Source organism: Diadema antillarum, unplaced genomic scaffold (assembly GCF_040938485.1).
Source record: "Diadema antillarum isolate AM-2024a unplaced genomic scaffold, OU_Dant_1.0 scf00000010, whole genome shotgun sequence".
NCBI lineage: Eukaryota > Metazoa > Echinodermata > Echinoidea > Diadematoida > Diadematidae > Diadema > Diadema antillarum.
Genome location: NW_027270899.1, coordinates 2,258,997 through 2,319,750, shown reverse-complemented (window position 1 = coordinate 2,319,750; position 60,754 = coordinate 2,258,997). Strand labels below are relative to the sequence as shown.

General features: G+C 38.9%; 3 protein-coding genes across 4 annotated transcripts; 2 read left to right on the top strand and 1 right to left on the bottom strand.

Annotated features, from left to right (window-relative positions):
* The first annotated feature begins 9,558 nt into the window (after positions 1-9,558).
* Positions 9,559-10,949, top strand: LOC139720205 (uncharacterized). The gene has a single exon (XM_071631570.1). It carries the CDS (start codon positions 9,573-9,575, stop codon positions 10,947-10,949), a length of 1,377 nt encoding a protein of 458 aa, XP_071487671.1. The 5' UTR covers positions 9,559-9,572.
* Positions 10,950-18,153: 7,204 nt separating this feature from the next.
* LOC139720046 (nucleoporin NDC1-like) lies at positions 18,154-32,539 on the bottom strand. The gene is made up of 14 exons (XM_071631423.1): positions 32,415-32,539; positions 30,812-30,932; positions 30,098-30,199; positions 28,271-28,500; positions 27,688-27,753; positions 27,369-27,477; positions 26,576-26,754; positions 25,901-26,075; positions 24,746-24,940; positions 24,061-24,336; positions 23,496-23,666; positions 22,163-22,263; positions 19,042-19,214; positions 18,154-18,217 (listed from the first exon to the last, which is right to left on the bottom strand). Exons 1-14 carry the CDS (start codon positions 32,445-32,447, stop codon positions 18,154-18,156), a joined length of 1,995 nt encoding a protein of 664 aa, XP_071487524.1. The 5' UTR covers positions 32,448-32,539.
* Positions 32,540-32,981: 442 nt separating this feature from the next.
* On the top strand, positions 32,982-43,893 carry LOC139720028 (tax1-binding protein 3-like). Of its 2 annotated transcripts, XM_071631406.1 has the most exons (5): positions 32,982-33,044; positions 34,175-34,276; positions 36,292-36,369; positions 38,505-38,591; positions 41,933-43,893. In XM_071631406.1, exons 1-5 carry the CDS (start codon positions 33,006-33,008, stop codon positions 42,047-42,049), a joined length of 423 nt encoding a protein of 140 aa, XP_071487507.1. In that variant the 5' UTR covers positions 32,982-33,005; the 3' UTR covers positions 42,050-43,893. The 2 variants fall into 2 exon arrangements, with proteins under 2 accessions (XP_071487507.1, XP_071487514.1); XM_071631413.1 differs by lacking the exon at positions 41,933-43,893 and having other exon boundaries at positions 38,505-40,562.
* Positions 43,894-60,754: the final 16,861 nt, after the last annotated feature.

Below are 60,754 nucleotides of genomic sequence, written 5' to 3'. Positions count from 1 at the left end.
TTGGACTCTGGAGCTGGACTCTGGAGTAATTGTTTGAGCTTGTATTCAGCCCGACCAGACTCCGTGCGAAGCACACACTTGTGTATAGTGACAGGGATGAGAACGTGTTACCACCTGGTCTGTAGTCAGTGTTTCAACACATGACAGTGAACATATGTAGAAGAAATATGTGTGATATCTATTGCTAGTTATCGTTTAGACAGACGGTGGTACTGAGGTATACTGTACTACCCAGAGTGCCACTGAATACAAACATGGGAGCAAAGGAGAGCATTCAACAAGGTACACGATGCAGGGTTCATAATTTGGAGAAGGAGCTGTTCTGTGAAGAGTGCAGAGTCTACATCTGTTCGGACTGTGTTCCATCAACTCATTCTGATCACGAGAAGATACAACGCAGGCAGTTTGAAGATGATCTGGAGCAGAAAGTGCGTATCCTTGATTTTCGAAGCAAGGACATGAAGGCATATCTCAACAGAAATGTAGAAGTCGCAGAAGAAAAGCGCCAAGAGATAAACTCTGCCATGGAGCATCTAAAAACAGAGGTCAGAGAAGCCTGCAGTGTACGAGAGCTGAAAGACTTAGAATGTTCCCTGATATATGAGATCGAGAGTCTCCACAGACATTACAATGAGGAGCTTGATACACTAAAACATCAAAACCAGCAAAAAATGAGCAAACTGAACAGCATGATGAAACAAGTGGCTACTGACAAGTTGAAATATTTAGAGACAGAGAGCTTGACAGCTCATGAGTCATTGTGCAGTGAACTCGGTAATATTGTGAAGGAAGAAGTCGATGATGCGGCGCTGGTGGCAGTCAAAGAGAGAGCCTTTCGCAAACAAATCACTCCGGCAGGCCAAGATGTCTTTTCTGTTGTGGATGTTCCCATCTTACCGTACCACATCACCAAGAGTGTTTCATTGCGGTCCACGTCTAGTGGCATGGCTAGTCTCCCGGGGGGCAGTGTTGCGCTGGGATACAGAAGACGCAGCAGAGAAGGAATCGACTTGATAGACTCTACAGGTTGCACACAACCTCTGCAATACATTCCTTCAAAGTGTTACCCTGATGTTGCCTTCCTCTCCAATGAGACATTAGTTGCGCCAAGCCTCAATGCCACGGACATCTGTGCCTTCAGCCCCAATGGTTTTGAGCTATTCAAGAGCACTCTCCCCACCAAATATTCTTGCCCAAATGTCAGCGTAACTTCTTCAGATGAAATTCTTGTTGCCAATACCACCCAGCATATCTACATCTTTGAATCTACGAGTGGAACACTGGAGCTATCGATCTCGACGGAAGATTTCAGGGCTGAAGCGGCACGCTCAACAAGGGCTGGGCCGATTGTGTCAACTGCGTCATACCCAGGCATCGTAACGGCCTTTGACAGAGATGGTCAAAGAGGGAACAGCGTTCTGGGGAGCCTTGGGGAACACTTCTTTGTTGATGTGGATGAGGAGGACAGGATTTACATTCTCACTGTTAGGTGGATTCCCCGTAAAGCTGAGTGCAGTTACAAGCTCTCTTGCTACCGGCTTGACGGGCTAAATCTGAAAGAAACTGCACAATTTGCAGGAGAAAAGCTGACCTTAAAGAGCAGCTTCTGTTATCTAGTTTGTCTCCAAGACAATATGTTAGCTTTAGTGAGTGCTTGCACTCTCTACTTTATCCAAGTTCCACCAGTTTGAATGCATAGCAACAGTGAACAGACACCTATTTTAAAATAGGGGATTGCAATGTATGCTTATTATGTACAGGGTGCTCTGAGCACAGCTATAGTAAAATTTTGTTCCAACAAAGTAAAAATTCAGGTCCCAATCTCTTTTCTTTCTTATCTCTTTCCACTCAGCTATGTAGTGAAATTTTTGATACAATGAAAGAAAAATGTAAATCATGAAGACTTTGTTATAATGGAAGACACCTGTATGATTAGTGTTTAAGTGTAGACTTTTTCTTCCAAATGCTGAGTGACTGGTTTGACTACAGCTCATCAAGCCATGCAGGAGACAGGGTTCTTGTACAGTGGACTCCCGTTATAACGAAGTCCATGGGACCGGCAGTTTTCTTTCGTAATAACGAAATTTCGTTATAAGCGAATGAATAAACAATAAAAATACATAGAGTTGATAATGTTGCGGCCCTAAATTTTATTTCGTTGTAACCGGAATTTCGTTATAACCGTGTTCGTTATAACGGGAGTGCACTGTATATGAACAATGTCCTTCAACAGCAGTCTACAATTATGGCCTACTCTAGGCAGGCAAGTACACACTGCTGATGGGGAAAAACAACAATGCAGAAATATTTTTACTAGCATTCAGTTATTAGGATTTAATGTTTATTATAATTGCTTCAATGTGATAATGCTTACTTGAGGGAGAGTATACAGTAATATTTATGATTACATGCACTTTACTAATTTATCATTGTTGAAGAGACTGAATACAGTTCTGGACATGAATACAAAGTGTTCATCCTATTGACAGCCACTTTGCAGGTTCTTTTGGAATGTCCTCATTCTGAGCAAATCAATTTCTGTCTAGAATGTATACGAACAGTTGTATGCTGTTTACATTCGTGGTTTATCAGATAAGTGTCTTTAATGTGTATCTTTGCCCAAAAAATTCTTTTTGATATATGAAAGAGATGCATTTCAGTAGTCCATTGCACCAACTTTCAGAGAAAAGGGGTCATTAATTAGTGAAATAATGCATCTGAAAGTTTCTAAACTCAATGGGTCTGGGAGGCAAGACTAGAGCAAACCCTATTGTTTGCAGTGGGTTACGGAACCACAGCGGTTCCTGAATCTCCCAGACACAGTGTGATGGGAAACTTTGAGATGCATTATTTCACTAATTAACGACCCATTTTCTCTGAAATATGGTGCAATGGATTACTGAAATGTGTCTCCTTCACATATCCAAAATAATTTTTTTTGGGCCAAAGATACACTTTAAAGGTAGGGGATATCTTTTACAGAACTCCCAAAATGCAGCAAAACATTAAATATGAACATCAGGGGACTTGTTTAGGCCACTGCTTAGAAATTTGGAAGTCAACAGTTATCTACAATTTGAATAATGCACAAAACTCAACTACTCAGTAGTTCTGTGTGTCAGCCACACTTAAGCCTTTTTGTTGCAGTCTTCTGTATTTTTCATCTATAAACACAAATCTAAAAGTATAAGAGCTGGTGTAATAACATATGGAGTGTGTGGCAAGAATGTGTATAGAAATGTTTGTAAGTTTTGAGGAACTTTATTCACAAAATATACATGATGGACACACATGCAGTGCATGGGTCTGCAAAGGTAGCCTAGTAATGTACTGGAATTTACGGTGAGCCCTGAAAAGAATTCAATTCAAAATCTAACGGTCGATAAAAATGTACTAAATGTTACCTTCCACTTTCAATACTTTATGCAGGGCTCGACACTAACGGTGGCCCGGTGGCCCGGGGCCACCAAAAATGAAAGTCGGGCCACCAAATTTCCAAAAAGGGCGAATTTGGTGGCCCGCCTCGGGCCACCAAAATTTTTTGAAAAGTATGTCAATAAATTCGTAACTTTTTGCGCTGGAAATTAGCAGTTAAATTAGTTTAAAGGATGGATGAAAAGGACTGAATGAGTGCCTGAGAGTGAGTGTTGCAAGTTTGTTGAGTAGATATGTCCAACTTCTAATTCTTACTATCATAAAACTTAAATATTTGACTCATTAAAAAAAAAAGGACTTTTAATGTTTTTTATTGTGTTTTTTTCAGGCCACCAAATTTTTCTCTCGGGCCACCAAAAATTTGAAATTTAGGATTTTGGTGGCCCCATCGGGCCACCAAACAAAAAAGTTAGTGTCGAGCCATGCTTTATGGGAGTTTCTAAAATGATACTCTCTTCAGCATACCACTGTGTTTATACAACTCTTCATTTAAGGCATGCAAATGGGATTCCCTACCTTTAAGTGCAATGGAAACATGGAACCAGCTATTATTTTCCAGTAAGTATGAAGTAATGTCAGTACAGAAGAGGAATTAACAATGTTGAAGTCAGTGATTCGGTTATTGAGGCATTTTGATTGCAATTATGTTAATGTATGTATACTCGATTATACCAACTTTTCTTCTTGAAGCCCCCCCCCCCCCCTCCCCCTTTCTAGTAACAGGGCTCTAATCCAAACATGTACTGCATATATGCCATATATATATTGTGAGTTTATGCAAATGGAGAATTCTCAACAATTTCGCAAGTGGTTAAATTTGCAATCATGGTGTACAGTATTGAACAGAGAAATGCATGCGTGTGCATCACAATTGATGTCGAGATCAGAGTTGATGAATTTATGTGTTAATTAGATTCATGAATAGCACCGGCTCACAAAATTTGCAAAAATAAAAACATCACCAAATATTTAGTGTATGCAGCATACCTCACCAATGAGATGGGCAAACCAGAGGGGTTTTCATGAATAGTATCCGTCTTTATTTCCTCATATTTCATAATGCATAAACATATATGGCATCCATGTTTGAACTAAATAGTTCTGCTCTGTTTTAGGAATTATCAGTGATTGCACAATTGTATACTTGTGGGCATCAAAATGTGATAGATAGCAGTGCAAAGGTATGATGAAAAAATTGTCCCCATACTAGCTAAATGCGCAGTTGTACTGTCATTTTGAATGTGAAATGAAATGGGATTGTAGGATATTTCCCCAGACCAGTTATGAGCAAAATATCCAATTATTTTGATATTTTGTCCATTCAAAACTTGTTAAAGTAGAAAGCTTGATTTCCAAACTAGCAATGCATCTTTACAAACTCAATTAAAGTGGAAGAGTAGTCTCAAACACAAATTCTGAATGGCTCAATATGATTATAGTTCCAGTTATGGATCATTTATTACAGAACGCCAATTGGAAATGTAGGTTTAAAACTATCTAGAGTCTTAAGATGATCCTGGAAAAATTGTCCACAAGCAATGAAAGGGCAAATAAAATCTACCACAAAGGAGTAGCATACAAATGATCTACCTCAAGATTTTGTTTGGATATTTTGGTATCATTGTGTACTGTAATGAAATGTTGGTAGGGTTTAAAGGGAAATGGGATAAGGATAAAAGAGAAATAATATACAGAATACTTGCTGAAGGCCGCCCAAAATATTGGTGATTTGGTAAGCCAACTCTGCAAATGATAAATCTGCACAACAGGCCTCACTTACTATACCGGGTGTCCCAAAAAAAGCGGAACGGTGGATTTTCAGTACCTTGTGTTCTAAAAGTGATATATTTTTTGACATCATTAGAAAGAGCATCTTCCGCAGAAGACTATGATAACAAAATCATTAAATTTGGTTCAGTACTTTTTATTCTACGCCAATTTCTGTAAATGCAGTCATTTTCAATTTTTTGCGACTTATGAGATAATAATTTGGGTGCGACACGCGTTCCATACGATGAATTGTGTAAGCTCGTTGATCCATGTCAACAAAAGATAACGCTTTCATATTTGGCGCACACACACACACACACACACACAGACACACACTGTTTTTCCTGGCCCGTGCCCAATGTGAAAGCTGTATCTTTTGTTGACATGGATCACCGAGCTTACACAATATTCACCGTATGGATCGCGTGTCGCACTCAAATTATTATCTCATAAGTCGCAAAAATCCGGCGAAATTTGACAATGACTGCATTTTCAGAAATTGGCGTAGAATAAAAAGTACTGAACCAAATTTAATGATTTTGGTATCATAGTCTTCTGTGGAAGATGCTTTTTCTATCGATGTCAAAAGATTAGACCGCAAGGTACTTAAAATCCACCGTTCCGCTTTTTTTGGGACACCCGGTATAACTGTACTTGTACATTTCTCATTTCACCTATTTAACCCATTGAGGTTGCATCTTGAGTATACTTGGGCAAGTGTCTATGGGAAATGTGTGTTGTGCATAGATCAGCCCATCCTCAACAGGTCGATATCGATGCTATGTACAGTCTATATTAGTAGGCGAAAGCTCCTACAAGGTAAAAGATTTTTATATTGAACTAATGAAATTTGCCTTTATTAGAGATTCACCAATCAGATGAACCTCTTCAAAGATCTATGATAAGTCAATATTATTGTTTTGCCTTTCTTTGCCACTTTGTGAATTATCTGAAATACAAGACATAAAGAGCACTATGAATGTGGAATCTGCACAGACATAAGTACTTGTATGTATCCTTTTTATCTGTTTGATATAACCTAGCTATACAATTATTATTATTATTATTATTATACTGCTATTTATTTGGCTTTCAGTCACAAATATCAATATTACAATACCTTGGTATTCAATATCAAAAGACACAATGGAGAGTTATGTTTGCACCAGGTTGGGCAGCCCTGGTCTGAAATCAAGATTGTGTTTTGCTTTTCTTTGTCATTTTGCCATTTTTGTGTCATACAAACTATTTTGAAGCTGTTTGCATATATCCTATTGTGTAAATGAATATAATAATGTAATATGTAACTTCTTATAGTACCCTAGGTTTCAAACAAATCTTCAGCTTTCTTTAGACGTAGCCCATGTTTATATTGTCTTATTATACTTTTTTTTTACTGGTGCTGTAGTAAAATTGGATTGACATACGATGTGTACCTCCATACTGTTTGTGTATATTCATATGTAGATGGAGTGTCGTGTTTGTACTTATATGCAATTAAGTTATATTCTTTGAAAACATGAAATGGGAATCATTTTGTCTTATTTTGGAGGTGGTTGAATTAGTGTTCATATTTACATGTGTATTTGTGTGTGTGATTGTGAATGTATACATGTGTTTGTATACATGTTGTGTGATGTGTTTAGTGTATGTGTGCAGCATATGTGACCCCTCCCCCCCCCTTCTGTGTGTGAAAGTGTTAGAGCTTATAACACTTTTTTAAGTGTATTATTCTCAATGTGGTATTCTAATTTTTTTCTCTGTGAAAAAAAAAGAACTAATCTCTGATTCTATAATCTTTGACAAAGAAACACCCAAATCCATGAAGAGAAATTGGTACAACTTGTCCGTTAACCCTGGCAAACCTAATATATATTTAAGTTCTATTGACATTGTACCAGTAAATAAATATTTCAGTAATAGGACAAAAAGTGTTCACCACATACACATGTAGGGTTCTATTTGCAATGAGCACAGTGCTGCATGTTACACATTTGTTTGCTTTAGGTTTTATAACATGTGTGTTTATACTTACTGCAGGAGTGTTATGGCAAACTTGGCAAACATGTTATTGACTGATTGTAGTACAACATTTACTTATTCAACATGCCATTATTCCTAAGTAAACTTACCTACTCACATTTACAATACTTTAAATTTACAAATCAATATGCAGTCCCCTGATGTATCATAAACTTGGAAGGTGTTTTCTTATTCTTTCTTTGCTGTTTGGTGTTTTTTTTTTAGCATGTACATAAACATATAGATGTTTCAACAAATTATTTTATGACCGAGATACTGTGCACCCCCCCACACACACACAAAAAAAAAAACATTTACATATGTGCACACACACACACACACGTTATGGGTGATAGGCATGGGTTGGATGAATAAGTTGAAAAGATTATGAACACTGAATAGTTTGAAAAAGAATAATTATTGACCATACCAGCTGTCCTGTTTAGGACCTATAATATGGTTTGTAGCATGGATGTTGATTTCCTCACAAGTTACAGGAAATAAAACCACAAAAGAACGGGTCCACTCTCTTACTAACGGCAATTACACTAGCTGCAGTATCATACTGGTACGGTACATAGACTTAGGATGGGTAGGCCAGCCCTATCTATATCTCTCTATATACTGAACATGTTGAGATATCACGTATTGACTCCATGAAGAAGAAATGAAGGAACAAACTGGTAATGCATTTTTGACCAATAAAGCATGAATTTATTCGACTCAAATTTTCAGCGTCCTACGCAGATTCAGGAGCCTGACAAGACTCCTGACGAAAGCATAGGACGCCAAATATTTTCGAATAAACTCATGCTTTATTGACCAAAAATGCATTACCAGTACCAGTTTGTTACTCTATATACTGTATATTTTTATACATACCGGTATATATATATATATTTTTTTTTTTTCACCTACCAGTACTCATCAATATTGCTGTATTGTAGGCCTATACTGTGTTCATTCCATATTAATCATGCAAGTTTTCCTATGCCATATAATAAATATCAAATAATATTTACATAGGCCTACAATGCAGATCCCATCATCAAAAAAGAAAAAGCAAAACAAAACTGTGTGCCTCCGTTGTTGTTGTTGTTGTTTTAATTTCTAATAGAGGCGTGTGTCTCCAGCTCCCTCTTCGTAACTTTTAGTCTAGATTCCTGACTATTAATTTTTTTTTTTCTGTCGGTATGGTGCAACAAGCAAAACGCAACATGATGTACTAGTAGTCTTCAAGTATTGTGACCTTGCATAAATGGGGTGTGTGAGTGTGCCCACGTACATATCCGCCTGTTAGTGCTTGTCATGACGGAAAGTGAAAACAAGTCCAGAATCTAGACTACTCTCTTCTGTGAGCGTGTGAGCACAGAACTCTTACAAGAGTTCTGTGCGTGTGAGGGGAAACCCGGAACCGTATGCATTACGTGACCGAGATCGTAGTGTAAACATCAACAGCCCAGCCTGCATAGTAGATCTGCAGCCCAACTAACCCCGTCGCGGGGCGCTGTAACACAGTAGTTGTCCGTATGGGGTCGCTGCTGCGGTTACAGCCCAACCAACCCAACCGTACATGGTATCTGGTCATTCTTGCCAACCCGCTTTCTTCACATCATCTGAAACCAACTTCCACTTTCCCTTATGTGCAAGACACTTGACATGTAACTTTTGCGGGGAAAAAGACTTAAAGTGAAATGACGTATGACAGCTCCAAACGAAACAAAATAGGCTGTGACATCACTCCCATAAACGAAGTCGAAGAGCTACTGAGCTGAGTGAATGTCCTGAGCTGAACAGAGCAGTGCAGTGCGTGCGGCCTGGCACCGACACTCGGTCGCCCACGCCACTCCTTGGTATGTAAATCTTGTTGCTACATGCAATTCATTGTCAGCGTCAGAACTTGTTTGTTTGTCTGTTGAAGTACCTGGTGATATGTTCCACAGTTCCCATGTCTGTCTAGTTAAAGTTCTTAAAATATTTGACGCTGGAAGGAAGTACAAAAAAGAATGCAAATGCACATGCAACACACCTCCCACGATGGCCCGGCATATGGGGTCCTACATATGATTTGATGTATCAAAATTGATTTCATGATTTGGCAGATTTTAGGAACAAATTGCCCATTTTTTTTTAAGGAGGCCCTATTTGTAATGACTCTGGCATTGTATTTTTATTTTGCAGGCACAGGGTGCAGATGATCAGCGATATGCATGCTTTGTCGTGAATGGCTTTGGTGTTTAGTGGTGCATGCACACTGGAGTATTCTCTAGCCCACTAATTTGAGAAACATCGCATAGAATTGACACATTTGTGCCTCATGCAGAGAAACCAGCTCTAGAGAAAAAATGGATTCTAAGACCAGTGCTGAGGAGACAGAGCAGTGTTGTTCTGTTCCCACGAGCCATGTCGAGCATGAGACAACTGATCGCATGGCCTATGAAGAGGAGCTAGAGGGCAAGGTGTATGCCCTGGTCGAGGAAAGTAAGTACAAGGTGCTATGTGTTGACAGCAATATCCAAATTGTGGAAAAGAAGCGGCAAGAAATTGCCTTGGCCATGGAGAAACTGAAAGCAGATGTTAGACAAGCCTGTGGTCCTCGGCAGCTCAGAGATCTGGAATGTGCATTGTTGTATGACATCGAGACCCTACATTCAGGATACAATAGGGAGCTCGATAGACTTAAGCAACGAGATCAGCAAAAGATAAAGAAAATCAACAGATTATTGAAAGATGTGGATACAGATGAGTTAAAAAGTTTACAGGGAGAGAACTTGGCTGCTCACGAGTCGCTGTGCTCTGAGCTCGACAAGCTTCTGGAGGAAGAAATCGATGATGGTCCAGCAGCGGAAGTTAAGGAGAGGGCTTGTCGCAAGCAAGTCGCTCCTGTCGGTCAAAATGTCTTTGCGCTGGTCAACATTCCCATCTTTGCATTTCATGTCTTGAAGGAAGTTTCACTGAGAGGAGATTCCTCGGCAATGACAGCACTGTCAGAAGATAGTGTAGCACTTGGATACATGAGCATGAACACCGAGGGAATAGATTTGATTGATTCCAGTGGTAGCATTCTTCCTTTGCAGTATATACCTCAACAGTGCTACCCAGATATTTCTTTCCTGTCAAATGGAACAGCGCTGTTGTCGTGCTCAAATCTCACCGACATCCGCGCCTATAGTCCTAATGGATTCGAAGTGTTCACCATCACGTGCCCCACCAAGAATAACTGCCTAAAGTTTGGCATAACTTCTTCAGATGAAATCCTCGTGGCAAATGGAACGGAGCAAGTCTACGTCTATGAACCGACATCTGGGAAACTAGCACAAACCGTGGCAACAACAGAAAGGAGACCAGAGCTGGCGTTTCCAACCAAGTCCGGAGTGATTGTCACAGCTTCCTACTGGCCGAGTATAGTGACCGTCTTTGACTGTGATGGTCAGAGGGGGAACAGCATTTCAGGGAGTCTTGGTGAAGAGCTGTTTATCGCTGTGGATGAGGACGACAGGATTTACATCCTCACAATCCTTTGGATTCCTCGAATAGCTGAATGCAGATACAAACTCTCTCGTTACCGACTGGATGGACTGGATCTGAAGGAAACTGCACAGTTTGCCGGAGAAGGACTTTCGCTTAAAAGTAGCTTTTGTTACCTGACCTGTCTTTCTCGTGAAAGACTGGCACTAGCATGTGGGCAGGCACTTTACTTCATCCAAATCCCTCCACCGTAATTACAGAGAATTTATTTCTTTGAAAAGTAGATTTACTTACCACAAGATATTCTTCTTTCTTCCTCGTACATGTACTAATATTGTACAGCTATTATTGTATGATTCATGTGACTGAAATGTATGCTACCACTCTAGACAGTACTCTTTGTAACTCAAATGCAAACATGTGTACAATACTCTAGCTCTATCCCAAGGAATTTGTTTTGCAAATGTGTTAGAAGAAGCAGATTATTGTTACCCATTCTAGTGCATTGCGGTGTTAAGAATCTGGACAAAATTCAATACATGTATTATGTGAAGACAGGCGTAAGAACATTTAATTCACCAATATTACAGAATCTCTGTATGAAAGTTCATTTTACTGTTTTTTCTGAAATGTTGATCTTAAACTGTATTCAAATCAATGTAGCGATTGCTAACCTCTTGCCAAACTGATATTTCTTGATAACATACTCCATTGTCGGTTCTGTATATACATAATGTATTTCACAACAGTGTTTTGGTGCTTACATGCCTTAAGTGATGTAGCAATAATTCAAGCATACAAAATGAAATTCATTTATCTGGATGGACCAAAATTAGCAGGGATCCATGAATGTTCATGAATATAAAGCACTTTGAAGATATCTGGAAGAGTGGTCTATTCTGGCCAAAAGTTAAAGGTACAATGCATGAAAACAAAGTGAAGCTTGATATTAAAAATATGTATTTTTTTTCTGCATTTGATAATCACTTGTATTTGGTGCACACCAAACAAGAACAAAAACAAATGTCTCTATATATTTTACATTCAATTGTGTCAAGATTAGTTACTTCAACACGTCAATTAGATGTTAGATTCTGACCAAGAGTGAATTAGTATCCCATATAACCATCCTAATATTTGTTCTATATTATAGGGAACATTCAAATAAGAAGACCCCACAGACAACTGTTGATTGAAACAGCATTCTACATGTACATTTCTTCTCTTTTTAGCTCACCTGAGCCAAAGGCTCAAGTGAGCTATTGCGATCGCCCTTCGTCCGTCGTGCGTCGTGCGTCGTGCGTCGTGCGTCGTCCGTCGTCCGTCGTCCGTCGTCCGTCGTGCGTCGTCCGTCGTGCGTCGTGCGTAAACTTTTTACATTTTCATCTTCTTCTTGAAAACCCCAAGACCGATTTTCATCAAACTTGGCAGGTAGCATCCCTAGGGGGTTAGGAACTCAATTTGTTAAAATGGGCACCATGCCCCACCCAGGGGGCCCCCAGGGGGGCCCAAACCCCCCAAAATTAAGGAATCTGTAAAAATCTTCTTCTCTAGAACCAGAAGTGATAGAGCTAAGTTAATACTATGAGTTAGTACATTGATGACTGTAGTTTCAAGTTTGTTCATGGCAGAATCAGGGGTGCCCCCCTTGGGACCCAGGGGAGGGGGGGTGGGGAAGGGTTCTAATGGGGCCTAAATTGTACATTTTCATCTTCTTCTTGAGAACCCCATGACCCATTTTCACCAAACTTGGCAGGTAGCATCCCTAGGGGGTTAGGAACTCAATTTGTTAAAATGGGCACCATGCCCCACCTAGGGGGCCCCCAGGGGGCCCAAACCCCCCAAAATTAAGGAATCCGCAAAAATCTTCTTCTCTAGAACCAGAAGTGATAGAGCTAAGTTAATACTATGAGTTAGTACATTGATGACTGTAGTTTCAAGTTTGTTCATGGCAGAATCAGGGGTGCCCCCCTTGGGACCCAGGGGAGGGGGTGAGGAGGGGTCCTAATGGGGCCTAAATTGTACATTTTTATCTTATTCTTGAAAACCCCATGACCCATTTTCACCAAACTTGGCAGGTAGCATCCCTAGGGGGTTAGGATCTCAATTTGTTAAAATGGGCACCATGCCCAACCCAGGGGGCCCCCAGGGGTCCCAAACCCCCCAAATGAAGGAATCTTTATAAATCTTCTCTAGAATCAGAAGTTATAGAGCTGAGATAATATTATGAGTGAGTACATTAATGACTGTAGTTTGAAGTTTGTTCATAGGAGATCCAGGGGTGCCCCTCTTGGGTGGGGGGGGGGGGGGGGGGGGGGGGTGGTTGGAAGGGTCCAAATGGGGGGCCTGAATTGTACATTTTCATCTTCTTCCTGAAAACCTCATGATGGATTTTTGTCAAACTTGGCAGGTAGCATCCCTAGGGGGTCAGGATCTCAATTTATCAAAATGGGCACCATGCCCCACCCAGAGGGCCCCAGGGGGCCCCAATCCCCCCAAATTAAGGAATCTTTAAAAAATTGGGCCCTTATTGTACATTTTCATCTTCTACTTGAGAATGCCTGGTCAAATTTTAATTTAGATTAGTGACTGCGTGAAAGGTGAACTTGCGATACTCAGGTGAGCGCTAGACCCGCGGGTCTCTTGTTTTACTCACTCTCTGTTTGTGTTTTAGTTAAGGATGTGGCACCAGACAGCCCAATACATTTTTGGAAATGGAAATGAACTCCCCCAAATTTCCTGAGAATGACTTTATTGTGTGCTAACATTCAAATTGCCCTGGTATGGTCTGGTAGTCCAGCCATGTTTTTTCAAAATTTTGCTTTGACCATTCACTCAGCAAGCACAAATGCCAACAGAGATTTTAACAACAATAACAACAACAACAAGAACAAGAACATAAAAACAACAGCAACAACAAAGAAGAACTAAAACTGTCAGCAAACTCTGTGGAGGTTAAAGAAGACTTCAATAATTCAGTGAGATCCTTGTTACTAAAATCTTCTGACAGTTACAGTCTTTTACTTTGAATCTAGTGTTACATCATAAGTGACTTTTGATGATGTACTAGAAATACAAAAACCAGTCAGGCCACGTCACCCAACAGCAATAATTTGATTACTGCAGCACAACCATTCAACTGCATATTATTCATATGAAGCAGTACTGAAATGTATTTACTTTCTTGCCATATGATATCTGAAACCAATTTTCTGAAATTTCTTTGTGGTACTCTGAAATGTAATTTTTGTCTGTTTTGCTGTGCCTACGTGGTGGAGAGTCGCAGTCTGTTCATTCGTGTGCAGGGTAGTAAAATTAATACAAATGCATGACGAGGTTGTGTTGACACATTCTTGGATATCCACCTCTTCATATGCAGCATAAGTAGATGCAGAATTTAGAGTGAAAATAAATTTGTTATTTATGGTAGGGGTCTCATTTGGGAAAGGAGCAACTGTTTTGAATTCCGTTAATCCATTTATATGCTGTTATCACTGCCTTTAATATTTGTACTGAACTAAGTGTGAAGTTTGTTATGAATACAAATTGATACATACTGGTACATCATTTTATGATCATCTCTCATAATGCATTAAATTTCTTTTTCAGCTGTGTACAGGATACTTTAGATGTCGTGGATCTGGAGTTGTTATGTCATTTCAAAGCACTTGATAACTTTACATGATGAAACAGAGCAAAATGGAGAGAAACCAAGAAAGTAAGCAGTAAAAAAAAAAAAAATATTTAGGAATGATTTAGATTTGTATGTCCATCCCAAATGTTATGATCCATTGCTTATAACTGCAGCTGGACAAAAATGTGTCCTATAATACAATATTGTACACCCATGGAATGAAAGAAATGGAGGGAAATTAGGAACAAGATAAAACATGCGTAGCAACTCACTGGGTATTTCAGGATAAGTGGGATAAGCCTAGGGGAAAAAGAAGAAACAACAAAATCAACAGCAACAAGATTACCACCATAGAATGACAAAACTTACCCCTAAGGGAAATATTTTATATTTGCTATATATGTGTCTATCATGAAGTGAGTCATACATTAAAAATATAAGATGTACATGTATGTGTGTATGTGTGTGTCTGCATCAATTACACACACAAACACAAACACATATTTACATGTAGATATCATCTGAGCTATTCAGCAAAACATACACACAACACACAAATTCCGCCGTCTCATTCACTTGCTCTTTTCTCCTTTCATCTCCTTCGCTAGTACATAGAAATAAATTTACCTTTCTCTGGACAGGCCTTCATCATCCACTTTTAATGACTGCTTCTCACACTGTACTGGCTTTACGGATCTAAATTTGTTTGATGAGGGTAAGTTTACTCCAAACTCCAACTCTAGCCTCCCATACATGTGTCTTAAAGAGCCACATAGTCAAGAATCGCAGTATCAAAGCTTATTGTCACAGGATTTAGTGATAGAGCTGTAAGTGCATTGCGTATTTGGGTGAGTGCCCTGCATAATCTTTTTTGACACATAGTACTCGAATAATCAATATCAGGTTTCTTTTGTTATGATCTGAGGGTTGCCAAGACCATTCTCACGATTTGGAGGATAGTTGGAGGAGATGGACAAAGGGAAGGATGGTGATTTTTGATGACAAGAGATAAGGAGTTACACATTGACAATACATGGATCTAATTGTGAAAAAAAAAGAAAGAATCGATACACAAAATGAACAAAAAGCATTCATGAATACAAACTACATTTGTTAAGGGGCATCTGTTGTCATGCATCTCATTTTCATTACAGGCCAGATCAGTAACAGTTCACAACAGTCAAAGATCTGATGAAGTAGTAATATTGCACAGGGTAATGTATCTATGTGATTTGTTTTATTTTTCTCTTCAAATGCATCACTTAAAGAAGGCGATCCCATTCTGGCACCTATGCAAGTAGATGCATAGTTGTATATAGGTGTGTGAGTGTGCATGTGTATACTGAATGTATGTTTGTATGTATGTATATGTACATATATGTGTGTGTGTGTGTGTGTGTATGCATGTATGTATGTATGTAAAGTGAATATTTACTTTCTTTTAGCCATGCCAAAGAGACAGACAGTAATGGCAGCATATAAAACACATTTCTCACCAGGTGTGATGTCATGATTTCTTTAAATGCACACACACAAAAAACAGCAACAAAAACATCCAAACAAAAAAGAGAAACAAACAAAAATTATGTTTGCAAGTACAGTATTTAGGTTTTTTTTAATCGAAGTTTTATTACACAAAGAGCAGCAACATCTGCAGTCAATGTTGAACCTTTTTTTCTTCCTTGAACACATGACAATTTACCAGTATGCTGTAAGATTTGAGCGATATGAAGTGAACAGATAAAATAAATGCACATCAACATGAGGCCTGTGAATAAATCCATCTTTGATCTTAATGGTCTCATGTTTAATGGTGCCATCGTGGCCTTATGATCTCTCAACAGGCTTGTCTTTATTGAAGTTATACCTACATCTTATTCTAACTTTATAATTCACATACTGGTAAATGTAACACATACAAAACATTGGCTCACTTTGTAAACCACAATGAACATGATAGCAACAGCAAAGCAGTAATACATCTGAAAACAATTTATACTATGATGATGAAGATTAAGAAAAAATCCCAGGCACTGACTGTTTGAAGAATCACCTTACTATAATCTAGTGATGTCTGACTAAATTACAATATACAGTGGCTTCTGCTCGCATTACACGCAATAACATTATCACTGTGGCATCAATTGGTTGTTCTGTAAAGAAAACAGAGACTCCAACTCGCCTGCTTTCGACGGGAGATCTCCCACCGAAAAATCTCCCTTTCTCCCGCTTGAGATTAGATTTCTCCCGCTTGTATGGTTTTGTAGATGTAAATTAATTTCATATGCATGCATGAATAGTATCTGCATATGATATATGAAATGAAGTTTTATTAAGCCAAAATATATGATTTGAATCATTGAATCACTACATAGTGACTATGTAGTGATTCAATGAATTAGTGCCATAGTATGTTGAAAAATAAACTTGAGATAGCACAAGAAAGCATCAAAAACCCTATTGACCCAAGGGACTTTGCGCACATCAAGTTGGAGTCTTCAGTTTGCTAGGGGTTCAGGTGGGAGAATCTCCAGATTAGAAGGTGCTTGGGGTAGGAGTCTCTGAGAAAATGCAAAATTACCGTACACACTGCAATATTTTACGAGCGCAATATTTTGAATTTTACAATAGAGAACCACAAGGGCGATTCTGAAAGAAGTAAAATATCTGTATCTAAGTTGGTGACTTCCCATCTCGGATGGGGGTAAGATACATATTCTTTCCAATACATGTTAAAACCTTGACATGTAGGCTACAGGTCATCTCTAAACACTTGTGATTTGGGGCATATGACTTAGTTTTTAGTTGTGAACTTACCCCTCAAGGAAGGTTTTTGAGGGGAGGCATGAAACATTAAACAAAAAAAGACAAGAAAAAAGAATGGTGAACCTTTCAGCAAAAGACAACTAACATATGGAAGAAAACTGTAACAATGTGAATATTAGTAAATAACCTACAGTGACAATTACTGTCTTGACAACACGCCATAATCCACTTGCTTTTCAAAAGCTCCTCTCAAGTCTCAAGTCTTCTGTTTGAAATATCACATATTTCACACTTTCTGCAATGAATCTGTCAACATGATACAAAACATGATTCAATTCTCAAAAGGGACACTGAACTCCTTGCAACAACAAAACTCATACGTATGTCTCTTTGTCCCAAAATAATAAACGTGCACTCGCACGATCTCACTGGCATAGGTTATCTACAAATGAAAATGGTAGTCTGCTTCTCAGACTGTCTGCATTTCATCTGCAGTGGAGCTGACCAGTCAAGTCTGTCCATCTGAGACCCATTCACACTTGAAATATAAGAGTGCAATGCTATCAGCAGTGATCACACAGACTGCACAAAATTTCTCCTTGTTTATTGACACTTGGTGCCCTGTTACCTCGCCCAACAAGAACAGTCTAGCAAGCCCATGCAAAATTATACCTTGGGCAGCAACATTGATCTCTGCAGTTAAGACCCATTTTAGAACAGCGTGAGTCTTAGAACTGTGTATGAGAGCTGTCTCGGAAGCACACTGTGCTGAAAGACCACCTGTACAAGTAGGTCGAGAGAAGTCTTCAGCTGATTTAAAAACATGTCCGCACATTCTCGTAAGACTGCACATATTACTGGGGGTGGATCTACCAAGAGCACTTTCACATTGTCCAATGCAGTCAGACACACTGAAAGTGAGAGCATGCCTCCACAAACAAAATCTCAGCACCAACAAAAACATTCAACGATAGAAGTGATGCGCAAAATTCTTAAGGTTTACTGTCATGTCAAACACGTCCTCCTTGCCTGGCAGGTTAGGGTGATGTCCTCTGGTATCATAATTTGTACTCCATCAGCTCTGTGAGTTGCTTCCGGTACTCTGGGGCAAGAGGTACACTCCTGTGAGGTGGAAGAGGAATGAAGAAAAATCTCGTTGTTCACCCTCTATGTGATGAACACATCAGGATAATTACCCCAGGCCTCCCTCCGGACAATTACCCCCAGCCAAATACAGGTTAGTGATACGGTTAGAGTAACGATTAGGGTTAGGGTTAGGTTTAGGGTTAGATTTTGGCTTAGGGTTAGGATCAGGGTCATGATTAGGATTAGGGATTAGGGTCAGGGGGAGGGTCTGGGGAAATTGTCCAGAAGGTAATTGTCTTAGAGTCATGCTGACACTTAGCTGCAGCATGCCATGTTTTTTGATCAGCTGTGTTCCAGTAATTCCTTCAAACTTAATTGTGATTTAGCAAGCCCACTCAGGCATATCAATTTGCCTCAGTCCAACAGAAAGGCCATGGTGACAAATAGGATCTAAGGGGATTAGGTAATCTCTATTCACTGGCAGCTACTTTTCACAAATCTGTGGCAATCAGCAAAGCGAGCACTCCGGCGGACATGCCAGTCAGCATAAAGCACAGTAAGGGTTAAGAGGTTAGAGGTCATAATATATTGATAGACCGATAGATGTCATGCCTTACGCGATGTGTAAAGACATACAAAGCACAATCATTTCCCTCCTGGTACACTTTCAAACATGACAGCCTTGAACGACCAGTCTTATTTTTTTTTTTAACCAACCCTGGATAACCCAATTCCTGGACAATACGACCTGAGCCCTGGACAGCTCGGCTAGGTCATATTGTCCAGGGTTGGGTTATCCTGGGGTTGCGTTGTCCAGCAGGCCAGTGGCAATGTTAGTGTGTCGGGGCAAAGCTACGCACTTTATGTGATAGCCAAACGTTGAGGTGATCCTATGCAGAGAGGTCTTGACAGTCGTCCGCAGGTCGTTGCGCAGCTGGTCATCAGGGTGGGCAGGGCCAATTCTGGTGACCTTCAGCTCACGTGGCTCCCGTGACGTCAAGGGAGTTGGCAATTTGAAGAGTTTTTCCAACGCCTGAAAGGTTGGAAAGAAAGAAGAGTTTCTTCTAATTCTCGCTATCGCCAATGACGTAAAAAGTACCCGGATGTGGTTTTTTCGTCAAGATTTAGTGCACTTGGTAGCAAGGGCACTTCCGGCGCGGGGCATAATTTGCACAACCCTAGCGTGCGCGTACGTGTACCTTACCTATAGCGCAGCGCCGACCACGGATACTAGTACAGTAGGCCGCTGTAAAATACCGCCCGAGCCAGCGAGTGGCCAGGCCTGTCATACTCGTACACTGTAGTCCCCGCCGGCGGCCGGCCTTGCATTAATAGTATACAAATATTGACTGCTCATGAGGATGATGGTGGAAATTATCATTCCCGAGGTGCTTTTCATACCGACCCTTCTATCACCCCGAGGCGTTAGCCGAGGGGTGATGGAAGGGTCGGTATGAAAAGCACCGAGGGAGTGATAATTTCCACCACCATCCGAATACAGAGCAGTTAATATCTGTTTTATATACCTCATCGTTTACTAAGACTTAACCAAGATCTAGGGCTAGGCAAATAAGAAGTAAATTCTAACTGTTAGGCCTAAACGTTAGCCCTAAAATCAGGCCACAGACTGCGCTTGTTGGCATGGTTTTCGTGCATTTCGTACTACCCAATACGCACGGTACATTGTACTCACTCACAGTCACACGGCCTTCGGCGAGCTCCTGCATAAAATCTTGGCAGAAGATTACAGTATACATCCAGTTTCCCGTCGCTCGTGTTTTTAATTCGATATTTTCAACATGCTGAGATTTGTCTCTGCTTCGGGATCCTAAGAAATTCTAATTGCAAAGTGTACGATCTTTGATCCAGCTCACTTCAAATCACGGAGGAGCGCTCGATCACCATGCCACGTAAACGTATGCCTGCCGTGCGCGCGCTAGTGCGATGATTTTGCATGTGTTTAAATACGATGCGCGTAGTGAACGTCCTTAGTGGGTGGGTGGAGGGGTTGCGGACACCGCGCGCGAAGTCTAGTGTGCTTGTTATGTGTACAAAAGTCGCGGAGGGTTTACGAATTCTATCACGAGGGTTTTGCCTTTCTATCACGAGGGGTTTGCCTTTCTATCACGAGGGTTTTGCCTTTCTATCACTTACATGAAAACCCTAAGGCAAGATAGACGGGACTACACCTTGTCACGTGATATACTTTTGACCAATGAGTGATACGAATCTCACTTATGAGGTATATAACATGCACCACTGCACGCAGCGCATAAGCTAACACATACCGGTACAGCGTACTGCTTGATCATGCGATCGATGTGCACATCACAGATCAGTCATCTCTGCATACGCGGAAAATATGCTGGAAAATATTCACCCACCTGGATATACAGTATATCGTCATGGAATGCCCATCTTTTTTCTTTGTTTGTTCTCTGTCGAAATGTCGCGAACACAATCGGGAACGAACAGTGATCTCGAACTTATCCTGTCTCCGAAGCAATTTCTTCCAAGTAAGTACGTACAATGTACGTAGGCACTAGGCCTACTACCTAGTGCTACTACCACTACTAGTAAGTCGCGCGTGCACGTATACTGCGCTGTGGAGTCACCCGCAAACTTCACCCACGCTGCCACGTCACGTCTCGCATGCCAGTAAGGGTCCTATTTCTGCAGATTTTTTTCATTTATTGTCGTGCGGACAACACATGGCAGCTTCGCAGCAACAACCAATAGTTGTATTAACGGCAATTTCTTAAGAATGGAGAAATTTCAAATCATATTAAAGCTGTAATTCAAATTGAGAAAACCGGAAGTACACGTAGAATACAGTCGGTTGTGTGTGTAAATAGCATTTGTCACGTATCACGCGCGTACGAACGGAAGTGACTTTGCTACCGGACTATCCCATAATGCACCGTAAATGACGCTTAAATCAACATCCGGGTACTTTTTACGTCATTGGCGATAGCGAGAATTACATCCCAGTGCTACAGTCGGGACACATATACTAGTACATCAATGATGCAAGAATTTATTTAAAATGTATTTTACAGGAAATGTGTGCATTGGATATCTTTTGAATTTCTGAAAAACAAAGGTAAAGCTGAGTAGCGTTTAGGCAAAAAGAAGTTGAAAATCTAAAAATAGTTCAACTATGAAAGTCAGTGCAGGTTTACAACATGACGGGGCAATAAAAGATGAATATTTACCAATGACTCACTTTGGGTTCCTATTACCATAACTTACAATGTACATTAAGATAATTTTTGCTATGCAATGTTGTCAAGGTATTTAGTTGTGAATAATGTCTGTGAAAGCTGAGCATGCTCACAACGCATACAGGCACATACCCTCATGTTAATGAGATGCGAGAACGTCATGGTTCTCATCATACAGACACAATATCACAATCTAGCCAGTTATAATGCCTTGGGCACAATGGTTGGAGGGTCTCTGGAGTAATACTACTGCGATGAAGCTGCTTCCCATAAATAGGACAGTGTAGACTCTCCAGCTTCAGACAGACACCTTGACGTCTTTCCTCTGCTGTTTACATACTGTAAAACGAGAAATGTTGGCGTGCATTTTAATTTCGCGAATTTCGTGAGCGCCAAGATTCGCGAAATTAAAATGCACGCGAAATTTCTTATCTACATTATATGCATTGAACGCAAGAGGCAATTCGCGAAAATTTCTTGCCGCGAAAAAGGCCGTCGGCTCCAATTCGCGAAAATTTCGTGCCGCGAATATTTCATGTTTTACAGTAATAGCAAGCTTTAGATTTGCGACGCGAACGCTGAGACTATGCTAATTTGGCCAAATCTGATGTTCTGCACATGTGCCACACAGCTGTTTCTGTTGTTCAACCCAGGGAGTCTTCATCGTCTTGGCGTTTGTGTCACAGATGTAACGTTCACTATTATTACACTTCTGTGCATGAGCCAGAGGACTATCTTGCAATATATAGAAACTTACATTATGCAAAGCAAGCATTTCAGCAAGAATATCTGGTAGAGATGACTGGACAACTCCAAAGGAATCCTCCAGATAGGAGGCAGCCACTAGAGAAGACAATGCTGGTATTGACAAGGATGAAGAAGGAAAATGATAATCAGTCATTAATCATGCCCTATTTCAGCTCTACAAATATGATTCACATGCAAGTCATGCTCGTTTATCTTTTATCCTGCTCATGTACATAGTGTCATAAACACATGTGAGCTGTCATATTGTATGCTATGAATCTTAAAACACTGTTAAAATAAGGAACATGAAATAAACTTTTATTCAAGTGGTGTAAGTACAAAATCAAAGACAACTCTATGTCAAATCACAAAAGAAACACACATTAGCAATTTATCAGAAGTATGAAAGTTGTTTGAAGAATTCGTCTTGCGTTTCAGTCCACAGTTCAGACTGAATCTCCTTTGCAAACATGTGCTGATGAGTTTGAACAGTGACTGTGCACTTGAAATGCATTTCAAATTCATGAATTTCTTCCGTCGAGATGTTTTCATTGCAACTGATTGACAAATTGCCCTACATCGACGTAAATAAGCACTGAATTGATCAATGTTTTAGTAGTAGCCATGATAGTGGAGATGACGCCTGTCCGGTGATCAGGAGGTCGCAGGTTCGAATCCTGCTCAAGTATGTATGCCCATGATTTTTTATCATGGCTACTACTAAAACACTGATCAATTCAGTGCTTATTTACGTCGATGTAGGGCAATTTGTCAATCAGTTGCAATGAAAACATCTCGACGGAAGAAATTCATGAATTTGATTAACAAAGCAGTACCCGCTGCATGCTATAAGGATTAGAACCAACACTTGCTTTCGGGCGAAAGCTCGGTGGTCTAGTGGAGATGACACCTGTCCGGTGATCAGGAGGTCGTAGGTTCGAATCCTGCTTGAGTATGTACGGCCATGATTTTTTATCATGGCTACTACTAAAACACTGATCAATTCAGTGCTTATTTACTTCGATGTAGGGCAATTTGTCAATAAGTTGCAATGAAAACATCTTGACGGAAGAAATTCATGAATTTGAATAACAAAGCAGTACCCGCTGCATGCTATAAGGATTAGAACCAACACTTGCTTTCGGGCGAAAGCTCGGTGGTCTAGTGGAGATGACGCCTGTCTGGTGATTAGGAGGTCGTAGGTTCGAATCCTGCTCGAGTATGTACGCCCATGATTTTTTATCATGGCTACTACTAAAACACTGATCAATTCAGTGCTTATTTACATCGATGTAGGGCAATTTGTCAATCAGTTGCAATGAAATCATTTGTCCACCACATACCCTCCAAGGCCCAGATATGCAGCTGAGCATCAGTAAAGAGAGCACGACCGTCTGCCTCGGGGAATGGATCCACGAAGTAGCAGAATAGGACCAGCTGTCGTAGGACTGTTGGGCGGGGCAGGAGCAGGAGGCGGTGGCGGGGCGGGTAGGGGGCACTGTTTACTGGATCAGCTGTTACAAAATCACAATGATTATGAGGGATTGGGGGTCAGTTGCAAACAGGTCAACAGTGATCAAAATTTGATAGAATAGTTTTGGAAACTTTGAACATGTACAACATGCATAAAAATCCCAACAAAGGATGCAGAGCGCACACGTTCAAATACCACTGTAATGGACATAAAACCAACGCATGTCCGTTGTCCTCAATTTCCACAAAAAGCTCCTAAATTTCAAAAAAACTTCACAAAAATCTCCTTACAGTGTGTCGAACTCGCATATAAGCTCTATCAGTACAACTGGTAACTACACTCCATGCGATGTCAATGAAATTTAATGTCAGTGATCCCCCAGATGGGTTAATCAAAGCACACTACAGAGTGCAAAGAGGCGTCCAGGCTTGAACCTCTGTTGCCCCTACCTCTTTGGGTGTCTCGTATCGGCTTTCTTGATGTGACGAGAGGAGTGTAGCTGTGATTTGCAGGAGGGTCCACCAGCACGCTGTCCTGGCCTGGTGTTACTGGGGCTTGGCTCCAGCTAGGGGTTGCTGGTGAGTAGGGGGTACCACACCCTTGTGAGTAGCCCCCCTGGACGGGTGTGGTCATGCTGGTGGTGGAGAGGTTGGTGATTCTCTGGCGGGGCTCATGTGGGGTGGTGGCTGTGTAGTATGAACTACTGGAACCTACAGCAGCACAGATATTGAGTGAAACATATAACAGAGGGTCTCTATGAAATGATAAACTAACACATTTACACTGAGTGTATTCAAAAGTGTATTCTTTCAGTACACTAAAACATTCATTTCCATTTACCCGCCTCAATACAAGAACCTTGCTAAAAAAGGCACCTGATTATTAAAAGTTGTGCCAAAATATCTTCAGACTCATCAGCTAGGTGAGGTAAAGATGGATGAAATTGTTCTCCACTAGAAGTACAATAGGTCATGCTACTGAAACAATTTCTATTCTTGGGATGACAAACTTACATTCAATGTATCACCATTGCAGAAATGTATTGGAGCTCATTAAAAGCAATACAAGGTGAATGATGTCTGAAGAATACAAACATACATGTATTTCCTTAAATATTACAGAGTAGTGATTTGTCTCTCTCACCCCTCTGCTTCAAGCTACCACTACGCTTCCTCTTTTCTTCAGCCAACATCCGCTTCTCCTTGGCGAGTCCGTTTGCTGCCCTCTCTTGGTGGATGAGCAGACGGTCAGTGAGGGAGGAAAGCAGGTCCAGACACTCCATGCTGATCCTGTTCCAGTTGTGAGGATGGCCACCTGTGGTCAATCATCGGTCAAAGCATGGTGACACACTTGAAATCCCAGTATATGGCATTACATGTACTAGTCATCTACAGGTCACTGAACTTATCTGCGACAAAATAGTCAGGTCTCAATGTACATCAAAGGCAGCAGTCTTGGGGAAATACAATTTCTGGTACTATAGTCACACATTGGAATGTCCATTGGCATGGTTGGTGGTGCCACCTCCCAATACGTCGCAAAGACATCTAAACATGGCATGAAAGCCAACCCAAGTGCCAACACCACCACAAGTAAACTATAACGATACTCACTTAATGGCCATTTGTAATACTTTCCATAAATATCAACTCTTGTTTTCTTTCACTGACCATGAAATGTCTTGAGCATCTACAAAAATTATTACAGATATTTTTGAGGAACATTCTGACTACTAATTGCAGAATGCATTCAGTGTGTGAACAAAAAAGTTTGAACATATTTGCAATATAGGGCTGCACACTAACTCATTTTCTCTACTGGTCCAACCTGTCTGTCGGATCAGTAGGTACCCAGAGTTTCAATTTTTTACAGGTCAATTCCTGAAAAGGTTACTGGTCCGACAGTGGGTTTGACTGGACAGGGACCGTAAGACCAATGCCAGAGTGCAGCGTTGCATATTAGAATGATATCCTATAACATCTATGGACGCAAAATGAAAGATGCTTGGAAGGCTCAAAAGGGAAAAGGGCTTGCAGTCCGGATAACTTGACCCTAGCTCGCCCACATTAAGAGCCTGGATGATAGACTAGCACCTAGTCAAAAGAATACCACTGTACCCCTTAGCTACAAAGCATTATAGTCTTACTGTCTCCTCTAGCCCAAAGCACACAAAACTTTTGCCTCCCCTGCCCTGCAGCTTGGATAAGAGACTAGTGGCAAATATCAATACCTCTGTTCTCCCTGGTAACAGAGCACACTTGAGTCTAGCCTCACCTGGCTGGCTGAGAGAGAAGATCTGCTTCCTCCTCACAGGAGAGTGCTCTGCCAGAAGGCTGAGATCCTGGTAGGCGAGGTGCTGGACCAGGGGAATCCCCCGCTGGCCCAGGGCTCTGTGCAGTGTCATCTCTTGGTTCATGTTGAATGCTGCTTCTATGGGAAACTCGAAGACCTGGGGAAAACAGGTAGGGAAGAAAAGGTATCTCAGATATAGATCCCCAAAAATGTTAATGTTAAATATGTAATTAAATTATTGCTTTATATGAGCTGTAAACAGGAGTGTTCTCATACAAACCTTACAATTATACGTTGAAGTCGTCAAGCTACACTACGGACAAGCTATCGCTTGCAAATTGTGTCCTTTTCATAAGATTTTCATGTGACCATTCAGAGTCCCAATCGTCTGGCGTGAAAACAGCACACAGCACTACCTCTTCAGGTTGTGCTACATTTTGGGAGACTCTAAAGGGGGTGTACTGTTTGTGCCCATTTCATTCGTTTTGTCCCTTTCTCCGTAGTGGAGCATATAGGCTATCAACAACAATCCTCCACTGGACATGATTCTGGGTTGCCCTTTTTGCTTCTTTCCAGGTGATACCCCTCTACATATCTGCCCCGCTACCAATTTATCATAAATAACAAAAATGTTGAAGGGGGGATGGCAAGACTAACCTCAGTATTGAAGACCTTGAAGAGGTAGAGGGCAGACTTCCATGAGTGGGTCAGGAGGGTCCCAAGTAGCCAGGCCTGCCAGAAGAGCCTGATGTCCAGCAGACCTCGTATGGAGTCCACTGGGGTGGGCAACTCATAAAGCCTGAGGTTGGTCAGCAGCCAGGACTTCAAGAGGCAGCCTGTAGGAGGCAGAATGGGAGACAGAGTGAAAAGAATGCTGGAGGCACAACTGGTTCAGCAGCATCACAAGTCAAGAAAGATATTGAGCAAAAAAAAATAATTAAAAAAGAAACTAAAAGAGAAGAGAAGGAATGCAAAGAGAGAGAAAAATGCACATACACACTAGTAGTGAAAAAGGAAATCTACGCACACAAACTGGCCAAACGAAGCAAGATCAAACAATAAAGAGCAATACTTAACCTGGTAGAATGAAACTAAAAAATGAGTTACTTTTTTAATGGCAGGTCCATACTAAATAGTTATAGACAAACACACATACATATGCCTACTTGGGACTACAGCATCTATCACTTTGGCTAATGCCAGTAAGCTAATTGGGTAAGATGCATATTTGTCCAAGACACAACTGATAAAAACGTCACATATTATTAGCACACTATTTTATCTATTCTAAGACTAACACTCTGTCCTCTGCACAGGACAATAAATGCAAGCCAAACCAAAAACACTTTGATGAAAAAAAAAATAGATTGAATTTACTCAAGGTTCAACAGACATTCAAACATCACATCATGTCAGAAGGGAAGTTATTTCTTCAGGGTCAAACACTCACCAAGGAAGTAGAACGTTAGGTAGAAGTAGGCACACAGTCTCAGGGATCCCAGCGCATTGCTGGCAAGGGACGGCAGCAGGTTGGACTTGACTTGGAAGAACTTCATTTGCTACATGGATAGGGAAAAGAAAGTCACAATAAAATCACATATACAGCAAAAAAGCAGACACTTCATATCATAAACATACAATGAAGAACTTTTATTTCACATATCCCGAAGCCATTTGCTCTAACAAGAAAGTGCTTTCTTAATAAAGAATAGCAAAATACATGAAAATGTTTGTAGTAAACCAGAGTTTCATAAAAAGTTCTCACTTACCTGTATGATACTGAATGTCAGCAGATTTGAACGTTGAAGAAAATGAGACACACTATAGACCACTCCCTGTGGAAAAAGATTTTTAAAAAGACATTTGAAATTTGCCTATCTAATAGACTCAAAGCAGTACCTGTGGCAATTCAATTTTGCCTGGCTTGAAAGTCTATTTGGTATCACCTCCATGACAAACATGATGATAAAATGGCACAGGCTTTCAAGGAGGTAACAACTATGGGCAACATCATGGTAAAGGCTGAAAATCAATTTTGCATTACTTTTACAACAGATATGAATAAGGCATGATACAGCATGAGAAATGCTGCTTCCACCTAAAAGACATTGAAATGTCATCATATACCACTCCATTTGATACATATCAACAAGGTGGAACATTTTAATTAGCAAACTATTGGTGTAGATTATACGATAAAGGCTTGAATAACAAACACACATAATATGGTTTTTTTTTCCCAAAAATACTCCAAAGTGCAACCATTATTAACAAAATTTATGAATGTTTCTGATATTTTTATTACAAAAGTGCTAGAGACCAATGCAATAGTAGATATTCCAATCAACTCACCAAATAGGCAGCAAAGAGAACCAGGAACAGGTGACGGTCATTCAAGCACAGTGCTCCCACCTGGTTCTTGCACTCGATAGAGAGGGCCGCATAGCGTCCACCAATCAGCTTGCAGCACGCCCATCCTATCAGCCCGCCTAGGAGGGTGTGGCCTATCGCATGGAGGAGTCGGCCTGGTCGCGTGACGCTCAGGATGATTGACAGCCGGTTCCTGTGGATTTGTGGGATCACTGCGAGGAAACAATCACAATTTTTTTAAACAATATGTGGTTAGCACCCTCAAATCTCCTCATAAGGAGAAGTGATGCTGTAGTCTCTTTATGTTATCAATAATATTCTACGAGGGAGATGGAAAGGGGTAAAACAAAGTATTACACACTTTAAAGACCAGCTAGGGTGCGGAAACATGGGCGGTTCATCTTCATTCACTGCCCACCAGGGTACAATTGAAAACCATAAAAAGTGCCTGTCGAATTTGCACACAGAAACATAAGCTCATCAGTAACAGTCAACTTTGGTCAAGATTCTTTGGCCGTAAGTATAGCAATCAGTGATATAGCTGTACACAATTCCTTTCCTTCTCAAATATAAGGAGCCAGGCCAGCCTTCTCATTCCATGAATCCACATGCTACTGGGTTTTCAAACCATTCATGGTTACCTATGATTATGAATAGTTTGCACAAGAAGATTATGCTAAAGTCTCCAAAATTATGAGGGGGTTGAAATTCTGGACACAATATTCCTTCATCACTGATCTGTTCTAAAACTACTCTACAAACTCTAAATGCACTCTGTTTTTCTTTCTGTAATCACATAACACTAACAGCAAATGCTTTTACATATCATGAGCTAGTACATTTTGCACAGTGTGCATGTGACAAATACATACCGTATGTCCCAAAAAAAATTACAACGGGGCCCTACGCAATGATATCTTTAAAAATATTGCATTAATCTAAATACAAATTCAGGGTGTGAAACTATAACTCATTGCCCACATCTTACAGAAAACCCCATTCGATTTGCTTCAGCGGTCAATGAAAAATGAGGAATTTTGTAGAGGATGTCGGGAATCTCTTTTGTCCAAGTTCTGTCTATTGTTTACACACAAAATCATCGAAGTGCTAAACTTGGAAGAATCAGATTCATGACATGCTTTACTACAATCCCCATTTCTCTGTGACTACCCAACCAAATCGAATGGGGATTTCTGCAAAATAGAGCTAAGATGTTATATTTTAAGACCCTGAAGTAGCATTGAAAAAAATAATCATATTGGATGTTATCGATGAGAAAATCTGATTGTATTTTTTGTTGGACATACTGCAGTATGTCCCTCAAAAATTACAATCAAATTTTCGAATTGATAACGTCCAAAATGATCGACCTGTCTAAGTGCTACTTCGGGGCCTTAAAATATAACATCTTAGCTCTATTTTGCAGAAAACCTCATTCAATTTGGTTAAGCGGTCACAGAGAAATGTAGATTGTTGTAAAGCATGTCATGAGTCTAATTTGTCCAATTTTAGCACTTTAATGCTGTAGCGCGTGAACTTGGACAAAAGAGATTCCCGACATCCTCTACAAAATTCCTCATTTATCTTTGACCACTGAAGCAAATCGAATGGGGTTTTCTGTAATATGTAGGGAATGAGTTATAGTTTCATACCCTGACTTTGTATTTAGATTGATTCACTATTTTTAAAGATATCAAAGCGGGGGGTCCCGTTGTAATTTTTTTGGGGACATATTGTACACTCGCAAAAACTCAAGGGTCAAAAGGGATCTCATAAACTGCATTATTTCAGTTGGTATTCATTACTCACACGAGTATGAGAAAGCATTCAGAATGGACACGATTGCAGCACAGAAAACGATGAAGGTGATGTAGGCAATACCAGACAGAGAAAAGCAAGAGAGAAGACATCCTGTATATTCAGAAAATAAAATACAACAAAATCATACAATATATTACTTCCTTTGAAACTGGAATATATTGCAGGAAAAGTGATGAAATAGCATATTTCTAGAATTTTAAGAAGGAATCATATTCCCTTGTTTGAGACAATGTGTAATGACATATTGCCATTGATATTTTGAGCTAGTTAGTTACGTGGAAGTATATTTTTGATGAAAACATGTAGAAACTCCTATGGAAGAAACCATAACCAGAAGCTTGTAATTCTTATGTGGCTTGATAAATGTAATGACCAACCGATCAGTTTTAGACTGGGCATCAGATGCAAGTTTAAGTACAATTTCATTCCATTTAAGTTTGGAGCACTCTTCACTACAATTATTGCACATTTATGAGAAACAAGCCCACTGAAAAGCTATTGTTTGTGTAAGTGGTAAGATTTTGAAGTCCTAAAGCCATTCATCAAATTTAAAGTCAATTCTCACACATCTATTTCATAAAAGAACTTGTGAGCATACAATAGCTAATCAAAGCAATCCATCATATTTAAATCTCATAATACAGAGGTTGACTGGGATTAGCAATTGATTACTTTTGCAACAGTGAAGGTTGAAAAACTCACCAAGAATCCAACGAGAAGGGTGCAAGAGATCAAGGTGGGTCAGAAGGACATAAAGACTGACCGCTGGTGGCAAGAGCAGCAGTGACCAGGCAACACTGGCCCCAGTCCTCCATCGAAACACCTGACCAAGAAAGAAACCAAAGAAACTGTGTACTGATATTCAATCTTCAAGCCTAATATTGTAATCGTGGAATATTGCTCACTGTGAAATTTCTTGCATCATGATACCAGCACAAAAATAAAAATGTGGAAATATTTTGTACACTATTGATCATGTGAATTCATGCTACAGAGACAAAGTGTTGAGAGTGAACAAAATTAAAAAACACAGATTTGTTAATTGTCAAAGTTGAAAATTTCTTGTCCTTATTTAATACGTCGCTCAAAACAACTCCTTCTTCACTTGCAATCCCAGCATACGCTGCCTGCGCCTGCACAATCTGAAACTGAAGACTACAGTCTAGTGAAGTTTCATTTCATCTAATGAATGCGACTTTTCTTTCAAGTAAAGTTGAATCTGTCATCATGCCCATGGTCATTGTTCATGTTGGCATTACTAGACTATTGCAAATACTTGGGCCATGCCATCTAACCTTGTTAGGATCTTTGTTTCTATGGCATTGGACTACCCTAAATACAACTACAAACAAGAGATTGAAACTAGACACCTATTATTAACTCAATTACATAATTACATAAGCTCAAGTACGTAATCCCAACTGTGACCATAGATGTGTTCAAATTTTCCTTTTTCCCCGCGAGCGGTTTTAGTGTTAGAACCTGGAACCATCTGCCAGGACCTGTGGTCGCGATTACCAGCCCATTCATTGTATGATTGACATTTTACTTTCAGAGACTGAGAGAGGCTGCTCTTCCAGTCCTCCGAGTGATGCATCCTCCTGTTGGGTCACACATGCTCTAGAAAAAAGTCTAAGCAAAGAGGCATGTATTCTACTTGCACTATGCACAGTCACTTTTATTGTACATTTATAGACATAGAAATTTATAGTGACATTTAATCACTATGTCACCTCTCACTGACGCACAACGCTTCTATCATACCGGGATAGTTCCAAGGAGCTCCTGAAAGCCAGAAAGGGATTACTACTTCAGGGTTCAAGGTTCAATTACAAACATGACCCAATGCAATGGCAAATGATTGATGAGATGGCCAGCAATACCAGCGGCAGCAGTGAGCTGTCTCGTGGGTTACATACAATGCCTGTTACCAAGTGTTAATCTTTCTAAATTCTACTATGTTAGACTCTAGGAGAATCGTTAGGTAGCTAGGGCCTACCGGGTAGGGGTAGAATATCTAGAATCTAGATGGAATCTGTAAAGAAATACACAGTCCAATCGAAACTTCGACTGTAAAAGTGTAGACTTTAGAATTTAGGTTAAACTAAAGTCTAGACCCACTCTCTAAATACAGTCAGTAAAATTATGACCGTTTAATAGCTGTATAATGTAACTGTTAGCATGGAGGTAGAAACTACCACCATGCTGTTAGTGTGCCTATCTGTTACAGCGGTCCGGAGCGGATCGGAGGACAAAAATGAATGCATAAATTTACAACGATAAAACCCAGCCACATGATACTTACATCTCTCATATACCAGTTATATCGGATATTCATCCTCAGAATACAGTCTGGGAACAAACAGTCTGAACTTCAAATGTTTGCAGTAACTTTAGTACTTTGCATGGGGATAAACTCCTTGAATATTTACACACTTCGTCGGCACTGTCGAAAGCACGAGCTGGGTCTGTCTACACGGTTTCAAAAGTTCGCGCATGAACGCGAACGGCAGCACACAGAGCGCAGGCTAGGCTAGAGGCAGCCGTAGCCCCACAGCGCAGTGAGTGAGAGCAGCCAGCAGCTAGGCTCGTTCTCATCGGGCACAGTCGGGGTCGTGAACGGAGGAAGCATCAAGATGATGGCCATTCAATTCATTCAGTGCCGTGGATGTGGATGAAGCGTGGCCTTCAAGGTGGTCGTTGTCAATAGAGGGAGCTAGCCGTGTAGATCTTGCGTGCGACGCGACGCCCCATACAGCGATATCCGCGCGCGCCGTAGTATAGTAGCCATGCGCCAGTCGAGCGACGCGATCACGACGCGACGACGCGACGCTACAAAATTCTGAGCTGGTCACCCAATCACCATCAACGGAAAGACAGAAGAAATCACAACAAAATGACTTCCATGCTAGACCCAGCCACTGGAGTCCCATTTGTAAGTTCCACTTATCAATGTATCTTGTCGCATTAAATTCTGGTTTTGTAAGAATGTATTTTACCTGGCCACAGTTGGTCGCAACATCATAAATAGACCACTGCACTGGTGCAAGCCGAGACCCAGTTGAAGAGTCGACACGCCCTTTTGTACAGTCCCATTGCCTGTTATTGATGTTGCTACTTGAAATGTGATGGTGCATGTGCAAGTGAAAAAGCTAAAAGATGCATGCTCTTGCAAGTCTTGAATTAAAGTGACAGTCACCAGCGGTGAGAGGTTTTATCCTACTAGTATTGCAGGAAGAGTACCCTCCTGGCTATTGGCAGTAATGAAGAAAATGATATGCTTACGTTGTATGCATGCTTGCAGTTGCATAGCATATCAGTCCGGGAAACCCGCTCATGAGGACCGCTCCCGCGTACGAGGACTGCCCCGCCTCATGAGGACCGCCCCCCCGCCTCATGAGGACCGCCCCCATGCCTCATGAGGCCCGGGGGGAACGCCTCATGAGGCCCCCCTATTCATTTCTATTCATCTCACATCTGACGAATAAATTGTCGCAACTTTGCACGGTGATTTTTTGTTACACACACATGTCCACTCTCCATGATGAAAAGAAGAAAAAATCCTATCTGTTTTTTTTTTTCAAAAATCGAGTTTTAATCGACCGATGCAGAGCGCCCATTAAAACATGTGTGTTTTATACGTCAGATGTGAGATGAATAGAAATGAAAAGGGGGGCCTCGTGAGGCATGGGGGCGGTCCTCATGAGGCGGGGGGGGCGGTCCTCATGAGGCGGGGCAGTCCTCGTACGCGGGAGCGGTCCTCATGAGCGGGTTTCCCGGACTGATATGCGACTATACGCAGTATAGACTCCCTAAAATCCTACCCCTAACTGTACAAAGTGCTATTTGCATTGCATCAATGCTTTACCTGAACACATTTGATTAGGTTGGCAGAAAACAGACAAACTGGATACAATTACAAGGTGTTAGTATGAGAAACAGATAAACTTCACCTGTGGTGTAGGTTTGCTTGTATAACTTATTATTGGCCCCATGTTAGGAAGGGCATTTTGAAAGCTTGTGTGGAAATGCTTGAATTTATCTGTTGTCTACACTCTCATTTAGATTGAAGTGAATGTATACAAGGATGGCACCAGACTGGGCTTCAGTGTAGCAGGCGGGATCGACCAGGACAGTGCCAAGAATCCCTTTGTCAAGAATGACCAGGTGAGCTTCCACTAAACCACTCAGTTTCCTGTATGTTTCTGGATTAGGATCTAGCCCTTTAAGGGGAGAATGTGTAGCTTGGCTGTGACACAACAACCAAGCAATTGCTAGAATGGTTTAAAAATGAATAGTTGATACAGTGGAAACTCAGTATAACAAGATCCTTGGGACCAAGACAATTTGTTCTTTGTATCAAATATTTTGTTATATCAGTAGTCAATAGTCAGTACAAAACAAAGGAAATAAATTTATTGGGACCAGAAAAATTAGTTTGTCATATCAGGTATTTTGTTATATCAGATCTCTTTTTATCAAGTTTCCAATACTATTCCAGCCTTGTCTCATTGACTGCTCTTTAAATATTGACCTTGTCTTCCAAGGTGGTTACAAATTGAGTCATCCATCCACAATTCAGGAGTATGTGACCCTGCATCACAATGCGAATAGAAAGTCACTAGATATTGATTTTTAGTTAGGGGCAGATATTGGAAGAGCAGGTTTCAAGGTTTAAAATTATGTATGTGAACTTGGTTCAAATGGACTCTCCTAACTTATCTAAATTGTAGAAAGAAGCACACATTCTAGAAAAGTGTGAACTCAGAAAAGAGGCTCTGAAGTACCGGGTCTATTCAAGCACTAAATCTTACAAAGCCATGCTAGCTGTGCAATGAATGAGACAAAAAACAGGATGTAAAACACCCCATTGACAGCTATGAAGGGTTTATCAGTTTAAGCTGAAATTGATCATGCTCTATCGACGCATTGTATCCATGGCTAACCCCCACTTCCAAAGCAGTAGCATCATCCTTTCAAAAGTTATTAGATTTGAAAGTGAAGAGTGTGGAAAGGGTTTTTAAACAATGAAAGTGGACTCTATTATTAAGACACACCTTATCACACTATTCCACAAAAAAGTGTTCTAGAAAATCTGCTAAGAATTATATTCCCCCTGTATCTTATGATCCCAAACTGTAGAATAATAAAGAAGAGGAATTTCTCTTTCAGAAAGTTTGAAAATTTAAGATTGACTAGGTTGACCCGTTTTACCTAATTTGAGTCCTCACACAAAATCAGTGTGTGCGACGTTTTGTTGGTTTTGTGATGCACGGCCGCATAAGCTCTTAATTTCACATGCATTATTTCATAAAGTGACATACACGTAGGTGTATGGACATGGATGAAGAACATGAGATGCTGATGCAGTGGACTCCCGTTATGATGAAGTCCTCGGGACCGATAGTTTTCTTTCGTTATATCAACATTTTGTAACATTTTGTTGATAACCGAACAAATACACAATGAAAATACATAGAGCTGATAATGTTGCAGCCTGAATTTTTACTTCGTTGTAACTGGAATTTTGTCATAACCATGTTCGTTATAACGGGAGTTCACTGTACCTGTCTAAATTAACTTTTTCAAACAACAAGTGAGGATAGACATTTGAACTTGATAAAATAATTTGAAGACCAGATTGTTGGTGAAATTGTGCTAAGTCTTAGCCTGATGATGTGGTCGAACCTCAGTAGTGAAAGCTAATGAGGTTGATAGGATATTTTCTTTTATTTGTGCCCTTTATATTATAAGAGTGTGAATATTGAGAAAGGTTGGGAGGTCTGTTCCAGTCATACAATATGCCTAACATCCGCATTATACCGTAAAGGGGAATGAAAACATATACAATCATATGTGGATTGAGTGAATGCAGAAATAGTAGTAGAACACATTAGTGAAGTTTGAGGAAAATTGGACAATCCGTTCAGACGTGAAGTTTTAAAGTTTCAGTGCTGCCATCGCTGGATGAGAAGAATACAACAGTTTGTGATGTCACAGTAGGAGTAGCAGGACAGTGATATAATACACTTTTGTTTTACTCTATACAATTGTACATGGTGTTCATGTTGTATAAATACAGGCATTAATAATGCATAGATATGATATCTTACGAGCCAACTTGCTTCAAGTGAGTGCCGGCACTTTACCATCTTTCTTACCTTTTCCCTCACCACCAACAGGGCATCTTTGTTTCCAAAATAGCTCCTGAAGGTCCAGCTGCCAGTGCAGGTCTACAAGTTGCCGATAAGATCCTTGAGGTGAGCTGGCCATCTTGCGTAATTCCAGTCATGAAATACTTCATCTTTAAAGGTGAAATCCAGTCCAAATATAAGTTGGTGCGATAAGAAAGAGTAAAATATTACGAGTTCAATGGTAAAATTTTGATCGAAATCAGTGAAAAATAAGGAAGTCATGACATTTTGAAGTTTTGCTAATTTTTTAGGAAACAGTTCTTGAACGGTCAATATGAATATGCATATGGCAAAGTGAGCATGTCATCCCCTCACAACTTGCCGTATAGTTTGTACATAAAATTTTGAAATTTCCAGTTTTTCATTTAAACGCAATTATGCCCGAGGCTCAAATCCTGATATATCTAGCTGATCACTATTCTGAAGTTATTCAACCAGGAATAACATCATATGTCAGACTTCAATAACAGAAACATTGAATTTTTGTCATTTTTTTGTACACGATCAATGAAAAGTTGTAAGGTTATGACTTGGTCAGCTCACTCATTTGCATATTCATATCCACTGTACAAGAACTGTTTTGCAAAATTAGCAAAACTTCAAAATGTCATAACTTCCTAATTTTTCATCCAATTTCAGTTAAATTTTTACCATTGAACTCATAACATGTTATTCTTTTTTTATCAGACTAACTTATTTTTGGACTGGATTTCCCCTTTAAAAGCAGTGTCATGTGCCAATGATATGAAGTCTCCATAAATACTTCTCGACTGTAGATCAATTTTCAATAAACCCCCAGTCAAGTCACCCTTGACAAGGCACACCAAATTTAAGCAAGTTCTCATGACATTAAGTGGAGAGCATACAAAATTTTGTATATTGCTTTACCCACATTGATCTTGGTATGCGAAGCAATAAGGTAGCTGTGTAATGTCTCTCTGGCAAGCTACTTCTACTGATTGTGCATCCAATGCTCAACTAAAAAAATTGTATGGCTGAGATTCAACATTGTAGTACTACTGTATACGCTATAATTTTCGCGTACATAAATTTTCGCGAATTGCCGCTGTCACACATTTTCGCGAGTGGTTAAATTCGCGATTGGTGGACCAGAGAAAATATGAAGTGGCAAAGAAAGTGTGAATTTTCAACTTACTAGCAAATAAGAATGATACTAGTTATACACTGCATGAAAAAAACTTACCAAACTCTGCGAACTAGTAAGTTAGAATTCAACATTTTTGAAGTGGTTAAGTCCATCGCGCTAGATTTCTGACGAGTGGTCCCCTCTCTACAGTATTCGTAAGTAGACGTGGACGTGCGTAAACAAGCTTAGCCAGTATGGTCTGTTCGGTAAGCCGTGACATGATATACTAGTACTGAAATGTTCGTATCATCAAGGCAAGGGATTCATTTTGGAAGGTAATATTTTCGCGTGTTGTTAATTTCGCGATAGCTCCCGACTCGCGAAATTCGCGAAAATAAAACCCCCGCGAAATATATAGCGTATACAGTATAATATTATTGTACTTTCTCTTTTTAGTGCTATTCAGTGAGCATATAATAAGTAAATCTAATTAAAAATTTGAACTATATTTGAACTGCTAATCTCCTTTTTTTTTGTATATTTTTGTCTGAATTTGCAAAGGACCTATCCAATGATATGTTGTGAAGAGCTTTGAGCACCACGCTGTGTTAAAGATATTCGATGCAAAGTACAGCCATTATCATTTCATTTGAATATTTGTCTGAAGATGACAAATTTTGATTGTATGTGGTCAGCAGTGTAAGAGAGCAACTTCTTATTATGATAAATGATATCGGGAATTATAAATGTTCAGGACCTGAAATGAAGTGGGCTTTTTACCAAACTGATATTCTGCTTAACCTGAAACAGTGTGCGCTGTGTTTATCACTGGCACACTGCTCTGCCATACTAGCACCAGAGAGTGATGTTCGATTGTACTCGGCACAATGCTGGAAATGTAGATAAGTTTAAATCATTGCTTAAAACTTATCTGTTTACTCAATCTTAATTGCTGTTGTTGTTGTTGTTGTTATATGATGTACATAATGCTGTATTTTAGTTTGATATTTTTCCATATTAATGTGCTTGGAAACGTCAGTAGTAAGGGCTATGTTAGTGTTATTTATTATGAGACGGTATAGCTACATGTGTATTCCCCCCTTCCATTTTGTAGGTCAATGGCTATGACCTCACCATGGCAACGCATCGTCATGCCGTCAAGATCCTGACCAAGGAGAAATACACGATGCTGAAGATGAAGGTGACTAGGCAAGGACTAATGACCAGCTAGTAGCCCCATCCTACTCCCCCTCTTTTTATTCTCGCTCCCCGTCGAATGGTCGGACATACCTGTGGCGTTACTAAGCATAGCTTGCTATTATAGAGGAGATCATGAGAGTGTTTGTATAGTTCTGTTGGTGCCTATCAGTGCCACTAGTGTGCACATGTTTTAGAAGAATTTCTAGATGGCTGCCACTTCTTGATCATGTGCCAGCCTTTGGCTGATTTTGGAAAAAAAAAAAGATGAATTAATTCAGTGGCAGATGATAATCTGTGTAAAATAATGTTTGCAGATGAAGCACCAGTGTGCTTTAAGTGCTTCCATGTTGAGAGAATTTTCTCGTATGATCACTGGTAGTCGGGATATTCTTCCCTGTTTATGGCGATGTAAAATGGATCATTGAGCTGTCAATATTTTGCAGTGAAGCATTGACTTGTGGTAGGTAGATTTGTTGCACATTTCTATGCTGCTTGTTCTGAGTCAATTTATATCTTTTGCCAAGAATTGTGTGTAGCCTAGTGAGATCAGGGAATGAGCTGATATAGGGGCTGTAGTCAAAAGGTATTTAAAGAGTGATTGCGACTCTTTAATAACAGTGCATTTCTAGTGATTGCGAGACACTTTAGTAACAGTGTATTTCTACAGATTACTGTACATAGAGCCAAAGAGATTTTCTGATGAAGTAAGGTCGACTGTGCATCGGCAATCATGTTGTGAGTTTTATGTACGTGTCACTCTTCATTTTGCTGTACTTGCTCCATCACAGCAAGTGACGCTTGCTTTTGCTGTTGTCTGCTGGCAAAATTGCCACTCACTTGTTAATTCTAAGGTTCCAAGTGTGCACTCATATTCACCACCATCATGCTTGTACACCAACATGCTATGGATTGTTGGAAAATTTGTCACACGCCGTGCTAATCCTGCAAAATTGTATGCAGAAAAATTTCACCATGGCGTTTAGCACATTTTTATTGAGATATTCAGTGTGCTGTGCTGTGGTACTATTGCCTCTTTCTTTTAACAGTAATGCAGGCTCAGTTTCAATAGTGATCAGTTGGTATATTCTTATTGGGTGAGAGTAGTTTTTTTTTGGTACTCTTTGTTCATAACATGTGAGGTGGAAAGAAAAAATGGTTTAGCTAGCGCGGAGTTGCTTGATCCTATTCAGTTTAGCAAAGAATGTCTTGGACTGTCATATGTATGTGAGTTGCATTTTACTTTAATGCACCAAATTGCTTGCAAGAGTTGTGCACCTTAGCAAGACGTCGATAGGGGGAAAATCTTCGGTCAAAGATTCCACTGCAGAGCAGAACTGACCATCACTGTGTGATCAGTACAAACCCTCGTGTTGCTTTAAGCAGCTACAACAAAAACCCAATTGGGCAGTACACATACTTTGCACTTTGCACCTATGCTACATTCAGGGAGAACAGGAGAGAAATATATATGAAAAATGTCCTCTTTTTGGAATTCAAAAAGGCATTTCAGTTGGTGTTCTGTAGCCGTGGCACTAGTGTCATGACATGAGAACGTCCTTGCAGCTTGCAGTGTGCAACACCAACAGTGCAACATGCAAAAATGTTTACTATATTTTGACCTAGTGAGCACATAACTGCTGTTTATGACGTGGCCGACAGAAAAATACAAAACATGCAAAATCTTTCCTACTCAACAAATCTAAAAAAGAGAGGTAATGATAAATGATGAAATAAATGAGTATGTGAAAGTAGGCGAAAACCATCGATATGCTTCACATGCATGCACTATCTCAGATGAATTTAAGCTTCAAAGAGTTTGAAGAGCACGTCAGCCTTAGTTGGAATGTAGGCCAGTACTATCGACAGAATGAATTTGTAATGTGCATTATATAAAAATGGTTTACTATTGCTTGTGACTTTCTACTATCAGTATCATTATTTACATGTTGAAATTATTTCTGTTATCAGTTTCATTATTGCAGTTGTTATTGTTGTTGTTATTATTATTATTATTATTATTATTATTATTATTATTATTATCATTATTATTATTATCATTATTATTATTATTATTATCATTATTATTATCAGTATTGTTATTGTCATTATTGTTATTATTATCATCATCATCGTCATCATCATCGTTGTCGTTATAGATTGTTATTGAGGATTTTTATGTCTTTTTATGCTTCTTACCAACCAAACCAGTCTCATGTATATCTCATTTTAGAGACTTTGGAATGCCTTGAGGTAGTGGCAATTACTCTAACATGTGTAGATCAAGGACTGTTATGCTTTGTACTATACCTACATCTGAATATTTATGTGTAGACTGTATAGAAATTAGTGCTAGTACAGTACTTTTGGAGAGGTGTTATTATATAGCTTTATTAATATTTATGGCGTAGCTTTGGAGAATTTGGTGTGAATCTGAAATGTCTTCCGTTTATTATCAAGTCTGGAATGGCATGACTTTTGGAGTGTTTCATATCCTATTTCTGATCATGCTTCAGGTGGTAAATAATATTATGCAGGGCTCAACATTAGCGGTGGCCCAATGGCCCAGTGGCCCAGGGCCACTAAAAGTTGATGTCGGGCCACCAGATTTCCTTCTTGGTGGCCCGATCGGGCATCTAAAATTCAATAGGAAATTTCATATTTCTTTTTATTTCTGGCCATTACATTTCTTTTTCGGGCCACCAAAATTTCATACTGTATTTGAAGATGTTAGTGGCCCGAATGGGCCACATGAGAAAAAATTTAGTGTCGAGTCCTGTTACGCTTAATGATCTTCATTGGTGATTCATCTTAGTGTGCTGTGATGCAGCTTGTGAAATCAACAAGAAAAAAAAAATGCTGGATTGAGGCATAATATTTTATGAAAAAACAAAACAAAACTTGTGTATAATTTTGATAAGCTTATGTGAATAGCATTTTGCAAATATGCCCTGGCGATGGCCTGTTATGTAAACTATTATCTTTTCTCTTGTATAAAATAATGAAAGTAGTTCATAGAGGACCATGGGTGTAGCAAAGTAGAAAGATCCGTAGGAGTCCAGAATGTAGTTCTTAATGCAGTTGTTGTGGTTTTTTGTCCCAAATACATTTGTAGTTATTGTATTTTTTCCTCGGAATCATGGAATTACAAAACTATTGTGATTTCTCCTCTTGTGGTTCTACAAACTTTATCTGACACCTCATGTAGTCCGTACTGACACCATGCTAGACATTCAGGAATTAAGTCAATATTTTGATATCAGATGGGCGATCAAGAATGAAAGTACTGGAAAATGAGCTCTCACTCAGCATTTGATGTACTTGTATTTATGTTTATGTTTCAAGATTTTGCAGCTTTATGACAGCATGACGGTGCTGAGGATGATTAAGTCTACCATTCAGGAAAAAGCCTTAACCAGTGCATCAATGCACAAGTGTGGTGCAAATAGCTGGATGTATTAATGTTTCTTGATCAAATACAAACAAAGACATTTTTTAAACAAATTTATTCATATGGTATTTTAACACGAAAACATCACAAAACTGTGAATACCCCGTTTTTGAAATGACATCCCTATGATTATTCTTGCCATGGTATTAATCATGAATGATAAATTAACCTTTAGCTGTGCATTTTAAACAGTGTAGAGCCTTTCATGGTAGTGTTGTATATGAAGACTGCTCCCTAATGCTAACTAAGCAGTACTAGTTCGGTTGTTTTGTGTATCAGAAAGGTAGACACAAGTTTGTTGGTCAATGACTGTACAAAATGTAATAGAAATACATTTTCTAATTTTTAACCAGTGTCTTACTTGAAAAGAGTAAATCAAAAGAGATTCAGAAACAAATTTTTAAATCAGCACATAGTCTCTGTATACAGAAATATAAGGTGATGGATGTTTTAATGTATGATAATCCATTTTCTCCTGTAATTATCATGTTAGTGTTTCATTTGAGTCTAAGGTGTATTGTGGCTGATGTATTCTTATGTAAAGAAGTGAATATTGTATTCCTGTCTTCTGTAATATATTTATTTGTATGTTATCTGTGATAATGCCTATATGACGGTTCTGAGTAAAGCAAAATTTTTGCTAAACTGTACTAAAATACTGCGGTATTCCTATGACATATAGCATGGATGATTCTATAAGAAACCTTGCTTTTTATGCCATGTTGACTGAAATGTACGTAATTGTTGTAAAGTGATAATATCCACTGTGAAAAACAGCATCAATTGGTCTTTGGAACAGCACTGCACTTTTTTTTTTTTTATTATCATCAGGTTACAAAATGTACTTGGCAATTTTTCTTTCTTTTTTTTTAATCCGTCAGTGGCTAGCAGCTGTGGTGATGTATAAGAAGACTATGATTATAAAATGTGAAATAGGGACTTAATTGGGCACTTTTTAGGCTTTCTTGTGCCCTCTTTATAGAATAACTGCCTGATATTGACCTATCAAGTATCACTCATATCACTTTAGTGCCCGATTTTAGGTGTTCATCGATCCACGCCCGAAAGCAAGTACTATTCTGCGAGGAACTGATTATTGTATTATGCCTTGATGCATGCATTTTATGTAAGTACGTATTTCATTCAAACCATTTGTCAATGTTATTTAAAAAAAAAAAATATCTGAGTGGTTTTTAAAACAAGAGTGTGTATTCAGTCAGACTGTTTTCTGCAGAATGTAATCAAATGTAGATTTTAGGACGGTCATGTTAACTGATCATGTGAAAGCCAGTTCTTACTTACAACCCGATCATGTGAAGATATAGGTTATTGCAGACCTTCTCCTGAAATTGACTTGAAACTGATATATGTTTGAAAAGTGGATAGGTCTTTATGGAAAATACATCATAAATATTCATAGTCTATGAGGTATGTGCATGTCGGGATGTACGGATGATTGTATATTCTTTTCAACCAAATTAACACATATTCATGTTGCATTTACATGCGGATTACCACTTCCTGCTTGGTTGTTTTCAGCTGAACTTCTAATCAAAACATCAATCCATGGTTGAGAAGTGTGTGGTTTAGAGGTCATTGCAGACCACTGCTAACTGTAAACTGGCTTATTCAAACAATCACATGTGATAAGATTGTCAAAGAATTCTTGTCAATGATTCCACAATGCCAAATGTTTTCTCAGAAAGGAATGCTAGTCATGCCTGTATTTTTCTATCTAGTCTGACACACAGTATTTTACACTCTGTCACAATGCTTTAGCTGTGAGGGATGTGTGTTAATTTTTAAAAAGATTAGTGGTATCAGTCCTACAATTGGTTTTAGCCCACACATTGGTCTGACGGTAGGATAAGTGTAAGGTTTTTGTCTCGCCCACCGGAGGTGAAGGCGAGACTAAGGGATCCAAATGGCGTCCGCCCGTCGTCCTTCCGTCGTCCGTCACAAATGTTAAAGTTTACCTGCAAGACTCTCTTATGATGCATAACTTGGCAACTGTTACAGCAATGGCAGCCACACTTGGGTGATAGAAGCACTAGGGGTATCTTCATGTTATGGTGTTGTCGGAGGTCATGTGATGATGTCAAAGGTCATTTGAGGTCATATACATGTGTATTAAAGAGTATGTGCAAGACTCTCTTTTCTATGTTAAAGTTTACCTGCAAGACTCTCTTTTGACAAATAACTTCACATAAGTTGCTTGGATTACAACCTAACTTGGGTCATAGATGCACTGGGGGTACCTTAATGTTATGGTGCCGTTGGAGGTCACAGGATAAGGTCAAAGGTCATTTGAGGTCATACGTTAAAGTTTACTTGCAAGACTCTTATCACACGTAACTCGACACATGTTGCTACAATGGCGCGTTTTGATTATGGCTCATAACTTTTGATCCCTTCGTCCCTTTGTGACCAAACTTGGATGGTAGATGTCCCTTGGGGAGCTGAGGGTCATCACAAGGTCAAAGGTCACAGACAGGGGTCAACAAATTTTCAGGGCCCAATGTTAAGTTTTTAAGGGTGCGTTTCGATTGTGGTTCAGAACTTTTGCTCCCTATGTCCGTTTGTGACCAAACTTGGACGGTAGATGTCCCTTGGGGAATTACAGGTCATCACAAGGTCAAAGGTCACAGAAAGGGGTCAACAAATTTTCAGGGCCCATTGTTAAGTTTTTCTGATGCGTTTCGATTATGGCTCATAACTTTTGATCCCTGTGTCTGTTTGTGACCAAACTTGGATGGTAAATGTCCCTTGGGGAGTTGAAGGTCACCACAAGGTCAAAGGTCATAGGCGGGTCAATGAACTTCTGGGAATTAGAAAAATATTAATTTCTTGTACGCAAATGGGCGAGACACAATTTGGCACTTGCCTTGTTATAATCTGCTAGTGCGACGATCATTCCCCAGTAGCGCATGAAAGTCTGCCCTTTTTCTGCCATTCCCGATGTGTTTTCTCTGCCTGTTGAAGTCAGCCAGTTTAGGATCACATTTTCAGGGGAATGCTGGAGGACCTGTGTTGAAACTGCCATTCATACTGACAGTCTTTTGGCAAAGTGTTAAAAAAAAAGAAAAAAAAATTCAACTTTTACAGAATGACCTCAACTTAGACTGGTTGTTTGTTGTTGGAGGTATGGAGAAAAAAATCTGGTAATGAAATGTGGTTAAATCTAAATCTGTTACTATGTCTAGTGGTGTGTGATTTCCAAGGTGAATTTAATACAAGTTGTGTGATTTCCTTTGCAACATTCTCTTTAAAAGTGTGAATCATCTAAATCCTCCCCCCCCCCCCCCACTGTTGTATCTTGTCATGTGTCACTCTTGAGTCCTCATTGCCATGTGCTACAATTGTATTCATGCATTTTTCAAATGCCAAAAATGTTTATCTGCCTTCTGTACTGATGAATTGTATTTTGTATCTAATCACATTTGTGACTGAGTGTGTAAATTGCGCTTGCAGGGCATAGATTTTGTGTCATGTTTGACAAAGAAGAAATTTGTAGAACTTTGATTTTGATTTGCATTTTGGGAAAGACAATGAAAGAGATTTATCTACAATTAAAATTTGTAATGTAAACCAAATACTTATGTAAAAAGCCTGTTGACTTCTGTCATTATCATGTGATGTGGTGTGTGTGTGTGAAGAAACAAAAGTCCTAATAATAGGCCTGCTGTGGAAATTTGTTTCAGAATGGTCCTTGGAACCAGAAAATTTTCTTCATTGTACTGTATCAAATGTTTGGTACTTAAGTAGCCAAAAACAATTTGGTAAAAGAATTTGTGGTATTTTGTACGATTCATAACAAAAGTCACAATGAGCCAAACGATTCTCTTTTTTTTTTTCATTTTTAGAATGGAAATTCAGTGTGCACACTTTTGGTAGAATATGTGGAAATTTTTAATCCAAAAAGAAAGATGATACTGTGGTTGATAATTGAGGTTAAAAAAAAATGCCTTGACAAACTGAATTCTCCATTATTGCATGATTTTCTCATTTACTGATTACAGTGCACTCCCGTTACAACGAACACGGTTATAACGAAATTTCGTTATAACGAAGTAAAACTTCTGGTCCCGAACTTAACGCCATTATAAGTCTATGGTACAAAATTCGCTTATAACGAACACGGTTATAGCGAAATTTTCGTTATAACGAAGTCTTTTCTGAGCACCACTGACAAAGAAAAACAAAAGAAATGTGCTCCGTTATAACGAAATGCGAATTGCTTTCGAAAATACGTAGCGGAACAAGCATTTATAGCGTCTCTGCATGGGCGAACGCTTCACGTCACTGTGCGTTCGCCCCTTGTGTCATGCACAGTTTCTGAGGGGAACTTGCGTTTAATATTGTAATACAATAATCCCATCCCATTTCACATAGCTTTCCAGTGTATGATGAGTATTCAGCAAAAAGAATATGATATATATCCGTGGTTTCCTTGTTTACGTTATATATTGTATTTGTTCGGTTATAACGAAATTTCGTTATAACGAAAGAAAACTGCCGGTCCCAAGCATTTCGTTATAACGGGAGTGCACTGTACTTTATAAAGCTGTTATTTTCACGTACAGGTATTTTCGTGAATGAGGAGGTCACAGACATTTTTGTGAGATGTTGTTTTCACGAATTGACACCAAGATTATCCTCAGTGCACTACATGTATTACCCTAGTGTATGTAAAACATTTTTGTGTGTTATATTCGTGGTCCAACAGTGATTCGCGAAATTTGCAAAAATTAAACCTTCACAAAAATAACAGCTTATACAGTAAATCATTTGAAAATCTAATATCCACATGCAGCGACAGAAGAATATAATGTAATGAAATCATTTTATTCACACTGCACATACTCCTTTTTCAGGTGCTCAAACTGATATTATACTTGAAGACCCACATGTGGTCACATTCTTTTCAAACAATTAAGAAATGACCCATAATCTGGTATAACTCTCTTTTTCATTGTTCTTTTTTTTTTAAAGAGGGGGTGAGGTTGGAAGGGCTTACGGAAGTCATTTCTTATTTATGCTGTGTAGATCATGTACAGACCAGAAGATAGAGATAATATACACTTGAAGATCAATTTTATACCGAAACACAGTGATAAAGTCTGAACAGCGCCCCCTTGTGACTTTGGTCTGGCAGATGGCTTTACCATTTGCTCTCCTAAGTTGAAAGTGTGGGTAGATGAGGTTGAGGTTTGAGGTGAGGTGAGGGTGAGGTTTATTATTACTGAAATTGGCAGCCCAGAGGCTGAAGCACATTCAGTTTACAAAATATAGATAAAATCACAGTTTCACAAATAATAAGATGTTTACAATAAACATATTCAGAAACTATGCATAAAATCATACATACAATATATCAATCTAAAATCAACAACAACAAAAAAACATACATATACAACAAGAGAAAAAAACTACCTGGGTACTCAATATCTTTATCTTTTCATCACTGCATTATAAATTTAAAAAAATACAACCCCTTAATCTGAACAAAGAAAAAAAATGCAAGATGCCTTTAATTTTGGACAAGACTACTCTAGGATGAACTACTGTATAGTGGAAATGAGTGTGTGACAGCGTGTTTGTATGTATGGGCATCTGCATGTTAAGGCAAATGTGTAATCATTCTCATGAGTATTAAGAGAAGACAATGGTCCTTTTAGTGTGGTGTCACTCTGTGGAAATTTCATATCAACTGCAAGGCTTAGATGAAGAATGTAATCTGACCAGCTTGTTGCTACTTTTGTACACCCGGGGTGTTTCATAAAGCTGTTCGTAAAGTTACGAACGACTTACGAGCGACTGGTGATTGGTTCTTGTGGTAAATTATGGAAATTCTGATAAGTATAGCACATCAGAACTGATCACCAGTCGCTCGTAAGTTGTTCGTAACTTTACGAACAGCTTTATGAAACGGGGCCCCGCGGCCGGGCACTTATTAAGTAGTAGCAGAAGTTAGTTGTATGTACCCTAGCTGCTTTGACATGGTGGCAGAAGTTTGTTTATGAAAACTTGGCAAATGAAATTATTTCTTATTTGTGCATAACCATTCACCATAATAACTGCAGCATTCAATTGCCGTTTGTGTACAATGACAGGCACATAAAAATAACATCAATCACAGTACCAGTAATGACAATCTTCATCTTCTTTACCATCATCATCATCACTATCACCATTACCATCATCATCGTCATCATCACCATCACCATCGCCATCGCCATCGCCATCACTACCACCACCATCATCATTACCACCATCATGATGGAAATGCATCAATGGTCCATACTTTTTGTGCTTTTCAGCCAATTATAGTTAACTGATATTAAGAATGACTCAAAATGTGCCTGTTGGACCAGAATGTCTTTAGTAGCATATCAATTGTATCAAAGTTTCCATGGTAATAAATTATGTGGAATAAATTGGGTACATTGAATTTTGTTTATCGAAATTTTCATCTTTAAGCTATAACGTTTTCTTGAAAATTTGATAAATCAAGCAATACAAGGTCATTCTCTGCAGTCCGATAAGAAAGTACCGGTAGCTTGAATCACGATACAGTGTATCTGCCACATACCATGCAATCTTTTTGATGGGAACATACCTTCCTATGAAGAGTTTAAATGCAAAAGCAGATACATGTATCCTCATTTTTATCAATTCGAGATATTTAATATTAAAGCTGCCAAAAAAGAAGAAAATAAAACCTACAATTTGTATGTGCGATAATTTTGATATTTCAAAAATATTAGTTATGCAATGAGTGCAGTATCATTGAAAAGATTTTATTTTTCTCTATTTGATGATGGCCTTTACGTTAAAAAGTCTGAAATTATCTCTATCTCTTTATGCATTCAAACTCTTCCTACGTAGAATATATATGTACATAGAAAACATATAATATATATATGTATATATATATATATATATATATATATATATACATATATATATATATATATATATATATATATATATATATATATATATATATATATATATAGATGATGAAGACAAACAAGTTGACATAATGCATTAGAATCCAACTTCGTTTATTTGTAAACCAAATTTTCGACCCTTGCACGGATCTTCCTCAGGGTAACAGGGTCGAAAATTTGGTTTACAAATAAATGAAGTTGGATTCTAATGCATTATGTCAACTTGTTTGTCTTCATCGTCTTCATGCTCTTATTCCAACACGTGGATAATAATACCATAATATATATATATATATATATATATATATATATATATATATATATATATATATACATGTATAATATATATATATATATATATATATATATATATATATATCCATTTATTTATTTATTTACACTTGGTGATTCTATCCTACTATGAAGAGTGCTCGATATCCTCAAAGGAAGAGCTTTAGACAGTAGTAATGAAACAAGTTCACGCAGTTGACTGCAGGTTCATCCGTATTTATTGCAACTCTGAGTTTCATGCAACCTCCATGAGGTGCATCATCATCATATCACTGCCTGATGATTGCACCTCATGAAGGTTGCATGAAACTCAGAGTTGCAATAAATACGGATGAACCTGCAGTCAACCGCGTGATTGTTTCATTACTTCTGTCTATATATTTATTTATATGTATATATTCCGTCACCCATGGCTACGAACAGGTCCTAAGAACCCATTTTCCACTGATATGTGATGTTGAATGGCAATCCCCTTTGTACATCGCAAAACTTTGACCCAATAAAACATTCAGACACTGCTGTAGTTGTTCCTTTTAGTTCACACTTCATTTAATATGTCCGTTTAAGATATTACACAAAAACAAACAGTATGGAAAACATTCACTCCTGTTCAGAACATAAAGAATCTAACCATGAGGTGAAGAATCTACAATAAAGTGAAGATAAAACCCATTATATCCACACAATATTTTTGAATGAGTTGTTCACAAATCACTTGACGTCTATGACAGAAAGAGAGGGAGGGAGAACTTTGAGAGAGAATGAATGAAAGAAAGTGAGAATGACGTATCAAATTTAACTTAGGATGCACGCAAGAGAAAAGAAATTATCACTATACACCTCTTTGTACAATTAGTATACACAAGCCATCATAGTCGTTGCATGATTTCATCAATATTTCTTCAACCACATGTAAAGAAAAACTCTACACCATTGCTCCTTCTGAAAGCAAGTTCAAACACTGCTTTGCAAGAAAAAGGAATAAAGTAAAAAAGAAAAAATCATAGAAATAGACGGTCATGGCATAAACAGCGGACACACAAAGAGCACGGCAAGAATTTCATATTCAATACAAAAAGGATGCAGCTTGTAAAAGAATCGACACTACACAGCCAGGGTAAGGAATACTCCAAGAAGGCATTTCTTTGCCACCATAGAAACATATCGTCATCTCTGATAGGTCGAGACTTGCATGTACACTAACACACCTGACAGAGACTACTGAAATACAGATGACTGAGGAAGACAACCTACAAGGGGATGGGAAGACAAATGTGACCCGCTACAGCAAAAGGATCCGACAGTCAAGGGAAATTAATTTCCTGTAAATGACCTGACATTATACCCTTACTCTTCTGCTTTAATTTCATATATAACACGACTCATTAAAGTACTACTGTAGGTTACGGAGATATTGATGATTTTATGAGACCATGTTGAGTGGTGTACGAAATCAGCGTTTCGAGAAAACCACCTTCCTTTTTTTTTTCCGCGCAATAGTGATCAATGGGAGGTAAGGCAGTTTTTGCCTCTTGACAATAGAAGGTATGCTCATAGCAACCTCCGCGATGTTCATTCAAGCTTGGCGCCAGCAGTCTACACACGACCAATCAGTTACCAGGATGCCGTGCGCTGACCAATAAGATTACTCCCTCGTTGCTGGGGGGGGGGGGGGGGAAGTCTATCTGCAGCGCTAAATCCAAATCTTCGGACACTTTTCTGTTCCGTTGAAAGTCAGAAAATCATGGCCTAGAAAAATGCCAATTTCTTCCCTTTCCTTTGATCATTTCCCTTCAAAATTTTCGTAGATGATAGACGAAACATTAGACAACAACATTATGCCAAACACAGAAATTCAACAGTTTAGACCGATTTTGATGATATGACATCATACTCGATTTTCTCGGCTCTGCCATCAGCGATTTTCGGATACTTTTGTCGCGTCACAAATATTTGAGGAGAAAGTCTGTTTCCATGGATACAAAAGTGCAGACTTAGTAAGAGGTCAGACTGAAAATATGGCCAGCACACTTCACAGAGTCAAAAACAACTTCCCAAACTAGAGAATCTGTCCCCATCCCATCAGATGAAGAGGTCTCATTTTCAATCATATGGTAGATTAAAAGAAAGCACACAAATGACCCAATCATCATGAAATCCCAATGGAGTATTAAACCAAGCATTGATTTTTTAAATAGCACTTTCCAATTTTCCAAACTCTTCAAACATCCCCATGCTTTCTAAAGCCATAAAACAACATTGCCAAATTCCAAACCTCCCATAAATACAGTAAGATTGCTGACCACTACCAAAAACAAAAACACCAAAAAACAAAACTGATTACTGTATATTAAAAAACAAAGGTGTTTTCGCGAGGGTTTAATTTTCGCGAATTTCGCGAATCTCAGTTGGACCCGTGAATTTAACAAACACGCGAAAATATCCCCATACGCCAAGGTAGTAGTGCGCTTATGTAGGCCCTCTATGTCAATTCGCAAAAAAACAACAATCTCGCGAAAAATGTCCGTGACCCTCCTCATTCGCGAAAAAAAAATATCTGTACGTGAAAATAACAGCGTATACAGTATCTTTTTCAGGAAATCAACTTTGAAATTTTGAGGTGGTATACTTATGTAGCTGGCAGGAAATTACACATTTAAACACAGTAAGTTGATTCAAAATGTCAATGTAGCACGAGGGCTGCAGAACGTTTTTGTAAGGGTGGGGGTGAAGGGGCAATGGTACCCTGAGCACTGTTATGATGTGTGTTTTGAATGATGGGATTAAACAATTCAAGATTTACTCCAGCATTCAGACACTCGCCACGGTGCAAAATAACCATCATGAAATTTCTCAAATAACTGCAATAATTCCAAAATAATTGCATGATTTTCTGTGATTTGGATTGTGATGATGATCGCACTATTCGGTAAGACTTTCATGTCCACACTAGCCAAAATCTGAAGTTATAGATGGCAATGCATGCTGTAAAAAAATGATATCTTTTTAATAGTGGCATGAAAATTTTCGCGAATTGGAGCCGACGGCCTTTTTCTCGGCATGAAATTTTTGCGAAATGCCTCTGGCATTCAATGCATATAGTGTAGACAAGAGCCTTTGCGTGTATTTTAATTTCGCGAATCTTGGCTCTTTCAAAATTTGCGAAATTAAAATGCACGCGAACATTCCTCGTTTTACAGTATCTGAAGATTTGGATCCTGCTAGTTCGTGTCGGTGTGAATGCCTCTATTGTTTCTATCAAACGGTCAGGTACTACAAGTGTAGTTTACTGCAAGCAAACATTGACTGGTTGGAAACAAAGGTGCCCTTCAAGGACGTTGTTGGGCTTTATTACATATCAAAACTACCGATTACTTCTAAAGTTCTCTGCAGTAATTTTCAGTGGAGGAATGCATGTTCACACTCAACTCTAACTGTCCTGTAGTTGGATTGAAAGTGGTCATGTGTCTTGTTAAAGGTACAGGTCAAGGTCTGTGAAATACAGCGGAAGAGGGTGGAGACTAATTTGGCGTACTCTACGAGACAAAAACAAAATAAGACACACAAAAAAAAAACCAAGGTGCAGGCTAGAACTTGGGCAGAGCAAACAAACAAAGCAAGAACACATATGTACACATTTGGGACAGAGAACTTTTGATAAGGGTTAAAAAACAATGTACACAGTACACACGGCCTTTTGCAATAGACCGCTATAGCTGCCCTATCCATGAATAATCCATTTTGCATATCCTATTGCTGTGACGAATCAAACATGATTACATGATTTCATGCATTCTAACAAAATGAGTGCTACTTTTCCTTCTTGCTACCACAGACAACAGTGTATATCTGTTTGTTTGTTCATTTGTTGCAAAGAATAGCATCAGCCTGAGCAAATAGTAATTTGGACGTGACAGACCAAGTAAATCTGACCTTCCATACAAAGACCTTTCATAGACGTCAAACATATATACACATTAAGCTGACAAGTCTTGCCAGAAGGTAGGGCTCACCACGTATTGAAGTTCTTGAGAGGAACAAGACATTTAAACCTCGTCACCTTTGCTTGAATTTCTCCACTCACGACAATTGTCTTGTGAAAAACAAAATCTTTCAAAAAAAAAACCCATGCAACACATGAAATACAGACCACTCAATAACAAAAATTCATGCCTACAAAATGAGACAAGCGAAATAACCTGCAACATCTCTAGAAATATATATATAGATATGTAAATATATATATATTTCATATTTACAAGTATATACTTATTAAAAAAATCTACTATACAGATCTCTTAACAAAATACAAATATTTTTTGTACAAAAATATGATACATACTTTATGCTCTATCAACAGTACATACAAAGGTTTACCAAGCTCTTATATCAGGACAGTATATAATGGACAAATATTTCTAAACGCAGGAAGAAAGGCACATCCATTTTTCCTTTTCAGAAAAACGACAACATTTTACCTTCTATCAGAAGACATACACCCCCTAGAGATTTCAAGGGCAAGACGCAATGGCAATTATTTTTCGGTTCTATTCAGAGAGGGAAGGTGAAAACAATGTGAGTAACAGGGACTACTCAAACATGAACAATATGATGTCTTCTTTGTTCCTTTCCTTTGTAATTGTGACTATTCACATCACTGTGTACATATGCCAGGTGCAGACCACATTTTCTGACTGGCTACATTTCTACACTATACTGCGTGTCCCAGAAAAAAACGAAACCGAGTTTCCTTGCAACTGTTTACTATCGAAATCATACATTTTCTCTTTGAGATATACATCAATAGAAAGATAAACTTTTCTCCTCTCACTTGATGTACAACTTAATGTTCATCATTCATGCATGACTGAGTTAGAACAATGAACAGTGGTGCTATCAAATTTTCATTTGCACGTGCAAATCATGACTTCAAGTAAATTTTTCAGACTTTTAACGTTAAGTTTTCGAAAAACACAGTTCATAACCTAAATACCCATATTTTCTTCTTTCATATGAGACCTTATGCATCACATATGAATAACGCATGCTTGAGAAAAATGTGCATGAAAACATGCTTCATTTCTACCAATTCTACGGATAGTAAAAAAACTAGCATTCAGCTCTCCCGACTTAGCATTAGACAATGGGCTCACCTGTGCCATTGAATTCACACAAAACAATGGCAGTGCTACAGTGAATGTTGTTCGGGGAGGGGGGGGGGGGGAGGGGGAGGGGGTATTTACAGAGAATGCTGTATGAGACGGAAAGCCCTTTGTTTTCATTTATTCAGAGTAGGTTATGAGACTTGACCAATAATTGAAGATTAATATCGAGTGTATTCTCAGGCTGCAAGCAGTCCAATGGCTATTGGAAATCAATGTTACAGCAATGGTATTTTTTTTTTTTTTTTGGGGGGGGGGGGCTCGGAAGGCTTTTTCGGTCGGTTACTCCCCTCCCCCTTCAACAGTCCGCTGATGAACACACTTTGCTTTGCAAAAGATTGCCGAAAAAGCCTGAAAAACTGATTCAAAGTTGCCATTTGCTCGTGCAAATGAAAATTTAGTAGCATTACTGTCTATTGTTCTAACTCAGTCATGCATGAATGATAAACTATGAGTTGTGCATCAAATGAAAGAAGAGATGTATATCTTTCCATTCATGCATATCTCATAAAGCAAATATATGATTATGATTGCAAAGAATTGCAATGAAACTCGGTTTCGTTTTTTCTGGGACACGCTGTATATTGGTGGGGAAAAGAAGGTCTTCACATTTTTTATTAATGGCTATCAAACTAGGCCTTTCATCACATTTTCAATGATACTGACCTAAGATAGGTATACAAAACATGATGTACATTCTCCTCTGCAAACTACCTTTCCTGTCTTTCGAATGAAAAGAAACAAAAAAGCATACCATATCAGACTAAACAACTCATATGAATACCATTATTCCATGAATTTAGTTTACTTTGAATGGGTACTGTAACACCATTCAAATTGTGGACAAAAAAAGGTAAGGTAGTTCGTGGAATCGGGAGGAAACCACTCATATTTTGACTCCTCTTCACAAAGAAGAGGCTCATTCATACAGATATTTCATGGATTCTAAATAACTGCCTTTGAATAGTTCAAAGTTCTGTAGTCTTCATACATGTTTCAGAAATGGCATTCACTCCTGGCAATGACAAGACATGAGCTCCAAACACATAATCTTTTTTTTTCTTTTTTTTTTAAAGAAATGGTACAACATTGGTGGAGATGAGAATTGGGCATTTAACTTTTTGCGAGATACCAAGAAAACACTTATGAGAAAGTACAGAGCATACCATTTTAAGAGGACTTCAAAGTTTATTTGATGAAAATTGGGTTTGGAATGACTGAAACATCCAAAAACAAGGTAAAACAAAGCGATCGTAATAAAGTGTGGGTCCCACACTTTATTAGAATTGCTCTTTTTTGATATCTCATCCATTTCAAAACCAATTTTCATCAAATAAATGTTGAATTCCTCATAGAATTACATGCTCTTTCATATTTCATAAGAGGTTTCTCATTATCTCACCAAAAAATGTTAGAAACATGAAATTAGGTCTCAACCAAAACTGTACGATCCCTTTAAATCAATTCTTTAATACCTCGCTGCCTTTCCTTTCAGCTACTAGCCAAGGCTTCTTCTCCATGTTTTTTTTGTCAATAGGTCTAGAGCCTTACATAAGAGATGGAGAACCTACAGAGGAAGAATCATCCAAGTGATTTTGTTTTCTTTCAGGCGGATTTTTTTTTTCATTAATTTCACGAGCAAAGAGTACATTTCATTGCCTTCTGGTACAGTGACAGCATACCATGGCAACAACACAGAAAAAAAAAATGCCTGCTTGTCTTTTTTTTTTTGTCACAATCATAAAAATCTGCTGTCAGAGTTTCGATCTTATGCACAGACAACAGCCTCATAAAGGAAAAGAAAATGAAGAATGGTATCACCATGCATAATGTTTTCTTTGAGATGATGTATCATAGGATTAGTATACACTGCCTCTAATCTGGATTTCCCAAGACTATTGAAGGTTTATTTCCATGCCGTGTTACTTTCCCATCTTTTTTTTTCCATTCCTCTGCCATCATTCTCCCTTCTCTGCCCCCCCCCCCCCCCCCCCCGTCTCTCTTGCTCCTCTATAATCATCTGCATTTCTACAAAATTGTCTAAATAGTTGCTACATGATACTGATGTAAAAATCTTGATACGTCTTGAATACCAATCAAAACGTGTCCACTGCATTTGATTAAACATTATATCATAAATTCAAATTTCAGATCTCATTGAAAAAGGAATGTTTTGTTGATTTGTGTCATTTTTCAGGAAATTTTTACAGTAAAATCCACAATCATTTCTCTTCCTAAGGTACAAACAAAAAAAGCTTCTAATGAAACTATTTCAGCAATGGTTAAACAAAAACATCACGTTCTTTTTATAACTACCGTAGTCTCATCTATATACATAATCTATCCGGATAAGTAACAGTGAATGAAATACCTTTGGTAATTTTTGTAAGTACTGGTCATTTGGAATCCACTTCTCTCAGTGGGGAGGGAATTCACTCCATAGAGGAATTTGTTCAAACTACAATTAAGTAAAGGGCCCATCTCCTTGGACAAGACTTAGCTATAGTTCAGGTGACTCTTAAGTCCAAGAAATGGCTTGTGATCTAACCAAGAAAAGGCGACTCTGAGCTACTTTCGAGATGTCTCCAAACAAGGTGACATTTGCCTGGAAGTCAAGCAGACATCGTGGAGACGTTACTGCGGTAGGTCGCTGATGGGTCTCTGCAAGGCCACGGAGACCTCACGGAAACCTCGTGGACAAAATTTGTCAGCACAAATGACTGGTAGACATGGGTAACATTGTACACATAAAACGAACAAGAATTACTCTTCCTGCTATTTCAATTTGCATTCACTTTTACTGCAATCAGAAAGAAAACTCCTTATAAGGAAGAATGTGATTATGACCTCACATTTTCCTTCAAAAGACAGCTTTCACAATGTTGTTTAAGAGTATGGTACATCCTAATGAATGCATGAATACAAGAGTTCTACGAAATGTATTTCAGGTTAGCTGGTCCATGATTACACACAACAGGGTTGACAGAACTTCACTAATTCTTATCTCAATATCAGACGTAAAACCAGGCCAACTTTCGACCTTCAACTTTCCATGAAGCCCAACATTTCTGTACCTGCTACACATGTTGCAGCTATTATATTACCTAACTCCAAGATTCTAGGAGTTTCTAGGCCTCTGATTGGTCAAAGGTGCAGTCACGGAAACCGCTAGCCGACTGCTAGTAAGTAAAGCAAAAACTAGTGACTAGGCATATAGGCTAGTTCAACCTTCGTGTACAATACTTGTTGCGTTCATTTGCATAAACATGCCTAGCTGGGAAGATACATGTAAGTATATCTTGTGCATGTATCTATATTTGCACATTGCAAAGTTATATTACATCTAATTTCTCTGACTGGTACCAAAACGACTTGATTTCAATGCATTAATTAGTAGGATGTAGTACATAAAACAACTATCGACTGCTTCTTTTCGGGTCACTGCTAAAACTATTCACCTTTGGTGATTTCTCAACAGTGCTATGCCCTGAGACTCGGCTGTTGAGGGGCATAGCACTCACCTCTGGGCAAATAGTATTAACCATGCCCTTCGAAGCAGTTGATATTTGTACAACATAGACATATGTCATATTTGACAAAATACCACACATATTTCCAGCTTGTTTTTAGACACATCCGAAATGACAATCGGGCATATGATGTACAGGGAACATTCACAATTCACCAGGATTTCACTTTCCATGAAATGATGTTGGGGGAAAATGGCACAAAATTCAGATACACTTATCATAAACGCATAAAAATAAGATGGAAATGATTGATACAGTTTTTACATCATTATCAAAAAAGCATGGACTATTAAAAAAAAAAATGTATCAAGGTATCTTGCTGCCATTCTCTGGGCAGAAGTGGCATTTGTTGTTTGTTTTTTGACACATACAAAAAATATTCAAGGTGATAACGTTAATGAAAGAAAGGCACAAGTTGTCCATATCAAAATTTGTGAATACATACTTTTGGCATACAAAGGGATGGACGGATGTTACAAAGTGGGCCAATCGTACTTTAGGTAAGGAGTCCAAGGCACTTTGGAGACTTCAATGAAATGTCTGTAACTCCTCTCAACTTCGATACTGATTGAAAATACAAAAAAAAAAAAAAAAAAATTTCCCACGGTAGTAACTTCTATTTATTGAGAAGAAATTGCAACCGATGATCGCATATTGTCCCTTGGGTGACAAGACCTCATATCTCAATTGGGGTCTAGGGCAGTTACCACCTGGGCAATTACCCCAGATCCTTCTCCTGACCCTCACCCTAATCCTAATACTGAACCTAATCCTAACCCTAACTGAAACTCTAGACCCTAAACCTAACCCTAATCTATACTCTAACCTTATCACTAACCAGTATTTAACTGGGGGGTAATTGCCCTAATAGGCTCGATTGGCATACATTGAAAAACCTTCCAACTCAAATTTGAATATCAAAAATACTGATCGGAGTTTGAATATCAAAAATACCGATCTGACTTTTAAAACATTACAATCATTAATGTAGTCCAAAACAAATGTCTTCACATTATTTGACATCAACATTGATGTTATTTTGCAAAAATGTTGAACTTATGAGAAAGTTTTTTTTTCACGCTCCTGAAATTTCATGATATTCTTGCAATACGAGGTCTTGTCAACCAAGGTGCAATTATTTCATGATTATTACTCCTTACTAATATTAAAATGTACATTGAGCTAAGACTCTAGCATGGCAGCTTGAATACATGATTATACGATTGTAAACATTAATGTGTTATGCAGCATATTTTGGCCTGTGGAGAATAGAGTTGATTTTATTGGTATAACTGACAAAGGTCAGATTACGATATGACAAAGGTTGATAGATCATATTAATGTCAAGTCTATCGGTTACTATGTAACATGAATCCCTCTCTTTGAAAATGTAGTCTTTCACGGAGGAATATGTCTATATTCAATAGTCATTTAGGAGCAGAAGGAACATAACACCACACATTTGAATTGATTGCATTCAGCTTATCACGAAGAGTTTGTAGACAACATTGTTTGTAGAGTGGTCAGACAGAGGGTCAAAACTGACCAAAGCCGCTATACCCAGTATGGCTGACCATTTGTGACAAGTGAGTACCGAGGTAATTGGCTACTTGCGTACGGCAGGCACAAAATGCACAAATTGTGCGACAGTGTTTCTTTTTTCTTCCTTCGGTCTGCTGATCATCTTACAACACAAAATGACGTCATTCTAACACACAAGGGCTTTTAATCTATCAACACCCTGATTGAATATCACACTATGTGTCACAAATGTCATAAATGCATCAAGATCACCTTGTGAATCCTTCCTGGATATATTTTTGCATAGAATGTTAGCATAAAATGACAAAATAGCTTGTTATTTCTCACACCAGTGTGGCAGAAAAATATAATAAAACCTATTTCTTATTCTTCAAGATTTGGAGATACACACTTGTCGGTAAACGTGATTTTCAACAATCTCTTTCCATCAATTATTTCAGTTTCTGGATTCTCTCTGACCACTGTGTTTGCTGTCCATCTCATGCTGGACAGTGGTCAAGAAAGCTGTCGATTGACCTCTGTCCCCCCCCCCCCCCCCCCATCCCTCTCTCGTCAGACTGGGACGCATAGAGAAGGATGCTACACATATCTTGCATTAAGTTTCAGACTGGTTAAGGATCAGACTGGTGTCACATCACACGATGGTGCCACTGAAGCCAACCTGTCCTCTTTAGAAGGACAATACGTTGGCTGAAAATGATAAGGGCGTAAAGTTGCCACTAAAACCATCGTGTTCAAGACAACTTAACGCCTTTCTCATTCTCAACTGACGAATACTTCTGAACCTGAGTGGGAGGTATGTTAAACAATCACAGAATATGGAAGAAATGCATGAAACAAATTCATCTTCTATCAGCACCACTAGGATGAAGCATAATTATGACCAAAGATGACACTTTAACGAAATTTATCAGATGGCCTCTGGTGAAGAAAGGCGCCATTATCAAACTTGTTCGTCGTGTGTCTGTGGAAGTCAAACAATAACACAACCTCAATGCTAGAACGTGTCTTTCTTTCTTTGATACCGGTACATAGCCATGCATTAGATATTCTTAGGGGAGTTCTGGGGTGTGTTTCATCAACGTTTGTCAGCGCTGACAACTTGAATCACCATAGTAACAGTCAGTGACCAGAGCATCTCAGCCAATCAAAACCAAGGATGCTGAAATTGTAGATGAAACACCCCCCAAGTAGACCTGTTGACATAAAACCAATTTGAAAGTTTTACAGACAATACA

What these genes read in the sequence shown, in the direction of transcription:
- LOC139720205 (XM_071631570.1), top strand. Translation starts at nt 9,573, where the DNA reads ATGGATTCTAAGACCAGTGCTGAGGAGACAGAGCAGTGTTGTTCTGTT.
- LOC139720046 (XM_071631423.1), bottom strand. Translation starts at nt 32,447, where the DNA reads ATGAATATCCGATATAACTGGTATATGAGAGAT. An exon ending in CTTCTCTCTCAGCCAGCCAG is followed by an intron (nt 24,941 to 25,900) that starts GTGAGGCTAGAC and finishes GATTGACCACAG; the next exon opens with GTGGCCATCCTCACAACTGG. An exon ending in AAATGCTTGCTTTGCATAAT is followed by an intron (nt 19,215 to 22,162) that starts GTAAGTTTCTAT and finishes CCAACCTTTCAG; the next exon opens with GCGTTGGAAAAACTCTTCAA.
- LOC139720028 (XM_071631406.1), top strand. Translation starts at nt 33,006, where the DNA reads ATGACTTCCATGCTAGACCCAGCCACTGGAGTCCCATTT. An exon ending in CCTTTGTCAAGAATGACCAG is followed by an intron (nt 34,277 to 36,291) that starts GTGAGCTTCCAC and finishes CACCACCAACAG; the next exon opens with GGCATCTTTGTTTCCAAAAT. An exon ending in ACACGATGCTGAAGATGAAG is followed by an intron (nt 38,592 to 41,932) that starts GTGACTAGGCAA and finishes TTATGTTTCAAG; the next exon opens with ATTTTGCAGCTTTATGACAG.